The 67500-nt window shown below is 35.9% G+C and overlaps 2 protein-coding genes across 4 annotated transcripts; one reads left to right on the forward strand and one right to left on the reverse strand.

Annotated features, from left to right (window-relative positions):
• Positions 1-6089: 6089 nt before the first annotated feature.
• usp10 (ubiquitin specific peptidase 10) lies at positions 6090-48037 on the reverse strand. 3 transcript variants are annotated; one of them, XM_056462392.1, is made up of 15 exons: positions 47767-48037; positions 36152-36220; positions 33161-33206; positions 32741-32800; positions 30746-31933; positions 23841-23932; positions 23638-23747; positions 21451-21509; positions 21264-21367; positions 18466-18565; positions 18176-18350; positions 15424-15589; positions 14247-14391; positions 13639-13704; positions 6090-9190 (listed from the first exon to the last, which is right to left on the reverse strand). In XM_056462392.1, exons 1-15 carry the CDS (start codon positions 47785-47787, stop codon positions 9003-9005), a joined length of 2589 nt encoding a protein of 862 aa, XP_056318367.1. In that variant the 5' UTR covers positions 47788-48037; the 3' UTR covers positions 6090-9002. The 3 variants fall into 3 exon arrangements, with proteins under 3 accessions (XP_056318367.1, XP_056318366.1, XP_056318368.1); XM_056462391.1 differs by having other exon boundaries at positions 18176-18353; XM_056462393.1 differs by lacking the exon at positions 32741-32800 and having other exon boundaries at positions 18176-18353.
• Positions 48038-53124: 5087 nt separating this feature from the next.
• On the forward strand, positions 53125-61424 carry marveld3 (MARVEL domain containing 3). The gene is made up of 4 exons (XM_056462984.1): positions 53125-53212; positions 53539-53741; positions 57111-57214; positions 58912-61424. Exons 2-4 carry the CDS (start codon positions 53542-53544, stop codon positions 59517-59519), a joined length of 912 nt encoding a protein of 303 aa, XP_056318959.1. The 5' UTR covers positions 53125-53212; positions 53539-53541; the 3' UTR covers positions 59520-61424.
• Positions 61425-67500: the final 6076 nt, after the last annotated feature.

The following is a 67500-nucleotide window of genomic DNA, read 5'->3' on the forward strand; positions in this document are numbered from 1 at the left end:
ACTCAGACCATCTGAGTATATATATATATATATATGCACACATAGACAATACTGTGCAAAAGTCTGAGGCCACTAGTATTTTCACACACAAAAAAACAAAGTGCAGTCATACCAAATGTTGATTTGATGTAGTTATTATAAATTAATTCATAACTAAAATGTATTTCTGCATTGTTTTTGAAATCATACCTAAAGTGCCTTTAAACAGTAATGTAGCTTTGCACATAGGTTTTTTTAAGCATCTTAGAAATGTTGCCAAAGTTCTTCTGGATAATTACCATATTTTTTATACATACACTTTTAGAATCTGAATTATCCTACATGTGCACTTCTGTCCCACACATAGAGCATTTATTCCCCACGTAATTACTAGAGGGCACAAACCTTGATTTTTGAGCAGTTCATGACAGGACATGACTTGAAATTCCTCTTTGAATGTCCCATGTTGAATCAATTCAGGTCAATAGTCCTTAATCCGTACCTGCTCACAAATACTAAACAGACAGACTGCATTACACAAACATCCTCAGTCAGATGTGCTGCATTTCATCAAATAATATTGAGTGTTTCCGCCAGCACAGATCCCAGATGAGGCGTACTGACCTATACTGAGGAAAACCATCGGTCCAGATGTTAAACAGAGGTGTACATGGGTCAAACTCGCCTCATGATCAGCTGTTTATTATTTGAGAGATGCAGATCTTAGTGTTTATTTGCTTCCCTTATAATCTAGCAGGACTGCAAACAGAGCGACAGTGAGAAAATATCAGTGATGTGAGACTACATGAAAAGATTGATAGGAGGAATGGGAAGAACTGCTATATTATATTATAGATATTTATTGATGGCCGCCAGATTTCTTGGGGCACTAAGCATCTGCTTACCTTGCTTATTGGTTAAAACAACCAAGACTCATTCTGATTATGTACCCCATATACATTTCAGGAGAGAGCCAAATACGTCCCAGGAGCTAAGCTTTTAGTTTTCGCCACCGTGTACACTTTATCAGATCTCAAATTCCTCTTGCGAGTGCCATCCGCGCCTGCTGTTCCCACGTAAATCCACCAGGGACCACTAAGAGACCGATACCACCGCCCACCGCCTTCCCTAAACCCAACCGCTAGTATTTTAAAAAGCTATCGCCTGATTTTTACCACATTCTCACCCTGTTATTTACTTGTTTATTTAATTTTTTAGCTTTTGTTTTTTGTCGTACTCGCTTTCTGGAACCGTTCTTCATCAAACTCGAACCCTGTTGTCACGGTCAACTCCGCTCTGCGTCTTGAGTCCACCAATGTACAAGTCGAGCGACCGGACAAACTGGTAAAGCTATGGTCACACTTGACTTTTCTTCCTATAGACTTCCATTCATACGCACGCGAATGCGTTAGACCGGAAACGCAAGGTCATGCGTCAAGTTTCGCATGTAGCTGCGTTGCAAAGTTCAAGCTTGGTGAACTCTGACCTGCAAAATCGCATCACTTGACTGCGTGAGACCAATCGAGGATTAAAACATGACCTCTCTGGAAAGAAATTTAAAACATGGAGCAATAGCTCTCTTTTTTATTGTCTATTCAACTTGTTTAATCCCGCCCCTTTTCGCAGCGCCGTACGACAGAATTGCGCACACACAAAGCCCAGTGTGACTGTAGCTTAACAGCGGAAAAGCCGTCTATATGGAGGTAAGCGAGAAAACTGGAAAGCGAGAAAAGGAACGGCATTATTCCGCCCCGTACAATTCGTTTTAAAGACGAAATGCAACCATACGTACTTCTGGCTCCATAATTCGCGATCTCCAGACATGTATATAGGGCTACGTTTTCAGAATGAGCCTATGCTGGGTTAAATCCGCCCCTGGACAAGGTGCCACACCAGTGACAGGTATGTTACTTTTATTTCTGAGTGTGTTAGTTCATGGTTTGTTATTATTGTGAATTGTGACCCAAACAAAAGTGTTAACAATAAACCTTCATTTGAGGTTTGAACAAATGACTTTGGCTTGGAACAACTCGATCAGCTCGAGTAAATAACAAATATGTTTAGTTTTTTGCCAAATGATTCCTTTAAAAGCATGCCTAAGAATAAAAGAGGTAATCCTTGCTTTGGCATCAACTCAAAGCTCAGAAATACTTGACCATAAAGAAAGAAGACACCACTCATAATTCGGTGTTTCCAGTGAAACAGTACATTCAATACATAATGTTCACTTCAATCCTCACACCCGCTAGTGCATCACTCTTGCCAGGACCTCCACTGTAACATGGGCACTAGAAACAATTTGTCTGTTTAGAATGTGCCGTTCTCCTTGGGCCGAGGCACATGTTTAAGATTCCTGCGCACACCAGACTCTGTGCCTGCAGTTTGTTTGACTGAGCCGGATTCAGTGCCAACCCTGGACAGGGAAAAAGGGGAACTGCTCCATGTCAAAAGCTAATTACGGGATGGTCAGAAGCAGCAGGGCAATTTATTGTTGTAAGAACTGGTGGAAGATCTTTTCTTTTTCCTAAACAGAAGTTCGGTTCAGGCAGCCAACACAATCATGAAGTAATACAACATCATTAAAAGACAATCAGAGCCCAACGTTTAACTGGGTGTTCAAGTTACAAATCTGCAATGTTTTTAAAGACCCCGATGGTATCAGATTTAAGGGTTTTAGTTTCAGCTAATCTATATTCTTGATTAACCATCTATATCCATAGATGTGTTCCCAATTTAAGTTTGGGACTCTTGGCTTGAGGTGACACGGTGGCTTAGTGGTTAGCACTGTCACCTAACAGCAAGAAGCTTGCTGGTTCGAGTCCCAGCTGGGTCAGTTGGCATTTCTGTGTGGAGTCTGCATGTTCTCCTCGTGTTGTTGTGGGTTTCCATGTGCTCCAGTTTCCCCCACAGTCCAAACACATGCATTATAGGTGAATTGAATAAACTGGCCATAGTGTATGTGTGTGTATGAGTGTGTATAGGTGTTTCCCAGTACTGGGTTGCAGCTGGAAGAGCATCTGCTGCATAAAACATATGCTGAATAAGTTGGTGGTTCATTCCACTGTGGCGACCTCTGATGAAAAAGGGACTAAGCTGAACGAATGATTCTTGGCTCATTCAGTCCAATAGATTGCAATAAACATTTGAGGTTATCACTTACAAGAGTAGCTTCAACATAAATAAACTCTGCAATTCAATGTTAGCGGGGTTCATTTGAATATGCGTGAATGCTGATATCTAAACCTAAAAAGCAGGCCTTGAAAAGAAACACTGTGAACAATTTTGACAGTATTTAACTGTAATATGAACTGTATTTTACTGTAGGACTTAAGCGGTATGTTACTGTATTTTTAAAGTTGCATCGTGAAAATTACTGTTATTTTACAGTCAAGATATACATACAGTTCTGTATATGTATATACAGAAAGAAACACTGCTGTTTATAATGTATATACAGTATTTTTGCTGTAATTGATTTACAGTAAGTTACTATAGATGCTACAGGACGTTGTTAACAGTGTGCTGTTTTAAAAAAGAAAAACACCAAAAAAACAGACCAAAAAACAGCACCTTAAAATACTTGAGCATTCAGAATTCATGTGTTTTCTGTCTTGTGATGTCATACACCTATTAGTTAAATACAGGTCAGTTAATTTTTTACTATAAAAGGTAAAAATCAATATAGGGGTGAGCGGGGACGAAAGTAATATTCTTCATAAAAATCTTATTTTAAATGACAATGTTTTTAGCAGAAATATATTTTTTAGAAATATATTTACTCAAATAAAGCTGCAGTCACACTTGACTTTTCTTCCCATAGACTTCCATTCATACGCATGCAAATGCGTCAGACCGGAAACGCAGGGTCATGCGTTAAGTTTCGCAGCTTGCTGCAGTGCAAAGTTCAAGCTTGATGAACTCTGACCTGCGAAATCGCATCACTTGAATGCGTGAGACCAATTGAGGATTAAAACACGACCTCTCTGGACAGAAATTTTAAATATTGAGCAATCGTTGGCTTTTTTAAATGTCTAATTATATTGTTTAATCCCGCCCCTTTTCGCAGCGCCATACGACAGAATTTCGCAGACACAAAGCCGAGTGTGACTGTAGCTTAAAGCTGCGGTCACACTTGACTTTTCTTCCCATAGACTTCCATTCATACGCACGCGAATGTGTCAGACCGGAAACGCAAGGTCATGCGTCAAGTTTCGCATGTCGCTGCGGTGCAAAGTTCAAGCTTGATGAACTCTGACCTGTGAAATTGCATCACTTGACTGCATGAGACCAATCGAGGACCAAAACAGGACCTCTCTGGACAGAAATTTAAAACATGGAGCAATCGCTCGCTTATTTTAATGTCTAATCATCTTGTTTAATCCCACCCCTTTTCGCAGCACCGAACGACAGAATTTCGCACACACAAAGCCCGGTGTGACTAGCTTGAGACCCGACTAAAATTAAAATGAAACTCACCGGCAATTTTGTCATTAACAGTGAAAACGGTTTAATATAGACTTATCTAAGCTTCTTTTTTAGGCTCGAATTTATTTCAACAAACCAGTTTGTATTTTGGCACTAAAGCATATAGCGAACTGGTTTTGACTCCAAAGATTATTCGTTATTTCTTGTTTATCTAGTAGATATCAGACCAACTAAAAACTTAAATTAAGATACAACTTCTACCAAATGAAATTAGTTTCAAAAAGATATTTTTCCAAGAAAACTATACAAATTATATTTTTGTTTGTGCTCATCCAACACTATTCAGCTGTGCGAATGGATAATTTGTTAAATCATCATCTTAGAATGACATACATTATTGACTATAAAGGCTGCAGGGCCTAAAATAAATACTCACCGTATACAAGTAAAAATCAGTGCTGGAGAGCATAAAAAAAATAAAAATACACTCATCAAATGATTGTGCACATTTTTTAGGGATTTTACCTACAGTTGAAAACTTTATGGTAGAGCATGATAATCTTAAACTTCACTATAATAATAACAACATCTGTGAGAATGTTTTATAGCGCATTTAATAAACTAATTATTTTTTTAAAAACCCACATTTCTTCTCTCCTCACAGAACATTTCCTTAAGTCGCTGACTGTTGACGTGGCAAAATGCTAGTTTTAGGTCTTATGGTTAAAAAAAAATTAAAATAAACAGGACTAAATAACACTTTCATAAAAACAATAGGTTTCCTAGTGATAGGTTGTGGCTGGAAGGGAATCCGCAGCGTAAAAACGTGCTGGTTAAGTCGGCAGTTCATTCCGCTGTGGCGACCCCAGATTAACAAAGGGACTAAGCCGAAAAGAAAATGAATGAATAAAAAAAACAATAGGTTTTTAAACCGTAACACTTCATAATATTGCTGCTACTGTACATTTGATCATACAAGTACCGCCTCGACTATAGACGTTCATGTACTTCTGATTAATGTATAATAAACTAAATCTCTTATTAGCCACCTACAAAAGTCAATGGCACTTTGTTTGTAATACCAAATTGTGCAGGAATTCAATGTACAAATAATCTTGACCACCAATAAAAAAATAAAAAAAATCATCAATTATATTTATATATTATACAAATTATAAACCAAATGTCTAAATATGCTCATTGATTAACTTCCCAAATAATTATTGCGCCAAATTTTAAACTATTACGACATTTACAAAGATTACCCCAAATTTGATGGCACGTTTTAAATCAACAGCCAAACCAAAAAGGGGAACCTCTTCTGATAACTTTTACAAGACCAACAATAAAGCCACAAAACCCAGGATCTGCACACTGGATGTGCAGGCAGCCAAACGGAGCCACAAATGCATGCAGGACGGCCAGACTGAGTAACAGAGGAGCACAGATGGTTGAACGCCCCACACACACAAAAAAAAAGGGACCGCAAATTTGAAACTCAACCTACATGGGTTACTTACAATACATGCTAAAGAGGAATTGCAAGGATTGGTTTCTCTTTATTTGATGTTTGCTTGTGGTTCTGCGCTGCACATTCCTCAAGAGAGGGGGAGCGAAACATGCGGTGGAGGAGACTACATTGTTTGAACGGCCCCCTTATTGGAAAGGCTCTGGATGTATAGAAATAAAGCTCTGCCACAATTTATTTTTTATTTGAACAGTTGACAAAAAAAAAAAAAAGTAGAAGGCTGAAGGCCAAGGATGAGGACACAGCATATAGTTTGTATTTAGCTCAATTTTTCCCAACGCATCAAGATCTCAGCAGACACAAGGGGTTAGGAAGCACAAACTGAAAAGACAAACATCTTCTGAACTATACACCAGGACTTTTCCCCTGACCGACATTACTGAAGGAAGAGAAAGAAACCGTCTCAAGGGTTGAACTAATACATGGAAACCAGATCTCCCCCTTGAAACGCACAAGAGAAAACAAACAAGAGACGGCGTTTAAACCAACACTCAGAAACTGTTTTTTTCTTTCCAAAAAAAGCTCCTCCTCATGAGTCAGCATGTCAACCAAAATCAGGTCAAGTTCTAGAATGGCGCACATGAAGACATCAAAGTTTGGGAGTTGAGAGGGAGGAAGGAAAAAATACTTAATTCGTACATTTCATCTTCTAAGAGGCAGCAGTGTCTGTATATATAAGTTCTGTATCCTTTGGTTTTCACGACAGGGAAAGCGTTCCTTGTGTCCTTCTGTAAATCCAAACAAACCAAATTGAAATAGGAACATGACTTGGCAACTGTAAAAGAAAGCTGAAACTCGACCTCTTGCGAATCCAAGTCAATTCAATGACAAGATACAGCACGGATTTGAAGGAAGTTTCTGACTGGTGTGATAAAATAAGATTGTTCGGATGGATGTGAAATTCATGCTCTGCATTTCTGGAGTGGAAAGATGAGTTCACACACCAGCCTAACCTGTGGTTAGAGGCAGGACTGTGTGAAGAGCTCAAAGGATCGGTTCCTGGAAGCGACGCGTTCACTGCCAACTTCAAAAAGAAACAAGTCTGTGCATTTGTGATTGGCTGAAATGCACCTGATCGCTTGTGTAGCGAGTGGTAAGCCTGAAACATTCTCTGAAAGTTCATTAGCAGGTATATATATTCAGCAACATGCCCACAAGGAATGTGTGCAGATTTCAATCACTCAAAAACCAAACCACTTTTATTTAGCTCATGTGATGATTCGTTCATCTACCAACAACGCTTGAAGTACTCTAAACTTTATTTAACGTCACATTTTCCTCCAAGATCCTGCAAAACAAATTGCATATCTTGCCTGGGCCCCAAGCAAGCTCACTATACACAAATTTATTTCACTTTTCTTTTCTTAAAGGGGTAAGGGGACTGACTTTAAATGCAAAACAAAAAAATGAAATGAAAAATAAGGTCAAGCATAGTACTTACATACCTTTATTCACTGTTGTGCTTTAACCTTGGGTCGATTCTTCTCAAAAATATCAATTTAAATAGAACAGAAATTGAAAGCCAATAGGGAATGAAGTAAAAACAAATTAACTAAATACAATCAGGTATAATATTGATGATGCAAGGTCTCTGAAACAGACGCACCAAACATGATTTGTGCGCATGCGCGGTTGCAAATCAAAGCTGATCTCAGCCTGTGGCAACACAGCCAATCAACTGCAGAGAGACATTTCTTGCGCCCCATTCTGGGATATCATCCTCAGAGCTGCACAGGGAGCCTCAACAAGTACATGACAGGCTGACTGCTCGGAGCGGGCTAACGTACAGAATGAGATGCAGGCTGGATGTATCTCAAAACAGCTCCCTCTCGAAAAATTGGCAGGAGTGGCTCAGTTCTTGCTGCTCTACTGACATCGAGAGGAAGTCAGCGGACACAGCGCATACACTATTCATACAACATACAGAACAGAACTAATGAAGGATGGTGAGAGGGGACGAAAAAAACTGGTTCATGATGGGAGTCTTGGATATCGTTGGTATCCTGCCAGCATGAAAAATTACACAGAAAGCCTAAACAAATAATCGTAAGCCCTACCAGGGAGCTGATCAAGTGACCGCCGGTGATTCAGATTTTAATACTTTTAAAACTTAAATATCTGCAAGAAATGTGCAAACAATGCACACTCTCGCTTGTTTAGTTAGTTTTTTTTTGAATGACTTGTTTCATAGAGCGTGCACAAAGCTTTTGTAATCTTTTACATCCTAAAGCGCATTAAAATTGTAAGATAGCCTAATCCTACACCCAAAAATCACACTGAAGGTCTCAAACGAAGTCAATTTTTTTTTCGTTTTGCAATTCAGCACACTTGCAGCACTCGTTCCCCCCCCCCCCCTCCCGCTTTCATTTCCCATGACTCAAGCGTAAGGATTGAGAGAAATGGGGAAGAGATGTGTGGTGGTGGCGGAGTAGAGTGTCTTGCTTGTGGAGTTGACAAACTCCAAACATTGAGATCTACACAAATTATTTTGGTAGCTTGCTGGTGTTGGCCACTTTGATGCTTTAGTCAAGAATTGAACAGGCTCCACTTAACTGCTGCAAATTAGGCCGACAACTCCTCTTTGCTAAAAGGCAAAACACTTCATATTTTTTTTCCTATGCCATTTTAAAAAAGTAGATTAAACAAAAATCAAAAGAAAGAATGATTTTCTCCAGCAGTCCATCAGCCTCAACTGGTTTGAGTCCTTTCAGCAGGGATCCACACTCTGGCCAGTCAAACAAGGCTGTGGACATTTGCAGTGATTCAGGTCTGTCTCTCCAAACTGGAGCGTTCTGCAGTGCTAACGATTCTCCCCTCGACCGTGTGCAGAGGGGGAAAACACCATTACAGAAAAAGTCTTTAGATACGTCTGATGTCTCTTCCCAAAAAGAAAACAAAAATTGGAAAAGCTGGCTCTCTGGAATAGCAGGGTCAAGGGAAGAAGGGCAATTGTGAAGTCGGGCAGTGTTCCTGTCGAGACACGTGGTTGTGTGTGTGAGATTGTGTGCGTGTCTGCATGTAAACGTGTCAGTGTGAGTGTATGCGTGTTTGTGTTGTAGGAGTATGGTTTCTACATCAGGTCCACACGGCGGTAGTACAGCAGGTAGGCAGTGCGCTCTGCAGTCTGCTTCACCACCTGATGCTGATTGATGATCTTCACCGCCTGGTCATCAATGCGCAGCCAGCCGTTCAGACCGATGTGGAAGACATCTGTAGTGTAGTGGCCACCCGTGGCACTGTTCCCATGGTGATAGACGACTGCAGGAAAACACACCGGATTAAGTATGCAAATCAATTATGTTAAACAGATTTAGCTGTCATCTTACTTCTGAAAATATATTGCTGGAAATAGCCAAGCAGCTGAGACCTGTGTAGTATGATCTTTTACAGTAGCCAAGCAGTCACGAACTCCAGCATTACATAACTCGTGTGATCATGGGTGCCGATAAATCTATATTCTTTTGTCCAGATTGGATTAGTCGCATTTGGGACTAACTTTGATGCCAAACTTGTGTCTAAAACAACGCGAAACAGCTTCATGTTATGCAACACTTGCATTAGGAATCATCTGTTTTAAAACAAGGGGATCTCGAATAGGAAACTAAGCTGTATTATATTATATATTGTGAAAAACCATTAGACAGAATCAGCCTCTTCATAAAAATCACTGCATTGAAGATATTAGGCCCAGCACAAACAGAAACGGATTTACGTAAATTCTAATTAGTTTGAAATCGTTTCAGCCTTTCGCCCAAATGACACCAGAATTGTTGGTGTCCTGAAGACAACTTCAACAATGGAAAGGGATCATGTGTGAACAGGGTCTTTTTGAAAATACGGGTAAATTTGTTCCGGCAATTTTCCAGAAAGAGAAGTTGTAACATTACCGGTAATTTGCCAGAACACTGCTCTGTGTGAACGCAGAAGGAAAAAAATGCTGGAAAGAGCATGTACATGAGTAGAACGGGCTGACGTGAGGAAAGCTCCGCCCAGGCTGGTTGATTGGCACTCCTCATTTGTATTTGATTCATCATTTGCGATGTCAGTTTGAGCATTTGATTTATCAAATAATCATTACAGGTTTATACTGAGTTGATCATGAAAATTAAATATCAAATACATTTGAATTCTCATTTGAGAATGCACTTTGATTCATTATTTGATAGTTTGAGCATTTGATTTCTCATTTGCGTAGTTGTTTTGAGAGTTTGATGCATTACTTAATCGCTTTAGGTACTTAAATTCATTTAAATTTAGTTCGAAAAAAACTTCCATATAAACGTGCTTGCTTTGATATATATGTGCGTTTTCCATTATCACAATCATCTTGCGCAGGAGTCTCAAACTACCGGCCTGTAGGCCATTTACGGCCCGCCCTCTTCCCCCCTCTGGCCTGCAACTGACGTCAAAAATGTAACGAGATTCGGACCCCCCCAAAACACGTTTTTGAATCACTATCATTATTGTGCTGTCGCATTTAGCAACTTGTGGTTTTGACCCCCCACCTATTGGATGTTTAAAGTACTGCACTATTTTATACTGTATTTCAGTTTTACTTTCGGTTTCTCTCAGCGTGCGGTCGAGTGTAACGCACATGCAGGTTTTTGGGCCTGATTTAAACGTTAACGTATGTCCGTAAGTGCTCTATTTTTATTAAAGCTCTATTTTTGTAAATATTCAAGGGTCATTTGATTATTATCAGTTTTATACCATCTGTATTTTGTTGAACAAACACTTTTCATGGCGTACATGTTATGCTGGTGGTATACCAAATATAATAACTTTGCTAATATTCGATTCAAATGGTGCAATCAAATAGATTTTCCTCATATGCGTATTGAGATTTCTATGAAAACGATGTACATTTTACTGTTGGTTGAACTTAACATGTTAAAGTAAATGTGAATATATAATTACTTTCACCCTCTTTGTTGTAGTTTTACAAAAAAGAAAGACATTAAAAATTGCCAGTAAAGTCAGTAAAGCTACCCAATCTGCTTCTGCTGTTCTTGCGTTATCTGCTAATTTAGGTAAAGCAACAATTGGTTGGGACAGAATAATAATATTTATTATTATAATTTTTATGACTATTTAAATGTCAAAAAGCTACTTTAAAACAGCCACAGATATATTTCAGCAGTTGTGTGAAGCTGATTTGCTTCATCACTGGAGAAAGGTGATGCTTGAAATATAAGCATCAGGTCTGTTGTCCTAAGATGCATCAATTACGTCACTGTTTTCTTGTGCTTGAACTTTAAAATGGCCCTCCTATGAATTGTCGGTCACTGAAATGGCCCCCTGCCAATTTGAGTTTGAGATCCCTGATCTTGTGTTTGTTCTTGGCACACTGAAGAGTTCATGCAAATGCTCACTGAATTCTTTGTGTATCCTGTCTGTGTTTGTTAACAGCACCACATAGATAGACGCAAACCTTTAGCAAAAATAAACAAATAAATAAAAAAATTAAATAAAATAAAAAAGGCCTCTGTCATGTGGGCATAGCATTAATTAAAAGATTAATACCCCTGTAATTACACAGCAAAACTTTATTTTACAGCAGCATACTTACCTGCCAGTAAAATTTACTGAAGGGAAGGTGAAATATCTGGCATGCTCTATTAATTAAAGTTCAGAAACAATAATGTCTCTATTGTCCACCCATACCAGATGTTCAAACATAAGAAGAGAGACTTCTGGGAAATTTATTGGTATGGCGACAGTTGCTAGGGATTGCTGGACAGGCTACTTCTTGACAAGCAAAGAACCATTTTTTTTCTTAAGCGAAAATAAACACCCAAAAGCAAATCACTCCTGAAGATGAGGGGAGGGGGGTTGAATATCTCCCGTAAGGGAAGCCCATGTGTATTTAAACAGGTCAGGAATCATGCGCGTGGGCTGAGACAAGAAATACAAGATTTAACTTGTCAGAAATTGGAAGAAGCTGGAAAGATGGAGGTGCATGTCTTGACACAAGACACAAATAGCTCATATAAACCGGATTACAAAAACAAACTGAGTAAGGTCCAAATTAAAAAAGTACTAGCCAGGAAACGTTTTGCACTGCTATATAGTCAAGGCTGATTTATACTTCTGCGTCATGCGTCAACTAAAAAAAATAATAATCAACTATGTGATTGGTCGGCTTGGTAGCGCTGACGAGTGTGGGTGAGAGTGAGAGCCGCACGAGCCCGAAGGAGCGAGTGATTACAAGTGTCGAGTCCTGTGAAGAAGCCCTAGATCAGGGGTGTCGAACTTAGTTCCTGAAGGGCCGCAGCCCTACACAGTTTAGTTCAAACCCTGCTTCAACACACTTGCCTGTAGGTTTAAACAAGCCTGAAAGACTCAATTAGTAAGATCAGGTGTGTTAAGGTAGAGTTGGAAATAAACTGTGCAAAGCTGCAGCCATGCAGAAACTGAGTTTGACACCCCTGCCCTAGATGGAAACTTTTGTTTTGTGTTTACCTTATGATTAAGTTGCTGCACGTCTGCCGGTTCCCGCCTCAAAATGAGTGAGTTTTAGCCACTTTTACAATAAGGTAGCATTTACAAAACAAACAAAACACCAGCGAAGAAACTCGACAGAGGAACAAACACCTACTGCCAGCTAATGTTTCGGAAGTGTTATTGCAGAGCAGCAGAAGTGTAAATGCATGGCAACGCGCAATGCATGCACCATGGGTTACACCGATCACTCGACGCAGAAGTATAAACCAGGCTTTCAGGGCAATTCTTATGCATTAATCTATACAGCAACCTGCATTTGTCTTTCCAATAGTCCTTAAAGTTGCAGTATGTAATTTTGACAACCAGTTGATGAACTAGGTATTGCACAGCTGGTTCAAAACAAACGCATGCGCAGGTTGCCAGATTGACGAGACCAACAGCAGTGTGCCTGACTGTCGAGCCTAAAGGCTGATTTAAACTGTGTTCTAAATAAAAGCAACTTCACGTGATATAAGGAATATTTTTCATATTAAAAGGAGTTTTTATTCTAACCAACACCTGAAATTAGTATTTTAGAAACAGCTTCTGTTTCTTGCTGCTTAAAAACAGAAAACTGACAATGACCACCTCAGGTACACCTCATGTGCTTCATTCAGTGTTAAACGTTAATAATGCGAGTTTGAATGCCATTTTACATGACATTTATTGCCATACTACTGACACCAAAAAAACATTTGAAATTGAACTTAAGAACTGTGAAATAACGCAAATCAACACGTATCAATGATTCAGCATCTATATTTAATCATGTTAAAGAGGTTTAATGCGTATTAATTAATTATAAACCTTACCATATCGTAAGTGAGAGCACTGTTCTGTGCTTCTGAATGGCTGTATTTAAATTTCTGTCGTGTTTCATCTGATGCAAACAGCCAAATTGCGCATCACTGCAAATCTCATCACGTAGCGTGTTGTTAGGACACGGGTTACAATTTAACCTGCTTTAGCATTGTTTTTCAGATAGACATGCATGTTCACTTAGCATGTTTCTTAAATATACGGCACCTTTAAACTTCATTCCTGTGACACTTTCATACTACTTTCTCCCCCCACTAGATCTTTCAAAAATTATTACCAAAAAAAAAACATCCAGACGTGTACTAATGTGGCTAATAATGCCAGATGAGAATCCTTTTATGCATTTGTTAAAGAAATGAGGGAAAAAACAAGGATGCATACAAAAGAAAACAATATATACATACCTGCAAAGAGCCTGTAGGTTCTTTGGCCTTTCATAGTTTTGCCTCTCACGCCCGGTGACAAGAGATCTGAAAATCATGAATCGTTTTATTACTCTATTGCAATAGACTTGCTAGTTCTCAGAGCAAGCGCTGGAAAAATAAATATTCATTGCATGTAGAATACATGACAAAATTCCATCAATTGAATCCAGGGTTTCGTATCTCAACAGAAGCCAGAGGAACAAGGAGACTTGTATTTAGTGTTCGACATGCAGCCTACGTTTATCAGCATGAATCCTTTCACAATAGCGAAGGCATTATGCTGCTCCCTCAGAGCTTTGGTTTATTTTGGTCAGGTTCAATTGAATGGGGAAACCTGGTCTTTTTGCAGGGAGCAAAATTGAGAGCAGATGCATTACAAGTAATGACTTGCCTACTTTAACAATCCATTAGATTTAAGTTTCTAAAGTGATATTGAGTGAAAGCAGCCACACTGGCATGCAGAACATAGGACTATTTCCTCCTGGATGGTCTGTTCCTGTTCAATTAACTAGTTTGTAAAACCTGGTATCAGTTTCATGATATTAGCAGGGTAGCTTCAGTGGAGAACTAAAGAAACAAACAAGTACCTTTGCTGATCTCCAGATCAACAGGGTAATCAATGGTCTTGATCAGTTTCTGACATCCACCAGTCTTCTCAAAGACAAATCTCTTGAGGTGAAGAACCAGCACCGGAGGAAGCTCTTCAAGAGTCACTCTTCGGCTGATCTCAATCTAAAAAAGGTAGAAGAAAAAGAGGGATAGAAATACAAAGTTTTAAGTATCAGTTCTGAGACCTAGGACTTCACATCACAAGCAACAATTGACCCTTCGCAGGCAGTTTGATTGACAGGCAATCCAGCCAATCATAACGTTGATATCTGTGCCCCTGACGCTTTCCATCATGGTCGAGTTCCTTTGGTGATTAACATCAACAAAAAAAGTTACAACGAAGATGCTATGAGACTTGCAACACCGATAGCAGGTAACCAGAAAAGCTGGCCAATCTTTCCAAAAACCTACAGAATTAAAAGTGGTGGATACTATATATGCTTCTAAGGGGTCTGTTCTACAGGTCTGAGATGTGGGTCTGTAGCCTGAGGGTGGTCTGACCCTGGACTCATACATGACCCCACATTGACGTACTCATTTTGAATTATCTATCTTTGCTTTAACCAATCAGATCCTTTTACGCGAGTCGACACCATTTCTGGTTTTCTGTAAGATTATAATTGATGTATTGTTGTATTTTAAGGCAGAAGATCGGCCAGCGAGCAGCGAACCGGAGTTGGGCTGTTCTCTCTTACTTCACCTCATAGAAGACACCATTGACTTCTGCTGCAACATACCTGCGATTCTTGTTAGTCAGACTTGGACAATTACTATAATTCATGTAAGCTAAAGCCTTTGGAATCCAACTAAGTGAACTATAATTCCCATCAAACATCCAATTCACCATCCTGTGACCAACAACCTTTTTGAAATACGATAGTGTGGACGGATCACCATCAACTGCCAATCAATAGTGCTCTCATTAACTTTACTACTGTACAAATGACACAAAAAGCAAGACGTGAGAAGTGTCAAAACTACAAATGAACAACCTGAGGACTAGGAAGATGACAGGCCGCATAGCTTGGATCAACAATTACTTCATCTTTACGGTCTCTTATAAATTTAGATGCATTATAGCTTTGTCTTATTCGAGATTTTAATAATTGACAAGTACATGCCTGTGGGGATAATGTTTAGTGTTAATATTCCCACCTCTTGCTTGCTCTTAGTGGTGTAGCCCTGAACGGACTCCCGCGCCACCAGTACCTCCAGAGCCTCCTGGACCGTGCGGATCTTCTCTGACTGGATGTCTAGCTGCAGCGTGAAAAACGGCTGCAAGGTGGCTGACTCTTTTGAGCTCTGCTGGTACACCACAGATCTAAAATGTTTAAAAGTTTTAAAAGGGGAAAAAAAAAATGAGGTGACCAATCACCAGGGCCAGACACATCCTGCAGACATTTTTGGCCATTTCTGCACAGAATTGTAAAATAAATAAATAAATAAATAAAAATAGATTTATATGGAATAACTGAGTATAGAAACTAAAAACTTACCATAAAATAAAAAACATAACTGAGGTTTACAACAAAAATCCAATTAAAACCCCTTAATTGGTAAGCAAAGTCAATCTCTCAAATAATAGGTTCCCTTTAACATTAAATTACTTTAAAAACTATTTTCTATCTGAGGATATTTGTGAATTTTTGCAGGAACAGATTGCATGTGGAACCGCCAATCAGCTAATAAACGATTGACATATTCATTCAGTTACAAAAACAAAAAGGTACAACTTAATTTATGAACGTAATTATATTTAAAAGACCTGAACTAAGTATACAGGGCTTAGCTATGCAATTAAACTCAATCAGGCAACCAAAAAGTAGATAGCCAAACCATAGCCCCAAACACAGAGAAAAGACTTCACTTAAACCTTGACGCCCCACACATTCAGGCGTCAGTGCTTCTGCAACCACCTTTATTAACTGTGGTGATGGTGAGCCGCAGGGCTTATTATTCTACAGTGAGCTGTTTGTGATGGCTGTAGCCACACAGCTTGGAGGAGCTGAAGGCAGCAGCATGCTCAGCAGGTTCGTCATACCAGTGTGAGTGAAAGAAAATAGGCCAACTGACTCCTAGTGCCATGGCATTTCTTTTACAGAAGATCATTCTTTGCAAAAGTGCTGTCCCACCTTTACAATGACAAAGAGGTCAGGGGTTTTACTGCTACCATTTAAAAGTGGTGTATGTATGATTGACACCTTGTGGTTAAATTAGGTATTGCATTGCAAATTCTAAATGTTTTTTGGGGGGGGGTTAAAGGCTCCTCCTGCTTTAAATTTACGCACATGCAGGTTGCCAGATTGACAAAGTCCAAGTAGGTATCGCTGCAGCCCGGAGACCTCCAAATGGGAGGTATTACACTGCAAGTAGCCCAGGTGACCTCCTAGTGGGAGGGACATACGTCACAGGTGGGCTGGGTTTAGGCAAGGCAAGTTTATTTATATCTCACATTTCATACACAGTGGTAATTCAAAGTGCACAAGTATGAGAAAAATAAAAACAAATAATAAAAATGATTAAAAATACTGATTAAAAACATAAAATGTGGTAAAACAGGTTATAAAAGAATGAAAAAGAAGGGAAAAACAAGTGCCTATTATGTAATAGATCTGTTGAACGTAGCACAGTGCTCATTCTGTAAAGGCACAGCTAAACAGATGTGTTTTCAGTCTTGATTTGAATGTGCCTAATGTTGGAGCACATCTGATCATTTCTGGAAGCTGATTCCAGCAGCGAGGGGAGTAGTTGCTGAAAGCCGATTCACCCTGCTTTGACTGAACTCTTGGAATTTCTAGTTGATATGATCCTAAAGATCTGAGTGATCTGTTAGGTTTGTATTCAGTGAGCATATCTATAATGTATTGAGGTGCTAGGCCATTTAGTGATTTATAGACCAGTAATAATACTTTAAAATCTATTCTGAATGTAACTGGGACCCAGTGTAAAGACCTGAGGACAGGCGTGATGTGCTCTGATTTCCTAGTTCTTGTCAGAATGCTGGCCGCAGCGTTCTGGATGAGCTGCAACAGTCTGTTTTTTTGGGAAGGCCAGTGAGGAGGCCGTTACAGTAATCCACCCTGCTGCTGATAAAAGCATGAACAAGCTTCTCTAAGTCTTCACTGGAAACAAAGCATCTGATTTTTGCAATGTTTTTGAGATGATAGTATGCTGATTTACTGACTGCTTTGACATGACTACTGAAACTCAGATCTGACTCCAGAGTCACACCAAGATTCTTGACCTTATTTTTTGTTGTTTGACCTTTAGAGCCAAGGTACGCATTCACCTTGAGAACCTCATCTCTGTTTAGATAGTGTAGCATCAGGTTACTGAGTTTGGGTTTCTCGTTGGGGTAGGTGTAAATGTTAATAAAACACAACGGGTTTCTGTGAGGTTGGGGTAGGTGTAGACACTCAAAGCACAATATTGGACTCCATGGCATGTACAAAACATTAAATAAATAAAATTTCAAGTTTTGTACAGCCCACTTAGAGCTCAAGTCCCACTCACTTGGAGCTGGCTCCAACCTGTGTTTATACCCTTCTCAGCTGGTCACTTAATGACTTTTACATTTAGTCATTTAGCAGAAAAGACTTTTGATAATAGTTGTATTGTTTACTAATTAAATACCAACTTGTAAATTTTTATAAATCTGCATCTCTGCTTATTTCAGAGTCTGCAACAGTGCTCTTGAGGTTGCGGCCATTTGCACTGGCGGTGCCTTTAAGACAAAAATGGATTATCCTGTTTCCCACCAATGCAACCCAGGGTACCAAAATATAACTGTAAACTGGCAGTGGGCGCAGTTACACAGACCAAAACCTTACACATCAAGTGACTGGATTCTAAAAATTATTGCTGTACCTAAAAACGATTTTGAACATGTGCATTTATTACAGCCTACCTGATATGGCCACCAAATATGTCGGTGATGGGAGTGCGGATGAAATCTGCCTGCCGGGTGATAGAGGTTTTGTTTCTGGGTCCAACCTGTTCCCACTCATCATCACTACCTTCCTCCTTCTCAGCAGGGTCTTCCTCCACACCAGACTGAGACTCGGGCCCATTTGGTGTGGGGGCTTCTGGCCAGACACAAAGACAATTATTTTAAGAAATATGAAGCAGTAAAAAAAACCTAATAAATCCATAGTGGGCAGGATTCCAGTGAAAAGCCTAAAAACAGAAGGAACATACTTTCTTCCTGTGGAGAGATAAGCTTCTTCAGTGCCAGCATTTCCTCATGCAGTCCGTTTAAAATGAAACCAAGGTACTCCTCTGCATCTTCCTGGCGACCCTGAGAAAGACGAAGATCATTAAGAAATGTTAACAGTTCCAGACTGCTCATTCATCAAACTCCCATTATCCCAATATGAAATGAATAACCAGACAGACACTGACTACGTTTACATGGACATCAGTAACCGAATAATTTGCTTTAATCTAAGAGAATAAGACTAAGGTGTTTACATGAGCTGCTTTTTGAGTGTTACTTTCATGATCCTGTTTTACATGTTATAGCACATAATTCGATTAACGTCATCGCACTATCCGCATTTCCTCCGGAGTTTCATTTTATTTTGTGGACTTTAACTGCCATTTCACTTTCATTCACGAACATTTCCTGCACGCCCTCCGTGACAAACGAGATATTGGATGCAACTATGAACTGCTGAAAGTGTTGTTTTAATGAAAGTTCATACCGCATGCTGAATGGAAGAAAAAAAAAACCCTCTGCATTTCACAATGCAGGTGTCTGTGGTCTGCACTGACTCGGTAGGTGCAGAGTGTCAAACTGCATGCGCGCATGTGTGCACATGCATGCGGACTATCATGTTGCAAAAGGCAGCGAAAATTCCTACATGACGGTAATACTTCGATTAGGTTGTTTACATGTCTGTAATGCACTTCAATAATGCGACTAAAATCAGCATACTCCACGTCTTAATACAATTTCACTTTAGTTCGATTACGACCTTAATCTGATTCAATTAATATAAAAAAAATAATAATAATAATTATAGCCACTAATCCTACCTAATTATGCCCACTACTAAACCCACTATTAGCTAACTTATCCCACTGTGCAAATGAAATTCAAATCTGTTACTTCAGTAAAAATTCATGTGCACGTGGAAAAGTAAAGTTCTTTTAAGAACTGAAGGTTCATTGCAAAAGCCAACAATGCTTCTCTATACAAATGCAGCAAAACCTTTTGGGACCATCAGGAGTATCCCTTGAATGTCCCTTGTATATTCATCCAGCGTATTCTGTGTTCTGAGAGGACTGTTCGGACAGACTGTCCTCTTCCACATCTGAAAAACTAGGCTTACAGATTCAGCTCAATAACGGCTGAGGAATGCTGTAATTGCAATATCATTAAGCTTTGATGTGCTCATTAGAGGTGTCTGACTCAGGCTGGCGCTCATTCCTCCTTTCATATCTGTCTGCACCCTAACTAACAAAGTCTGAACAAGAAGATCTTGCCCTCAGCAGGCAAAGCACATGCATTCTGAGCTACTAGAATTTGTAGTGCCAATTATAACTAACCATTACAAAATCTAGATCAGAGATGCCCAAACTAGGGGAAAGTTGGCCCATGGTAACCTTTGATTTGGCCTGCCATCCCATCTGTGAAGAGAGGGAGAATGATGGGGATGGTTTAGCGATTGTCAAATTTAATGCAACCCTTTTATTTGTTGTTTTATTGTTAAAGGCCAACTAAAATGAAATGTTTCAATTAAATAGGGTAATCCGATTTTGTTTAAAAAGTACATACCGTCAACCAACAATGCAGCGTTCAGTGAGCAAATCAAGACAAAGGCAGATTCTGCTTGACTAATGTATACAGCATTGAACTCCACTGTTTTTACACTTATAGATTACATTTATTTTACCAAAATAAAATCTTGTTTTGATTTTTAAATATTTAGGACAGTATGGTCTGACTTTGCTTAGACAAATATCTTGTCACTTAACAGAAATAATATAGAGTATAGAATATAAAGTCATGGTGCAGTGGAAAAAAAATTAATATTGTGTATGACTCCCTTGAGCTTGGAGGACTGCATCCAGACATTTCTGCAATGACTCCAATAACTTATTAATAAAGTCATCTGGAATGGCATAGAAAGCGTTCTTGCAGATCTCTCGCAAACCCCCATTCTGAATGTGACGCAAAACAATGATTTTTCCTTCACCAAACTTGACTGATTTCTGTGACAATCTTGGCTCCATGTGGGTTGCAATAGGTCTTCTGCAGTATTTGTGATTATTGGTATGCAGTTCAACAGATTATTCCAAATGATCAACTTCAAGTCAAGTCAATATTTGTTGCTCTTACAACTGGGATGGACTTTAGTCAGGTAGTGTAGATTTTCTTCTTACTCCTCATATCAACCCTCCTGTAGACTTAGAACTCTATAATAGCTGTTCGTCCACTGGGTCAAAAATGACCCGCCTTCAGTAAACCTCTAAAAACAAAGCATCTACATTTTATTTCAATCCTTAATTCTATTTAGCATGGATGAAAAACTCAACTTCATCACAAACTCTGCGAACGTCTGAGTTTTCCTCATCAGTGTGGAGTATTTCAAAGTTTAATGAGTAGGCAACACTCATTTTTGACTCAAGTAAAAGGTGTATTTTCCAATGCTATAATGTTCCGGTTTAAGTGTAAAACATTAGCAAAACAGTATTTACAAAAGTTAAAGCAGTAGACATTGTTAGTGTGTGTTGTCAGTTCGAGTCTGTCAATATTTTGTGGTGTAAAAACGTATTTATAGATAGGATAAGCGTTGTACCATACATGTGTACAGCCTTTGTGAAAACAGAAAATGATTTCCTTATTTCTAACACTGGGGTCATTTTAGAAAACGGCACCAAATTTCAAAACATTGTTTAGGGTTTTTTTCCCCACTGTTAAAATGGTGCACTGCTGGGACCTTATCAAATAACAGGCTTTATTGAAAACGGTCCATCATTTGGCTGCTTACCTTCTCCGACAGGCTTGATTTGATGAGGGTGAGGAGTTTATAGACGTATGTGGGTTCAAAAGGAGCTCCCACTCGAAGGTCTTTCAAGATCTTCTCTCCAGCAGCTACAAGCAAAGCAAGTGATATAACATGTGAATTCAAGAAGGGGTTTGAGAAGACGCATTTTTCTTAACTCTAGACACATTACCTTGCTGTTTAGCCTTTGAAGGGACAGGCATGTTGCTGAACTCATTCACAAGCCGAATACTACAAGAGAAAAGCATACAGTCAAACAGCTACACAAAAATACTCACTGCATGTACTAAATGGTTTCACTCATCAAAAAGCAGGATCCTTTTAGCATCCAGGGCTGAACTCCAAATGTTTACAGCAATTTATTAATGTGGAAAATAGATAGCAAGATGAGACTTCATTTGCAGGTTCTTGCACAAGCTTTTGCAGTCAGACAGAATTGTTTAAGCTAGTCAGGTCAACAGATTTCAAATAAAAAGATAGTCCATCTGACTTGATTTATAGTTTTTTCCATCTCATTTTAAAACTTGGAAAGCAACCAAAAATAAAAGACCATTCATTTATTATGAACAAGTTTGGCATCCTTATACAAACAGATGCTCCCGATTATATAACACTTCAGTTAAAAACAAGATTCACTGCTTTATCTTTCAGGTTGGATGAGCCAAGTTTAAAACAGCTGTATGGAGCAGACTACAGTTTCAGTTTTTTCCCCTTCCAAGCACAGTGTGTGTGTGTATGTGTATGTGTATGTGTGTGTGTGTGTGTGTGTGTGTGTGTGTGTGTGTGTGTGTGTGTGTGTGTGTGTGTGTGTGTATGCATGCATGCATGCGTGTATGCATGCATGCATGCATGCATGCATGCATGCATATATATATATATGCATATATATATATATATATATATATATATGCATATATATATATATATATATATATATATATATATATATATATATATATATATATATATATATATATGCATATATATATGCATATATATATGCATATATATATATATATATATATATATATATATATATATATATATGCATATATATATATATATATATATATATATATGCATATATATATATATATATATATGCATATATATATATATATATATATATATATATATATATATATATATATATATATGCATATATATATATATATATATATATATATATATATATATATATATATATATATATGCATATATATATATATATATATATATATATATATATATATATATATATATATATATATATATATATATATATATATATATATATATATGCATATATATATATATGCATATATATATATATATATATATATATATATATATATATGCATATATATATATATATATATATATATATATATATATATATATATATATATATATATATATATATATATATATATATATATATATATATATATATATATATATATATATATATATATATATATAAAAAAGCCATAACACTCAGTACTGCATATTAACGTGCTATGAAAAAGTTTCAATAGATCCAGTACCCCTTCTTGCAGTTCTAGGCATTATTGATTGTTTTAGATAGCTAAAAACAGTACAGAACAAAATATAGTTCCACTTGTCAGTCTACTAGCAAGGTTAATATTATCAAACTGGAAACAGAAAGCTGCTCCTTCATATATACATCGAATGAGGAATGTCATGAAACATTTAGAACTGAAAAAAAATAATAATAATACACAGATTCTCCCTAAAAAAGAAAGACCAAAATCTGGCAACCTTACATAAATTACATTAAAAACAAATTCTAAAGGAAATATTTATATTGAAGAGGATTAGACCAGTTGTTAGAGATTATTGTTGATATGGGTGCTATTATACAGACATCAGCAGGTAAAAATATTACCTCAAGGACAATCTGTGGTCTCTATATTGAGTAGCTTTGGCTAAATGGATGATACTCTGGCACAAGACAACCTTGCATTATAGGTATAATTCTTAACACTTTACTATAAGGTTGCATTAGTTAATGTTATTTAATGCATTTACGAACATAAACAATACATTTACTACAGTATTTGTTTATGTTAGTAAATAAAAATACAGTTGTTCATTCATGTCAACTCACTCTGTATTAACTATAATAAACTATAATCAAAAGTTTGTTAATTGATGAACCTTATTGTAAAGTGTGACAGTAAAATTTAACTTTTATACATTAAGATTAATTAGTCTCTCTTTAACTTATATGAACCAACTTGGCACAATATCATGTTGTGACTTATTCCTCATCCTGTTCATATAAACATTGCATAATAGCAATATTAAGGGCAGAAAAAAAACACTTGAAACTTACAAGTTATCCATCATGGGTGTGGATGTGCAGGGTCTCTGAGTCTCGCTGAAAAGGGGGATGGACTTCATCAGATGATACATGGGGGGACATGCAATCAGAGCCTGTAGGGTCTAAAGCTCAGAGTCAAGGGAGGATAAACAAAAGGACGAGGCAGACTTGACCAATTCAGATTGGATTCAACTTGAGCGAAGACAAAAGGATACAGCATTGATATAGCACCAGTTTCCCTTGTTTATCAGTCCTCTTGGTTGCAAAGACACAGGTTTGTGTATCAACTTCACATTCTCAATTAACTCTGATAGATGGGTGGAAAGAAAAAATATATATATAATTTGTAAGATTAACAACTGCATGGAACGAGGCGCTCTGCAATTCATCAATAATCAATGGTCACATGATTCAAAGTTTTGCCTTTTAAGGGGCATTTATCACCAAAAAAATTTATCTAAAGACCAATATACACAAACTAGAAAGATGTGATGTTCATTAAGCCGACTTTGCATCCTGTGATTGATGCACATGAGGCTGGTTGTGGCGAAATGAGGATTCTGTACCACGCCTAGGAAGAGAGACTGAAATAATGGTACAGCTCTCATGGTAACGTGGAAATCTCGAATATATGAACGAGCAATGATGTTTTATATGTGATTCTTTTAACAAATGTACCCTGAATATGGAAATGTTTTCGTAGGAAATATTAAATAAATATTTAACGAGTGCAGATCAGGACCTTTTGAACATGGAAATCTATCATAAACAATAATAAATAGAATTAGTTACATGCATATAAGAAATGGAAAAGCCTCTTCCACTGGGCAGTAAAACATGCTAATGTTGGTTTGACAAGCTCAAAGAAACACCTTAACTATCTATCTATCTATCTATCTATCTATCTATCTATCTATCTATCTATCTATATATATATATAGCACTTTACACACTATGAAACATTTATTAAGCATTAGCAAATTCATTAATTCATTATCTGTTAAGCACTAACTCTGCTTACTAACATCTGGTAATGTAGTTTAAACTGCAGATACAAATGCTCTATTCTTGACTTACAAGCTCATATATAATGTGCTTAACGATTGCATTTTCATACTTTATTATTTTTCATTACTAAAGGTATTGAATGATTTACAAATCAGTTATTTGAGAGAAGTTTCTGGTTGTTAAAGATTATTCAGAATGCAAAAAGTGATTAATAAACTATTCAAATTAACATTTATTTATCTTATTATTCAGGCATATGTTAATAGTTAATTTGTACGTTAATAAATGCTTTATTAACTTAACTTCATCCATTTTTGTGACCTAACTTTGTGAGGACAATTTATGCTTTATAAATCCCTAATAAATGACAATTAAGGCTCAGTTACATTCTAAACAGGAAAAAAAAAAAACATTTTTATTTACTTCTATTCATTTGAAGATACACAAATAAAACAGCATCAAATAAAAATGAAATCTTTGCAATCTTAACTAAAATTAAAATTACTGTGCAATTTAAACACGGCTAAACAAAATACATTGTTAAATTATTATATTGTTGTTTTATGCAATTTTATGTTGTATTTTGGCACTCCTGTTATTCAGCAAGGTTTAAAATTTATAGTAATATTACTTTTTACATAAGATTTCAAAGATGTATTGTTCATACTGAGCCGTTAATTGCCATTTATAAGAGATTTATAAAGCATAAACAGTCCTTACTTTAGATTAGATCACAAAACTGGATGAAGTTGATAAAGCATACAAATTAACTATTAGTATATGCCTGAATAATATATAAATATATAAATGTTGATTTGAATAGTTCATTAATCATTTACTAACTCATTCTGAATTATCTTAAAAAACTCTTTAATACAATTTTTGTATAAAATGGGATTCTTAATTTAGAGATAAAAATTAATCAGTAACAAATTATGAAAATAAAATTAAGCACATTTTAAATTTAAATGTGCAGTTATAAACTGTTTACTAACGTCTATTAATGTAGAGTTAATGCTTAACAAATAATGAATTCACTATTTGGTAATGCTTAACAGATGATTCATAGTGTGTAGTTATTATGAAGTGTTACAGAGTTTCTTCTAATGAATACTAAAGATATTTAAGATAGCAGGTGGGAAACCTTTAACCATTGACTTTCATAGTAGGAAAAACAAACACTATGGATGTCAATGGTTTTCAGATTTCTTTAGGAATATATTGTGTTCAACAGAATAAAATTCAATGGTTTGGAATCACATTTTCATTTTTGGGTAAACGATTCTTTTAATGTGACAATCAGGAGTGAAAATATGGGGGAAAAAAAGGAATAAACTACCCAATTTGACTGAAAAAGTGTCAAATATTTAAATATAAATGAAGACTCATCTGGCTATTGTTTAACAATTGTACATAAGATCAGAAATGTGCCAAGTAAATAAAATCTAATTTAATGTTGACTAAAGTACCTCAATGGGAAAAGACAAACATAGTCATGTAAATCTAAGTGACGTGTCTTTAATTTAAGCTTTTAGTCTAACGTGTCGGTGGCTAGATTGATTTAAAACAGGCCACATCACATTCATTCCTAACACAAAACAGCAGCTACAGCAGAAATCCAATCTGAGAGGCCACTAAAATGCATAATGGCACAGTAGATTTACTCTGAAAACTAAAACTAACGCATGAGGGCAGCCAGTGGTCAGGAAGAGAGCTGCGATTCATCTCCACTTAAAGCCTGTCCAAGAGGCTTACATCAGGACAGATTAGCGAGTGACAAAAGGAATGCTGATGGAAAGACACTTGTTTCACAATCACCACATTTAACAATTACATATGTATGATAAAAAACAGATTTGCACGATTATAAATCATATCATTTGCAGCTTTGAAAAACATCAAAGGCAATCAATCAAGTTGAAAATCTTCATGTAATGCAACAGAACATGCAAGCACCCAGGATAAACAAACAAATAAACAAAAAATCTAGAACGTTTGAGTGCCACATGAGCCAATCCTGGGACCAATAAACATCTAAATCATAATATGACATGTCTACACATTAGACCAGGCAGCCGTTTTGAGTAATTGAAAGATATGGAACTAACAAACACTCATTTTTTCCTTACACATTGCACAACATTTCACATATTTGAATAACAGTAGGAGGAAACCCTAAATGATTTACTGTGTTGGAGAGTCCTAGTGAATGGTTTCAAGATCAGGTTATTATACACTACACTACACATCATATATACAACATTATATGATTAGTTCCCATTGTACTGTGATTGTGAAACTTATGTTCTTTAGCTTGAACTGGGATTTTTCAGAATTTCTCAATCTGACCACTAAATGTAAACCATTAAATACAACACCTGGGTGGGCCTTTCATCAAACTGGGATGATTACTTTGGATACAACCATAAAAAAGGGGGATGAGATAGATAGATGAAAGAATGGATGGACAAATAGATGAACAAATAGACATAGATGGACAGAAAGATACACTGATAGATGGATGGACAGATGGATAATATATGAACAGATAGATAAATATGGACAGACAGACAGATTTAATTTACAACACCACACCATGAGATAGATAGAGATAGATAGATAGATAGATAGATAGATAGATAGATAGATAGATAGATAGATAGATAGATAGATAGATAGATAGATAGATTAAAACAGTTTGAAAAAGGATAGACAGACAGACAGACAGACAGATAGATAGATATAGAGATAGATAGATTAAAACAGTTTGAAAAAGGATAGATAGATAGATAGATAGATAGATAGATAGATAGATAGATAGATAGATAGATAGATAGATAGATAGATAGATAGATTAAAACAGTTTGAAAAAGGACAGACAGACAGACAGACAGACAGACAGATTAAAACAGTTTGAAAAAGGATGGATGGATGGATGGATGGATGGATGAAAACAGTTTGAAAAAGGATGGATGGATGGATGGATGGATGGATGGATGAAAACAGTTTGAAAAAGGATAGATAGATAGATAGATAGATAGATAGATAGATAGATAGACAGATAGATAGATAGATAGATAGATAGATAGATAGATAGATAGATAGATAGATAGATAGATAGATAGATAGATAGATAGATAGATAGACAGATAGACAGATAGATAGACAGATAGATTAAAACAGTTTGAAAAAGGATGGATGGATGGATGGATGGATGAAAACAGTTTGAAAAAGGATAGATAGATAGATAGATAGATAGATAGATAGATAGATAGATAGATAGATAGATAGATAGATAGATAGATAGATAGATAGATAGATAGATAGATAGATAGACAGATAGACAGATAGATAGACAGATAGATTAAAACAGTTTGAAAAAGGATGGATGGATGGATGGATGGATGAAAACAGTTTGAAAAAGGATAGATAGATAGATAGATAGATAGATAGATAGATAGATAGATAGATAGATAGATAGATAGATAGATAGATAGATAGATAGATAGATAGATAGATAGATAGATAGATAGATAGATAGATAGATAGATAGATAAAAACAGTTTGAAAAAGGATGGATAGATAGACAGACAGACAGAGACAGATAGATAGATAGATGGACAGACAGATAGACATATCAATGGACAGATAGCTAGATGTCTAGACACAGACAGACAGACATCTTTAAGGAGCAGAAATGTTCTTAAAAACTCTGTGCTGTTTTTTTTTTGGTTTGGTTTTTTTAGGACAGAGAACTTATTGGTGTCTCCAATAAAACAAGCTGCTGTTGCCATCTTGTGGACAGAAACATAACCCACATCAAAAGAAATTGTGCCCATAAATCAGAACCGACATTTACTTATGTTATTACAAAGCTACATGCTGTCGCTTTCTTCTGTAAAAACTCAAATGAAAATCTGAAGAATATGCACAAAACAATCCATTAAAAAAAAAAAACAACAATAATAATAATAATAATAATTTAAAAGCAACAGCAGATAACAAAACTTCATCATACAACGCTATCATTAAACAGAATATAGCAACATATTAATATCACGTTCATGGTGGCTTTCGTAGCTTGACTATCACAATTTACAGTCACTGCAGAGAAAAACAGCTGCAAGGAAATGACCAATATAAACACTCAAGGTAAAAAAATTAAATAAAAAGATTTTCTATTGAGATATTTGTTTAAAAGGAGACCATTTTAGCTTATCAATACTGCAAATACAAAGTAAATATGTAAATTTAATTATTTAATTAAAAGTTAATTATTAGTATTATTATTATTATTAATTATTAGGTATCTTTTTAGGCAACTAAAGACATTTCTACCCAAACCAATATATGTAATATGAATACAGGCTAAGGAGTCTGAGCACATAAATCACAAAACATACAAGTAAAATAGTTAGACCAAAAAAAAAAATAAAAAAAACATTCTGAAATTGCATTTAGACTACATATTATGAGCCCAATTTGATGGCCCATATTGTGTGATGGTGATGGTCAACGTTTTATCTCTTAGTGTGGCAAAGTGAATGAACACCAATGCCATTTCTGGGACCCTTCTCGACATCCCAAAAAAAGAGAAATATATTCCAGCCCTCCACAACATCACATATATGAGACATTCGACAACTGAATAACAGAAGATTTTTCATACACTGAAACAAAGCTAAATAAATTATTGTTACTAATAAAACTAGTATTGGTGCTACTTGGTAAAATTATGCAATAAAAGAAAGCCTTGTGGAGCAATGGCAACAACATTTCTGCCTAAATGATACCTCAATTGATGTTGTATACATTAATTTCCACAAGTCAGTTGCTTGCTTAGCCTTCTTTAACTGCATGCATTTGTTATTGAGATGTAAAACAATGAAGCAATATTTAATCTGACATAATTGTGCAACATGATACAATAACTTTAGAGTAAAAAGGTACAAATTATTGCAAACGGTTAAATATGGTGTCGGCTGAATTTGGGTTTTATCTTTATTTTATTTTTTTAATGAAATGAGAGATTGTGGTTTCTCCGTTCAAAATTGACAATTCCAAAAGGCAGCGCTCCATATGAATAAAGCTGTTTGACCCAAGTCTTCCGAAGAGTTCTGAATCATATCACATGAACAAAATGGTCTTAAAACCTAAAAATTGCATGGATTTTTAAATGGGTGGACAGAAAAAAAAACCCAATTGCATCAAGTATTACTCACTGCAGAGCCACAAGGGCAGAGCTGAGCTCCAGCATGGCTGAGCTTGAGCTCCAGCTCCTCCTTGCTGCACTTCTACAAGTGATGCCACTGGGGGTAGGTGTACGCATTAAAACAGCTTATAGGAGGAGGAGCTGGAGCTCAAGCTCCCTCTCTATGGAGGTAAGCTCCACTCAAGAGGCTCTGCAGCGAGCACCCTCTCAAATTCCATAAAAAACTGAATGAAAGATTTATGGAATATTGAGGTAACTGACCATTTTCATTTTGGGTGAATTTAACATTTAGTAAAGGATGCACTAAGCAATATTTGAATATTTGAAAAACACTTGACCAGTTTCGGACCGACTCCCAAAATACATTTGCAGCCTATAATATATATATATATATATATATATATATATATATATATATATATATATATATATATATATATATATATATATATATATATATATATATATATATATATATATATATATATATATATATATATATATATATATATATATATATATATATATAGAAATAAAATAGGTGTGAGGCTTTGTTTGGTTACAAGTGCGATTGTTTTTGGGCAGGGGTCACCAATCCTGTTCCTGGAGAGCTACCTTCCTGCAGATTTCAGTTGCAACCTTGACCATTCACACCTCTAATGTAATTATCAAGTGCTGCTTTAGGTCTTATTAATTGATTCAGGTGTGTTTGATCAGGGTTGGAGGGGTAAAATCTGCAGGAAGTTAGCTCTCCAGGAACAAGGTTGGCGACCCCGTTTTGGAGAATTCAAATATCGCCAAAGTTTGCATAGTGCACCTTTCAGCAAGCAAACAACTACATTTTGTGCAATACAGCATTCTTTGCAGTTTGGACTCAACCATTAAATGTTGTATTTTTACCTGCCAATTTTGGGGCCATAGGGTCTTCAGACACAGGGACAGGGCCTTCACGCACCTCACTGACCTTTTCAGGCAACTCAGAGGCAGTCGGTGTGAATGTGACAACAGCAGGCACACTCTTCACCTCAACATATGCCTGAGGACCTCCAGGTAGAGGCTTGGAGTTGTGGAAGAGGCTGGCCCAGGATTTCGGGGGGGTGACCGCAGGTGCTGCAGGGACAACAGGCGAGACTACCGGCTGAACTTCAGAGTCTAATAAGAGAGGGGTTAGAGAGGAAGCAGACTGCACCTCACTCGTTTCAGAGGAGTCCTGGAGTCCATCCACAGCTCCAGGAGTCGAGGGAGTCTCTGGAAGTCCGTTAGCCTCCCCCAAGCCCTCGGCCTCCCTCTCATCAGTAGTAGCAGGAATTGTGGTTGTAGGGGTGGCCAGAGCAGCACAGGGAAGAGGGGAAGGTGGAGAAGAGCTGTGCCTTCCGTTATCCAGCAGTACTGGGCTCTCTAAAGCAGGGGGTTCTGCATGTTGCTCTGCAGTCCTGGCACTCTGTGCTACCCCGCTGCTCTGAGAGGATGAAGATGAAGTAGACAAAGAAGCTGCACCATTTCTGTCTAACAAAGAGGCAGCTCCACTCGTCAAGTCCAATGAATTGTCAGGGCTTTCACAAGTCCTCTGATTGGAAAGTGGGGTGGTTTGGGGTGCAGATGTTATAGAATTTGGGGGGATAAGCTCTTCCCCAGGTAGAACGTCCCCAACAAAGTCCTCTGAACCCAGCAGGGGAGCATTTGGTGAATGTCCGTTGACCAGGCTTGAGGGCCCCACTCCATCTGTGGTCACACCAGTGCTGTTTGAACCCTCCAGGTAGTTGTAGTATCCCGGCGGTCGTTTTTTCTTTTTCTTCCGTTGTCCCAAGCCACCCGCAACCCCATCCATGTCCAAGCAGGCTTGATGGCTGCCCATGTCTGAGGTCTCGGAGTTGCTGCAGCATAGGGAGTTGAACTCGGCACCATCCGGGATATCAGCAACAGGGGAGGCTGTGGCAAGGGCCTTCTGAGATGGCTGACAGCCCAAGATGAACTCAGGGGCCTGAGGATTAAGAGTGCTAGAGACTTTGTACAGCGAGTCTTTCACTGCAACAGGCTCTGCATTCATTACCTCATCCACACCAAACTCAATATGCTGGTAGTCCTCTCCTGCAGATCGAAACATCAGTTAAACTCACGTCTCATCGAAACAATTGTAATGATTTTTCAACTGTTACAAATCTTAACTTGAACTCTTTTCTCTTTTTAAATCATTAAACAATCTTAGTAAGAAAGATACTGGAGGTACCATGTTATTTATTTACAAAGAATCTGGATTGAAAAGTGTATATAGTACTGAACTGTGCAGACTAAGCAGTGAAGGATAGATTAAAGTGAATGAAAACAGTGTTAGTGAATGCAAGTCACAATTACTCTACGACTTTGAGTCTCAGAAGTAGCCAGAAGTCAGCAAACGTAAAGCAACCTTAAGTCACAATGGGAACACAAGTTCCCATGCAATGGATAAAGGAATAGGTAAGACCACATCCTTGGTTAGTATTCATTTTAGATGTTTTATTTTAGGCAGAAATGGATGGCAACTCGTTAGCAACTTGTGGACTGTCAACACTGTCACGTTTTCAGGTGGTGTTCTGTTAAGAGGTCCTGAAAGATGGTTCATGAAGTCATATTCTTAGATGTGATGTGTTTTGGGAGAGAATTTCCAGAAAAGTAATAACAAAAAAAGCCTCCCATCAACTCCAAACACTGCAAGTAGATGCGTATGCGCCAGAGAGATGCCTGGCACCTAGGCATGCAAAGCTCCAAAGATTAAATGGACAGGCAAGAATAAGAAGTAGGGGTTTAAGGTTTGGTAAAGGGGAAGGTTTAGAAAGCTGTCAGTGTTTAAGACCTGAGTGTTGAGTTCTGCAACAAAAACAGAAGATTAAGGCGGTGTGTAGTGGACCGAAAACTCACCGCAAACCTGCCGTCTCAATGATTCCGTTATGTAAGGCACAGCAGGAGTGCAGTAACCTCCTAAATAATTGATACAGATGAGGGTGAAGGTCACAACTACCTGAGAGGGCAATATGATACTGTCTCGGGAAAGATTATTAAGACTACAGAGATGGGAACGTAGCCCAAGGAGCTTTATATACAACTGATGAATGAGGACCATTCTACAATTTAAGGATTAGGATGCGAATAGGACAGATGAATATAATGAATTCTGTATCCCATGCGTGACGATGCAAGCTATGGTCAAAGCATAATACATGACAGACAACCATTGTGTTTGCTTATGTGGGAGTAATTACGAATCTTGCAATCTATAACTCATATCTTTATTTCTGTATCAGTATTTGTAGTGATATTCAGATGAAGCTTTGATCTTACCTGAGGAATGGCTGACGCAGGTGACTTTATCATTGAACGGGGGAAGCTGATAAGAAATTTGGATGAGATCACTCAATCACATGAAGTCAATAGAAGTACATGCACATAAACAAACCTTTATTCCTTAACCCTATAAATGTAAGTGCATGTTATCTAAACTAAATACAGGTTAAAAAAATTATAACATGTACTTTGGAATGGAAGGCCAGAGTTGAATGTGCAAGCAAAATGGACAGCAAAAGGATGTGTAAAAACAAAACAATGACTTGTCATTTTTTGTATTAGAGTAAAAAAAAGGTGGATGAAGAGAATGTTGGCATGACATTGTCAATACATTATGCCAGGAAGTTTTCTGTATTGTAAGTAACACTTATACCAATAACAATTGGGAGCAAAATGAAAATAAAGTAAGATTACAAGATTACTATTTTGTGCACTTTTAAGAAACTTTAAAGAAAACCGTAAAGAATCATTAAAGGCCCATTTCCACTGACTGGTATGGTTCGCTTTTATGCCTGATTCCACTGTCAAAAGGTACCAAAAAGATAACCTACTATACCACTTTTTGGGTACATTTCTTCCATGGCGGGGCGCCACGCCAAGATTCATCCTGCCACGGCTACATTACAGCTTCTCATTCAAAACATTGTTTTTTTAATAGCGGGTGATAATCGCACCAAAACGTATTAAAAGGTAAGTGAATTATAACAGAGCTAACTTTTCTGTAACCATAGTAGTGCTGTGCGTCATTTGTTTAATCCTTTAAGGTTACGTGCTGACTGTCTGGCTGACTGTGACAGGTGCATGATGCGTGAGGCCAGCAAACACGACGTATAGCCGTTTTACTTGATTTCAGGACGCATTAATACCGGAGGCATTCATAAATATTCCTAGCAAATCTAATAAGTGCTGGAGACATACTCGGTACATAAACGAACTAAATCGCACCTGAGCAGCGTTTATTTGAGGGTGCACAAAAAGATCTGCGCGCTCTTAAAGTGGCTTATATTTAAGGCGTGCAAGAAGTTGTGCACGAGCAGAAAAAAAACAGCGCGCAAGCAAAGAGATCCGCATGCTCGTAGGCTATTACATAAATGCGATCTCGACTTCTAATACTGCGCTCACGACATTTGTCATTGAAATAACACCACAGGTAGTTAGTAGATCTGTGTAATAAAGGCCTGCCGCCACAGCTGGAAAAAAATCCTAGAGGAAACACTGCAATATATACATATAATAAAGAGCCATGGTCGACCAGAGCTCAAAAAAACCTTGTTATCTGCTTGATGAACAGCCACAAAGTCAAAAAGAAGAGCAGAATCTGCGTATGTCCTGGTGTTGTTTACGAGGCCGTCTAAAAGCACGAGTGGTTTTACTTTCTCCAGAGAGCTCGCAATCGGTCACCACGCATCTATATTTGAAATAAACTTCTTGAACCGATGATAACGCGTGCAATGCTCCACATGATTTTTGAAGTGCTTCTGATATCCGATCCTATTAGAAAGGGACAAAATGCAAGAGTGAAGCGCGAAAAAGCAAAGGAAAAGGCCAAAAAAAAACAATGATTCTTTCAGCAACCTAAAACATGAACAAACTGCCATGTTTAATTATCATCATCACTTTTTGGACTATTATGAATTTGGAATGATGGAATTACTTTAACAAGATGTTAACGTTACATGTGCTGGTGAAGAATAAAGAGGAAAGATTTGTACTAACAGTACATATTTCGTATCATTTACGAACCCAAATATGGGGAAATGCATGTTTTGGGCATTTTTATTTGTAATTGGTAACATTTCAGAGACTGTAAGTCTCATTAAGTGTTCATAAATGTTTTATTTATTTAAGATTAAAAACAATAAATTATTTATTTATTTTTTAACTGCAGACGTTACAGTAGGCTATTTAGCATCATCATTGATCTGCATCTAAAATCATTTCCTGTTCAGGTTAGTAATTATAACTTATTTCTACAAGTATTTATGTATGTAAAGCATTTTAGTAAGAAGTGTTTCTCATACGATGTGAACAAAGCGAGAATGAAGTCGACTGCAACTTTGTCGAACCATTGGTACCCTTTGGCAGTGGAGACATAAGCCTGACAAAGGTGACCCGTACCAAAGCGTACCACTCAGTAGAAACGAGGCATAACTGAAACATTATTAGCAAGGCATTTCAAATAATATGACATGTACATTTGCATTTAGAAATTACATAGTTTAATGTGTACATACTGAACATACTGAAATAAAGGTAGAAAATGCTAAATGGACACCTTGTACTCCAACAGTGCATGGCAAAAGAAAACCAAAATGTACATGTATACATGACATGGTGTAAACAAGCTCTTCCTCACCACAGTACACGTGTAGTAATATGGAACAAACAATCTTACTGAAAGTACTGAGTATATAAAATTTTTTTTTTTAAAAAGATTTATTGAATAAATGGTTAAATCTATAGAACCAATGTACTTATGATGCCTTATTTTAAATGTATTACTTTCTCTTCTATATGGACCTGTTTGAAATTTAACCAATCCGCTTGTTAAGTGTGACGTCACGCAAAGCAGCTTCCGGGTCCAATCGCTCTATCAAACTGTATGGGGAGACTCATGAAATGGTAATAATAAACGTTTACTAAGCGCTGTAATACTTTCAAAAATTACGATCGCAATATGCATGTCCATGCCTAATGTCCGATGGCCAGAAAGTGATTCATTTTTTTATAAATTGTTAAAATTCTGGTATTTATGATGCAGCAAGCCCAGAGATTGTTGTGTACACTATGACTTTATATAAAATTCACTTTAATAAACAAATATTTTCTCAATTCAAATGAGTGGTGGCTTGGACCTGGAAACAGTATTACGTACGTCACCACTTAACAAGCAGATAACTGGTGAAAATATGGTAATAACAGTTTTTTTCCCCCTTTGAAAGCATTACGTTTATGTGTGTTTTGGAATCATGTGTGTAATTATTTTACCTCAACATAACATCGGGGAGTCACAAAGAACTGATTGAACTCGTCTGGGCTGAACTCCCCAAAGATGTACTGTGAAAATAAAATAAAAGAGAAGTACAAAACATGAGGTAACATTTCACAATTGACAGGCACTTAATCCACTTTTAACTAAATCTTTTACTGGCATTATGGCTAACATTGTGGAAGCAGCACCATGCTAAATTTGTTAAGTTCTGCCTTCTTATTTATTAAAACACAATTAAAGTATTATGTACGAGGGTAAACGAGGACGTGGCAGCCATCGTTACAGCATGATTGCAACATCAGGTTGGGTGAAAGTAAAGAGCAAGTTGGAAACTGATGAGTCATGCAGCATGGTAATATGGCTCCCTCATGTCCCACTACAGAGAGTAACACAAGGGCAGAGAGAGACCCTTCAAACCGTCGCTTTGGCCAATGAGTAACACTGTTTGACCGTTGATGATTAAACAGTGAATATATTCTGAAGGTTTTTGCATTAAGATAATGTGGTGTTATCTTTGTTCCTTGAACTCAAACACTTCAAACAAACTTTTACAACAGAATAGGTCTGGTGTTTACTCTACAAATGCTTCAAATGGGCACTTATTGACCAATTGCGCTTTATGTAAAATTGCAAAAAACAAAGCATATCCATGTATTTTCCCATAGCCCACGGGTAGGAAGATGCCATCTAAAGACAGCATGAAGAACTGCAGAGTACCAGATCTCTCTGCCAGCCTTCTGACCTCCTAATTCCACAGCTTCAATTGTACATTAGTCATGCTAGCTTTCTGCAACAGCAAGCCCACTCTCCTGATGTGTGATACTGGTCAGATGAGAAGACACATGACATTATATCTTGTCAGTGATTTTAAGGCTCTGAGCCAACAAACGTCGCTATTGTTGAATAACCTTTTATCTCATAGGACATCCCATCATTTTAACTAAAATGACGCATGACATATTTGAGGGAGAAGAGCGTAGTTTAATGCAGCTGGACAGAAACACTATGAATGCGCAAAAACATACTGACTACGAAGCTACAATTGAGCGTGTAAATTGTGTAAATTAAGGGTTTCTTTTTATATAGAAATTGACTATCTCTAATGGTATTGTTAGAACAAATCAAAAATGACAAAAGCAAATACTATCCATTTTTGATTAATATCTGGTTGTTGCAAAAATAGCCTAAATCACAGGTGTCAAATCCAGTTCCTGGAGGGCCGCAGCTCTGCAGTTTAGCTTTTTTTTTTTCTTTTCTTTCTTTCTTCTGGGTTTTCACCTTTAATGTATAGGACAGTGGAGATTATTGACAGGAAAGCAGGGGGAGTAGAGAGAGGGGAAGGATCGGCATAGGACCGCGAAGCGGGATTCGAACTTGGGTCACCGTGAGCACCGGAGTGCATGTGTCGACGCACTAACCACTACACCACTGGCGCCGACGCACAGTTTAGTTTTAACCCTAATTAAACACACCGGATCAAACTAATTGGAGTCTTGGTAGGGCTGGGCTGATAAACAATATCGAATCGTGATAAAATTTACGTCAACAGTGATAAGCGCTGGACTTTTTCTACTCTTTATTCATTGAGCCAATCACACAGCAGAAATGTGCATCAATGGGAATCTAAGAGTGTGTTTATATTAGAGATGTACCGAATTTTTGGCCACCGAAAAAACGTTATGCCACTTAATGGACTTTATAATGAACATATATTGTTATTCAATATGGAAAATATTTATTGAGATCGCATTATTGCCCAGCCCTACAGTCAGGCTTGTTTGAAACCTACAGGTAAGTGTGTTGAAGCAGGGTTGGAACTAAACTGTGCAGAACTGTGGCCCTCCAGGTACTGGATTTGACACCTGTGGTCTAAATAGCTGTTTTACCCTAAAAATTTAAGACAGAATGCCAAAATATAACATTTCACAATAAATGCTACAGGATTTTTTTGCCAAGCAGTCATACCATAACAACACCGTTTGACGCTCAATTTTTGAATATTAGCACAGTAAAATGTTTAGGTAACAATTAAAATATTCGTTTATTCGTTCATTATGCGGGATAAGAGCAGCGGTGACGATAGAATTGTGTGTGGAAAGACTAAATTCATTGATAATAAAATGAATATTCCCAGCTTTGTTTTTTTTCTCTCAGAAACAACCGTGTAGGTGTGATGAGTTGAGAAAAATATAAGTGGTGACAAATGTTTGTTTTTTTTTCCAGCCACATATTTCCACTAGCAGGTAACACCTTGTTTGTGACCAGTGTCTCCACTATATTTTCTTGCATCTTCACAACAAATATCTTCCATGTATGAAGTGTACCAATACATGTGGGAGAAATCAAAAGCTTCACCCACAGCAGTAACTACACACTTACTTTAAAAAGACTGCTCCATTCATTAGGTTATAGATGCACTTGACCACTTGTGTCTACCGGATCTCCTGTATTTGGCACATTTGGGTGTGAAGTATATGTAGAACATTCATTGTGCTTTGGGACACACTTCTAAATGTAATAAAATGTGAGTTCATTTTTAAATTCTATGAACCAAAAAAGTACTTCTAAATATCTTTTCAGTTGTACCTGTGACGCGACAGTCATTTTTCTACAACACTAATTCTAAATATTCAACCGGACCAACAAGCTCCAAAGTGTGGAACACACCAAACTAACTAGCCTTACCGACGAAGCCCAAAGGCCAACAGTCAGCCCTCTGTGTTTCGGCCATCAGAGGTAGCTTCTAATCAAATAAAAAACACTTGGCCCCAATTGATAGATCATTTTTCTTCAATTTATTAGTGTAACAGCAAGCAGCTCCTAAATGTATAAAGTGAGGCATCTCTGCTATTTAAGTTTACTTTCCAGTTGAGATTGGAGGGTCACCAGTCAGGCTGATCATGCGGAAAAAAAACTGGCCAATTATATTCCTTTCCTTTTATATTCCAATTATATTGTTTTCCCTGTGCCATTTGGGGAAAACAAAATAAACAATTAATAAAAAAAAAAAAAGATGAGTATTGTGATTCGATTTACGATTTAATCCAATACACGGCTCAATATTCTCAATAGTGCGCAGCAACGATTTTAAAAGGAGCACAACATGCTTTATCTGTGTGTGTGTTCTATCCATATAAATTAAACCCTATGTATATGTTCACTTCACAAAAAGGCTGTGGATGGTAAAACATGAGAACTGGCCTTAGATTTGCTACTATTCATGACAAATACAAAATAAACCAACAACAAAAATATGATCTGCTACGATTTGGTTTTAAGCCTGATTTATATGCCGTGTCCACACGAGCATCCTCCTCGTAAAGGTTATTAACAGGTTTTCAGGGCATCAGATCCACTGCGCTTCCACTGATATGAACAGAAACACAAAAAATACAGATAAAATATATCACATTTAAAATATCTGTCCTAAACTTACTATAAACTACAGTTTAAGTGCTTTCCCTGACTCGGACACCATCACATTTTCCTCAGTTTTTTTTTTTTTTATAGTAGGCGTTACACACAATATTTGGCAAAGCTGATTGGAGACAACGAATGTGTGCTCATTGAAATAACTAGTGAGCCTGTCACACGAAGAGGACAACCAGGCACTTGTTCTCGAATACATGCGTTTTATTTATTTGGGTAATTTAAAAATATGAAGTAAAAAAAATTGTGTAATGCAGACTATGCAAATGAAGAGCAACATTCGTGAGCGACAGCCAATGAGAGCATCAGTAAAGTTCACGTGGACCTCCCTCATCAGCCGGTTGTGTGCTCCATGCTGTAGAACTACATCCAGACAAACAGCCGCAATGACAAGCTATTATGCACTGATTCCAGTTTTATTTTGGGTTTTCTCTGAACAATGTTTATTTTCACTGGCACGTAAACTCATTCACTCTCAGTGAACATCATAAACATTACCCAACCAATCTCAAGGTAGGAACGCCCACTAGTAGCTTCAATCTCCACACACAGCGAAAGGAAGCTACACAAAGTTGCTGGTGGCGTGAATGAGGCATAAGGAACTTTAAACTGAGGCTCCGTTTACAATAATCTCTTTCAGTTTTAAAATGGCGTTTTAGAATGAAACCGATGTCCACACTGGTGTTTCAGAACAGCTCTCCGTCCACAATACACCGATGAAAATGCACATCATATGACCACACACACTCTGTGTGTGCATACGCGCATGTCTGAGCTCCAGGCAGTCAGCTAATGCTTTGAGCACACCTCCCAGGGTGGGAGCAGCGCAGGTTAGACAGTTCATTAACGATCTTCCGCTGCATTTCATCTCACTATAGTTGTTAAAAGTATTAATTAATTCATCTTTGCCTCTATATAATGGTCTTTTGAATCTATTACTTGTTTTCAGTTAACCCGTTTTGTCTGAGCGCAAAGTTATTATATTAATGCAACCACGTACACCCATTCTGCACATTTGACTTATTGCTTGCCTTTATTTTCTATATTGTATAAACTTATTGTAAGTTATACTTTTATAATGGCCATTATTGATTTTTAAAACTGATATTCAGCAAAAGAGACAGCGTATGTTTCGTATTTTCAATGAAAATGAGAGGCAGTTTTGTTATAGGCTCCGTTTTGTTATAAATATGCATACAGTGAAAATGACGGTCAATATAAATAATGTCGTAAATAAACGACATCAACATTTTTAGTGTCTGTTAAGTTAAATATCAAAATGAAAATAGGCAGTTCCTTATATCAGGTTTTCATTTTATTGCTAAGACAGTGAAAACGCAGACAGGGTGATGCGAATGACGTTATAAAGCACGCTGTTTTTATACAACGTGTCCTCTGGAGTTTGATTTCCGTATCAAACTTGCGAAGTCTGAACTAACACGGAATCAAGACTGAACTTAATATTGAGGAAAAAGCCCCAATCAGACGGGCGAATGTCTGCAGCCTTCGTTTTCAGATGTCTCCGTTTTCCCCCATCCACACTGACACGAAGCAACAGTGATTTCAAACGAAAGCGGACTCTTCAGCATTTTGAAAAAGCTGTTTTCGGGGCTCGAAATCTCTGGGGTAGTGTGGACGGAAGGCATAATCATAGCAAAACGTATTAGTGTAAACGGGGCCTAAAATCTGCACCAATTTGGCAATGTTTACATCTATTGTTTGGATTTTCCTCAGAGATTTAGTTGTAATCGTTAATCAAATGTGAAAAAATGGCGTTTTTTTTGCATCCCAGATTGCCCAGCCCTAGTTACAGGCCTACTACAACCACCAGCAGTCTCGAGTTCACTTGTTGTCTAGTCCTATAATGGTCAGACCATCCTTTAGATAACCTGCTTCCTCTTCGAAGGCTATAATTATCTTAATCCTACAAGCACTAGCAGTAACAAAGACTCTCGCACCAAGTTGAGACTAAACCTCTACGCTGTCTATTAACAAACCAATATCAAAACATTCAACAAACTTAATGTCACATCTCATTGGTAATATTCACACAGGTCTGAAAGTGTCACAGATGAAAAAGTGAACATTAACAAGACTGTGTAAACGTGCACATAATACCCCTTTACATTCACAACTCGCTGCATGAAAAGGGAGAGCAAGAAAGAAAGTGCAGTTCAAGCACATGTAACTGTTTGCAAATCACCGACCTACATTGCTGAAATGGCACCACAAGGGACAAACAGCAAGCAGTAATCCAATGGCCTCTGGATGGTGAGCACAATCACAACAGAAAGAATGTCTCTTTGCCCGTTTTCCACAGGCATGCCACACGTACCACACTAAGCTCCCCATCGCTGTTCATTTGGACAGGGGATTACTACAAATTAGCCATCTGCATTATTTCATCATGCTCTGGTGAGAAAACTCACACACACACACACACTTGTGAATGAGTGACGCTCACGCAACAAATTGAGGAACTGCTAAAATCACCAAATCAAAATTGACAATTCTTATTTGATCATGAAATGCTGTAGTGCAGTGGTTTTCAACTCCATTCCTGAAGACCAAATGCTCTGCAGATGTTGCATGTCTTCCTTACACACCTGATTCATATCATCAGCAGAAACCTCTTTGAGCTGAAATGTGTGTCAGATAATAGAAACATAATTGTGCAGCGGTCCACAGGACTACAGTTGAAACCACTGTTAAAGTGGTTATAAATGACTTATGAACACATGATTAAAATAAGTACTAAATTTCATAGCCTCGATATCTCTGTGCCTACTGAAGTTTGGCCAGAGGAGAAATGGTCGCGCCCAACTGACCCTGGTTTCTCTTAAGGTTTTTTTTCCTTCACTTTCGCCAATTGGTGAAGTTTTGTTCCTCACCACTGGCTTGCTTGGTTTGAGACTTGTGGAGCTGCACAACGATGGACTTGCTCTGCAGTGTTTGGACTTTCAGCAGTGATATTTAAACCACACTGAACTGAACTAAACTGAACTTCAACTCTGAAAACTGGACTGACAGTTTCAATTTACTAGAACTTCCATGTTAAACTGCTCTGAAACAATCTACATAGTAAAAGTGCTATAGAAATAAATATGAATTGAATTGTTGTAACAACAGGACAACAATCAGCAGTCTGGCACAAGAGATGACAGCAATTAGAAATGACAACAAATTAATTAACATCTGATGAGCAAATTTAAGTCTCACCCAACATTTGTTGATTATTTGAGAAACAATAATCAAGGGCCTTATGATTTACAAAGTGCTGAAAATGCAGAATCCAGTCATAAAAACGTATTACTGGTGTAACAGAATCTGGCAAATTCTGGATTCTCAAAATACAGTACTCTGGAAAAGAACTACTATAACCTAACTAAGCATAAGAAAAATATCACAGTTTCATGGTATCACAGTATTGCATCCTCTACTTCCACATGGGGATACTCATCTCGAAGCCTCTAGAGATTGTGCAGCACCATTGATATGATCCAAGTACTGTGAAGAGATGATCCCCAATGTACCCAAAATTCTGGACCAGGCCATATCCTGAGCAGATGCTGTGGCGGTCAAGACCCCAATGACAGACGAGTCTTCGCATTGATCCCATGGTCCAGCCTGAACACTCGCCAGTGACCTGCTTGCACCTGTAGCTTCACCACGATGCACATCCAGTGTTCTTCATCCTCCTGCGACTAGACTGCAGCTCTACACAAGTTTATTTTTCTAATATTAGCTGAATCGTGAGCTGACTAGTAGTGGTAGATGTGGATGGTCCTTTGCTGCTAGAGATACTATTTAAAATAAATGAGTAAAATAGTCTGACCACACACACACACACACACACACACAAACAAAAACTACATTTTAATTACAAGAACAGAGTTACTTTTCCAATCAGTTACTTTTAAAACAGCTACTTTTCCGATCTGCGGTAAACCTTGAAACAGCTTATTCCATGGCTAACAAAGTTTTTCAGAATCGGCCGTCTCATCACAGTATGAAGATATATATATACATATCATGTGTACACAAACTCTCAGCCTCTTTACAACAAGCTGCCAAAACCAAAACTGTACCAAACAGAACACTTTTGTATAGCAGAATGTACTTTAACAAAATACTAATTTGTCATGTTGTGTTTGTAAAATTTGTAAACCAAATTAAGAAAACTGCTTAAAAGGGATTTAAAAAATATATATATATATATATATATTTTTTTACATTTTTACAAAGTAGAAAAAACAAAAAACAGAAGAAGAAAAAAAAATATGGACGCATGGTTACAGGTTTACAGCATTCTTTAATATTCAAAAAAGAAAATAAAAAAAACAACTGGTTTGGAATGAATCAAGGGCGAGTAAATGGTGACAACTAACCCTTTAAGCTTACTTAATAGGGTCCCTAAAAAAAGTTTTTAAACTGGTTGAATTCTTAGCTACATTTTGTGAGTGTCATTATTTCAATTAATTGGGTTTGCCTTTGGACCATTTAAATGTATTTTATAAATGAAAAAGGAATCCAGAAAAATAATAAATAGAAAAAAAAAAAGTCGGACTAAGACAAAACAACTTTCATTAGGCTCTACAGATGTGTCACAATAGGGAAGAAAAGACCATCACAAGCTTTTGATTCTGACTTTCTCATAACATGACGCATTGCTTAACTCAAGTTTTAAAATCTGTCCTTATTTTCCAGTACATTAAAGCAACAAAACCACTTTTATGAAGACAAAGCAGTAGCTGCTCAATGTGCGCTGAGGTTATGTAAAATATGTCAAACAAACCCCCACAGATAAGGACAAACCAGACGAGTCACTTGATTTTCTGGTTTTTAGATCTGCCTTAGAAGTGCTTAACATGTTCTCACACAACCCTAAACGACCATTGCCATTCAAATGCATTGATATGGCCTCTTTGCATGCCATGGTGAGACTTTTATTCTGCTCAGATCAGCAATGAAAATGCCAAGTCAAGCGACACACAAATTAAATCAGCCAATACATCCAATTACAGATTCACTATACATGCATTTCCCAATGTAAAAACAAAAATCCAAATTTTACTTTGTCCCACCATGCCATTTGAGTTGAGATGGCATCATCCCAGATGCCAGCTCACTGAGCTTCTAAAGCAGATGTCCTCATAGTTGGAGTGTGCCCATCAGCTGCCTGTGTTTTTTTATTTATCTATAACTGAGGGATCTCCTCTACACTTGACACATCAGAAACCGCCCCAACCAGAGCTGCAATACGTCCAATTTCCATTTTCAGGCATTTCTTTCATTCCAAGAGCTGTCTTCATCGAATTCAATTCACATATTCAATCCAACAATGCCCAATCCTTGTTGACATTGTATTGCAAAGTCTGACACACGGCATTCATTAATAGACGCATCGGCTCACCGGGTTTTGTAACGGCTGACCAATGCCAAGGGAATCTGAGGGTACGGAGCAGCACGCATGTCAAGCATGCACTTGAGTAAGTCGGAAACTATTGTTTACGTGATGTGGGATTCCAACAAGGCTGTGAATTTATTCTAAATTACAGTTAGCTCAACTTCTGCTTGACACTTGTGTACACAGTCTCAGCAGTTACAGTTGGGCAACATAAACCAGAAAGATTAAAAATAATGCAGTAGTCAACCAACGTGGGTTCTTTCTTCATTGGCTGATGCCATTATCTAAGAAGCATGGTGGCCAACTTTATAGAAAATATTAAAAAGTTGTATATATATATATATATATATATATATATATATATATATATATATATATATATATATATATATATATATATATATATATATATATATATATATAAACATTGCGCTATACACAGAGGTTTCATTAATGCTAATGTGCTTACTAACATTAAGAAAAAACAATACCTGTAAAGCATTTTGTATCATAGTTAAGCATCATTAAAATCTAAATTTGTGCTTGTTAAGTAAGGTATAAAGTACATCCAGAAGGTTATCTTCACAGAATAAAGCTTGACATGAAGCAGAGCACTGTTGTTTAAGACCGAAAGGGTTTATTCTGAGAAAACGATCATCCTGGATGTACTTCATCCCTCTTATTACATGGCTAGTTGGTGCAAAAACAAAAATGAAACAAAACATTTTTCTGAGCTGTAATAGTTTATTAACTGTTAAATTAATTAAAATGATGCATGCCAGAGAACATTAATGTACTGCGAGTCAACAAGAATAACAATCCATGTAATTTTATTAACTAATGTTAACAAATAGGAATAAATACTGTAAGAAATGTATTGTTCATCATCTATTCATGTTAGTAAATACAATAACACCTAACTAACGGAACCTTTTTGTAAAGCGTGCCCATTTAACTCAATGACGGTACATTAAAAACTGCTGAAGCGAAGCTTATCCTATACATTTATTTTACATGCTGAATAAATAGGAATTGGAATTACAAACATATGAGAGCAGAAATAAAGAAATGCATTAGCATTTAAACAATTTTATGCTTCAATATGCTTTATATTTGAGCAAACTGGAAATCACTCTTAAATAAAGATAGGGTCGTTCTAATTTTATATACATTAAACTTTACATTACATGACGTTTAAGTTATAACCAAGACGACCACATCTGTTCCAATCCAAAGCGTTTATGCAGGAAAGAAATGCATTAACGTAACTAAACATCTAACAGTTGCATTCAAAAAGAGGTTGCGGAATAGTTTAATAGGTATTAAGAGACTCAAAAGAGACAAATGTGTATTTGCTACATATGAGAAAATGTTGAAGTGTTTCCCCTTTCTTATCATGTTTACATCTTTAACAGTTCTGTCTAATCAAAATTTAATGAGTTAAGAAATTAATAAAGCTTTGAGGCTTCAGGTGCTGTCAAAAACGCTGTCAAAAATAATCACTTTCCATGAGGTGTTGTTCCATGTCAATCAGCATTGTCCGTATAATTACTTATGACAAAGCTAACAGCACTGTAATAACAATAATAATAATAATAATAATAATAATAATAAATAGCTATTATTAAAATTACACAAGATGACAAAAGCAGGTCACACAAGTCAAAATTTCCACGCATAAATGAAATTTGCAACTTTGACAGGATCTCATGCTTTATGCATCTAAACTGCCTCCAACACTTAACAGCAGTCAGAGACCTTTTATTACCCAGAATGACCCATAACTTTACACATTTAAAACACTTGACTATATTTCAGCCACATGGCACCCAATGCAACAGTGCTAAAAGCCGTCCAACTTTATGAAAGTAACACACTTGAAGATCACACGTCATTAAATACAAACTCCAGCCCCATTCTGCACATCTAACACGATTGGGATGCATTTGATTATTCAGGACTCTGCGTTTACTGACAGCACAGTGGGGACGTTCCCGTTCAGCATGTGGCTAGCAGTCAGAGCTACAATGATGTAGCATGTAACGTACACGGAGCCTCGTTTAAAGTTAGCAGACTTCAAAACCAGTCTGAAGCCAATGAAAACACAGCCTGGTGGTGACGAACTGTCACTGGAAATATAATGGATGCGATGTGTTCAAGAAACAAACGTAAAACTCAAACGTAAGAGTTTGAATGGGATTTAAGACAGGAAGCGATACCGCCCCCAATCAACAGGCCTATTTCACTACATTAGCCGCACGACACGACTCTATTTCAACTTGCTTGAACTGAGGACACTCCGCGTAAACACTTCACACTTTCTTACTGTATTCGGTGGAGTGCCAGGCGTTCGGTATCCGACAGAAATGTCGCCGAAACGCGGAGTGTTCAGAGCGGGATCGCGTCCGCCTGCTAATGACCGTTATTAACCGAGCACGCGCGCGTGGCCAGGCCGCTGCAGCAGCGTGAGCGGGAGGGCCAAACACAAACGCATGGCCGAAAAACACACACTCAGCGCTATGCCACACACACAGCCTAATGACAGCTGAAAATCACCCGTAAACCTTTATATAAAGGCCGCCTGAATGTGAGCTAGCAGACGGAATGCTAAGCTAGTGGTTTTGAATAAGCGCGTGAAGGCTGTGGGCCTGCAACCATGCTGCCGATTCAATGAGTTCGCACGCACACAGTCCCACAGAAAGTACAGCACTGGGCAAAACAAACATACTCTACGATGTTAAACTGTAAATTATAGCTTTAAAACGATCTCCGTACCTGGTTACTTTGCGAAGCCATGCTCCCGGTGAGATTTCTCCACAATCACAAAATGAATGTTCTCTCGGGGGGTAGAGGGGGTAAGGTGAGTTTGTAGTACTTGGTATTACCAGTAAACACCTACTGTGACATGGCCTCCATTTTGCTATGGTTTGTCATACAGTGGTTTTACTCAGGTTCAGTGCCACTACTCCAGCATATCACGCCGTTTCCCCCACCGTCGCCGCCATCTTTATCTCGCGCCTGTGTGCTGCCAGTGGCGCTCACGCGCGCTCCCTTCTCAACGGGCTCGTGTGCGTGCGTTGACGTCCTGCCGGGAGGGAGGGCGCGCCAAAATGACGTGCAAATTCAAACTTGCACTACGATGCTGAACACTTTTTTATTAAATATTGCTTAATGATTTCACTCACAATAAAATTGTAGATATTGCAGCAATAAAATAATACAGGAAACAGTAGATAAACAAGTACCATTAAAGGGACCAGTTCACCCAAAACAGGATATTCTGCCATCCTTTACTCACCCTTCACTTGTTCCAAACCTGTTTGACTTTCTTCTGTTGAACACAAAAGATATTCAAAATCAACTCTGTGAGCTTGTACCCATTGACTCCCATAGTATTTTAGAATAGTCTTTTTGTATTTCTCCTACTATGGAAGTTGACCGGTACAAGCTACCAGGATTTTTACATATACAGTGATTAGCATATATAAGTACACCCCTCACAAATCTCTTTTACATTCATATATTTTAATAGGAAGCTATGCGATATTATATATGTGCATATACATAAGGTTAGTCAGTACTGAAGCCAAATCTGGAGCTTAACTAACAAAATGACTTACAATAACGGTCCAAAAACTAGTACACCCAAATTTATATTTCATAGAAAAATAATAAATACAATTTTAAAAAGAGGAAAAATCAAGAGAAGCAAAAAAAAATGTAAAAAATTTAGTTGAAGGTTGTAAATTGTTTTTTTGTTGTTGTTGTTGTTGTTGTTTTGCAATATTTTGCTTGAATTTAATTGTATTATCTTTCAATTTCTAAATATGTTTGGTGACTTAAATAATATTTTAATAAATATATCTGTTTAATAAATCTGCTTGGTTTAAACGCACCACAATACATTGCCTATATTCACAGAGAACTGGATAAAAATATTCATTTTCAAAATGGGGTGTTCTCAATAATGCTGAGCACAGTAGTAGAAAAATATACTATGGAAGTCGATGGGGGCCAGCAACAGGCGTTCTTTAACCCTTATGTGCTGTTGGGGATGTTTTCATCCACTCTGGGGTGATTTTGTGTCTTAATTTGGCCATGACTTTTTCTGTTTCATTTAGCAGAATGTATTTTGGTGACAAATCGTATTTTGACACATATTTTGAGAAAATGCTTTGAATAAAAAAATAAAATAAAATAAAAAAAACGCAATACACTCTGGGCAAATTTACGACCCTTTTGTGATGTTTGGGATGAAAACATCTACTAAATAAAACTGCGGTAAAAATGCATCAGATAAATATTTTTTTCAACATTTTTGGGATAAATCTGTTAATCAGCCTCAGTCCTCATCAAAACTACTAAATTGCTATGAAAATTACAAGATTCTAACTCTTTAATTGCCAAATTCATAAATGGTGTCACTGATTTGGTGAAAAAACACAGAAAATTACGTATATTCAATATAAAAAGTAATTGTGGACTGGATTTTTTTTAAACCTTTTATCACAGTCTTGGACATGTGAAGCAATGAGATTTTAGATTAATTTTCATTTTTTCTCTCTAATTTACTGTTGGTGCCTGTTTTTGCCCCATTGACTTCTGTTTTAACCACATTTTTTTATTACAAAACCATGACACCATATAACCATGCATTTCTGATTGTTGGTGGTTTGAAGAGGTAAAATTTTCAATTTTTACTGTTGATCATCAGTTGGCATCAGTAACCCTTTAGATAGACCTGTTATATAGAGTAACAGCAAATTAAAGTGTGTGAGTGTGAAAGTGACCTTTACACACTTACCTTGATGTGTCTGAGAAAATCAAAATATACATCTCAGCTCTCAGAGCTACATGGAGTAAATAAAAACAAGGACTGTGTATGCACCATCAAATGTGGTTATAATGAAAGTCAATGGAGCAAAAACAGTCACCAACAGGAAAAAAAAAAAGGGGGGGGGGGATGAAACTTTAACAATGCATCAAAGCCAATGTTGTTACTAACCATTGAAATGTTTAAGACTGTGATAAAAGGTTAAAAAGATCCAGTCTACAATACTTTTTATATTAAAAATACATCTTTTTTTTTTTAACCAAATCTGTGACATCATTTATGAATTTGGCAATTAAAGAATTAAAATCCTGTATTTTTTAAAAGATTTAGTAGTTTTGATTAGGACTGAGGTAGACTAACATATTTTTGGAAAAAAAATAAGATAAAAAATAACAACACAAATTTATGTAACACATTTTTACAGCAGCTTGATTCAGTGAATTCAGTTTAATTCAGCTTCATCCATATAGAGATCAGTTAAATCCAATGTTACATAAAATAAAAACATCCAACAGGACTATGCACTGTAAAGTACAAGAAACAGTAAAGCATACCAGATTGTAAAGAGTATGAGGAGAATAGGGCAGAGATAAAATGATGAACAAAATATTACACTTGAACATGTTTTAGGGAAAACATCTGGGAGAATACACAATGCATCAATGAATTATATATATAAAAAAAAACTTTGGGTTGAGTGAAAGAATTTAGCATGAATATATATAGTCAAATTTTTCCCACTTTTCCCTTGATATGTCATCCTAATGGCCATACTCCAGTTTAGGTGGCGGTAATGCACCTTCCAAGCTGAGTTGCCATAAAATCTGAACGAAATATATATAAAAATATTCAGTAAACAAAATTTAATTACTAGCGCTAAAACGATGTGTAAATTAAAACTTACATTGTGAACATAATTTTTTAAATGGACATTTTTTTCAAGAAACAAAATTAGTTACAGGAGTCTAAGTAACAATAAAAAAGCATCAATTACAGTGTAAATGACTTCCAGTGTATTTAGTAAGACCATGAAATAAAGTTTTGTTTGTAGACTTGCAAGATAATTGCCATTTTAAGTAATTTCCTTTACTGTTTATTTTATTATTAATATGACAAGACCTTAGCCAACCTATTGGACGGTGTGGTTCTTTTTTCTTAAAAAGTGGAGCTTTTTGCAGTTATTCTCCTCAATTTCTATTAAATTGAGGTTCAAATACTGCATTTTAGTGACATTTTAAGAATTAATCCTTTTTGCATTAGCTTGTCGCATGGTGATCATAACCGCACTTTTTGATGCAACAAAAACACTTCCTACAATTTTGTCAAAGTGCTTACCATACTGTTTTACCACAAAGAGTTTATTTAGAAATGTACAATTAAACAGTTTTATTGAGCATTTAAAAGTTAATACAGTTTTATAAATAAAATAAAATAAAATAAAAAAAGAGTTTTGGATAGTTTTACAAATAGGAAAAAATACTTATTTTATTATACAAATTTATTATCATGCATCATAAAATAATTCATTAGGAATCTGTTAACACTTTAAAAAAACCAACTAAAAACATATTAAAAACTGTAACTTGTAGGTAAATAACAAACTAGCCAGCTCATTTTTTTCTGTCAGAATTTGTAAATTTGAATAATTAAAAAATGTATTTGTCTTAAAGCCTTCTTCTATCGGTTATTTTCACAATTTATAATGGCATACTGTCAAAAATGGGACAAATGAGCTCATATAGGGGCCAAATTCTGGACTTTGTCAGTTGCTTTCGTACCACCCGAACCCCCTACAGGCCTGTATGAAGAGGCAGGGGTGGATTTAGCCAATAAGCGAGGTAAAGTGTTTGCTTGGGGCCCCAGGAAATCTCAGGGGCCCCAAATAAATGTTGAGAAGTATAAATGAGAACTGAATTAAATATAACATCGTTTTCCATCATATTTTGTCCGGTGAGGGTCTAAAATTTTAAGTTTTAACGTAATTGTCACATTTGCTCAAATGTGTCCCCTATCCTCAATCATGAACCAATTCAGCAGTCAAATCAGTCAAGATTTGGTTGTAAAAACTAAATAGTTAATTTATTATTTTTTATTTATGAACTCATTTTAAGAAAATAAATCATTTCAAAAGTTTTACTAGATGCTTTACATGCTATTATTATTTTGCATTATGATAAAATGTAGAAAAGGAGGCTAAAATAAGAAAAAAACAACAAAAAAATAAAAAAATTATAATTATTTAAAGTACAAAAGGTGCATTTTAGAAACTTTGGGCCTCATGGCTGGAATTGCTTAGGGTCCCAAAATCCCAAAATCCGCCCCTGTGAATAGGTTAACCTGAAGAGAACATATTAATTAGGTTAACATGTTGCTAGCATTATAATTCTACTATGCAAGAACTACAACTCCCACAAACATGTCTGTTTGTGTGCATAAGGCAGTGTTTCCCAACCCTGTTCCTGAAGGCACACCAACAGTCCACATTTTCAACCTCTCCCTAATCAAACACACCTGAATCAACTTATCATAACATCAGAAGAGACTTCAACACCTGAAGTTAGTGGGTCAGAAAAGGGAGACATCCAAAATATGTACTGTTGGTGTGCCTCCAGGAACAGGGTTGGGAAACACTGGCATAAGGAACCACATACCACATTCCTATGGATCTTGGATAGCAAATAAACATTTCAAAGTCACTGTAAGTGTCTAGTAGTAATTTATCCACTTGAATGTATTTACAAATCTTTTCCAATAGTATCTGGATGCAGCCATGATGATGCAAGCTGAGATTGCATATCTCAGTGATGCAATGTCAGACACAATGTACTCAATGGAGATAGTGATGTCACTGCGAGGGGTAGGGTTATGGGTGGGGTTAGGTTAGCACATTAAAAAGCATTGGATGCAGCTCAGATTGCACTGCATCCAGGCCCCTCTCATCTTTTTGAGCATTTATTATTATTTTTGGTTGTTTATTTGTTTTATTGTCCGTGAGATTATAATCAGTAACATGAACTTTCATGTTAAAATTCTTTTTTTAACCTGTTCATTTAAACTATTGATTTTACTCGTTGAAATTAACTTAACTTATTTTACTTAACTTAAAGAAACTGATTAGAATTTATTATATTATATTATATTATATTATATTATATTATATTATATTATATTATATTATATTATATTATATTATATTATATTATATTATATAATATTTAAAAAAAAAACTTTTGTTTTAGATCGCATATGTAATGGCGTAGCGCGATGACGTAAAAAGTGAGGCGGAGTCAGTCAGACAGGTTTCACAGGTGTGTCTCTCCGCAAAACACCAGAAAGCAGAACGAAACTTAGACAAATCCCTGCTCATTTCGGTCTTTTTGATCAAAGGTAGGCTTAAAGTTAACAATCTGGTTTAATACCGAGTTGCTTGTAATATCTTCGCCACCTAAAGTAGTTTATTTGATTGAGGAATGTGCAAATACGGAGCGACTAACTGATAAAACGTTTACTTAAACACCGTCACACTATTTAAGCAATATGATTAACAGTCTTTCTTAATAACATGCATAACTAATAAATACACCGCCTACAAGCAACTCAATCGCAACAGTTTATTGATAAAGAAACGCCATGCCGCAATGGTTTCGGGAACTTTGTATGTATTCACGTGAACGTGCATATGTGAGGTAAATACGCATTTCCTCGTTTTTTAGGCGATGGCAGGTTCAAACAGACATCATCACACAAGGGACAGAGACAAAAGAGATGATCACAGACAGGACAGGAGATACAGAGAGGACAGGGGGACGCCAGACGGAGAAGACAGATCACGAAACCCCCGAGATAAACAGAGATACACTGACCCCCAGAGGGACCCCCGGGTGTATGAGGACACCCGACACCACAGTCAGGCCGCGTAAGCAGTGGTTGGAGATTTATTTTTTAATGTTTATGAACCCACATGAATCAGAATTCAAGCTTTTCTCTGCCCTGATAGTATTGAGGTAAAAATTGGTTTTATATTCACACATTCGACATTCATCTAAAACGCTTAACGTACCCTAAAACATACCTGTCAACATTGGGATGTGAAAATAAGGGATATGTCCACCATAATAAGGGATTCCACCACCCCCCCCCCCCCCCCCCTTTAAAAAATCCCCTAAGTACTAAACATGTTAACTTGGAGCTGTTTCATTGTAAATAGACTTATTACTGAGTTAAATAGTCAATAATATGTTTTATAATTAATATTTACAAAAGAAAAAAAATAGTATGCATTAGCAGCAAATACATTAGCAAACAGTTCAGCTTATTAAAATTAATATGCTATTATAATGAAATAGATTCAGGCTATCAAATATCATTAGCCATTTCTTTACTGTATAACTTACACATTCTGATTAAAGAGCAACAAAAGAATCTCTTATTTATTTAGATTTTTTCGCTTGATTACATTAAATAACATGTGTCACTTTAAAAATGTACACATTTAATGTTATAATGAAAGCATTCGATTGCTTTAATGACGTTTTATGCTCATTCAGGACGAAATTAGTTGTGTTTGGAAAATAACCCCACCAAGATCGACATCTTTAGATATTATTACTATTAATTATGTGTATATGTCTGTTCAAACACGCACCCAAAACCCAAACTTTCGCTCCGATTCAAATCGCGTGTACAGAATCCGTTTGGGAAACAGCGTCTGTTTATCACTATGCACCGCTATATGATTGTTTTGAGGATTGCATATGAAGGGGAGACGGCACCTGTAATGAAAATGAAAGGGAATCCCGCGGTTTTTATATTTATTTCAATGTGTTTCCATGCTTGAACAAAGCGAAAGCACAGAACAGACTCACATTTAAGAGCAAGGGGCGGCCCCTGGTGGTTCGGCGGTATGGGTTGCGTATAGCTCGGCTCTACTATAATGTCTATTTGCCACTCCTCAGAGAAATACGAGAAAATACTTTTACGTGATGATAGATGGATAGAACTGTAAAATACGGGAGAATCCCGGGAAAAACGGGAGGGTTGACAGGTATGACCTAAAATTTAACCAGAGAAACCTTTCACCTGAATAATATAATTTTACTAAAATATTCCTTGCAAATTCTAGATAGTGAAATCATATTAGCAGCAAATGACTATCAAACATTGTTCACAGTCAATTAAATTGTGCTAATGGTGTTTTCAAGTCATGCCTACATGTGATTTCCGACCGAAAAGCCAAAGTACCATAGTGAACAATATAGGTAGCATGTCACAATAGTCACTGAATGGGGACATTCCTAAACAATTAACGTGAAAAGAGCTTAACGTGGTGCAGTGGATAGCACAATCACCTCAGAGCAAGAAGGGCGCTGGTTCGAGCCTCGACTGGGCCAGTTGGCATTTCTGTGTGGAGTTTGCATGTTCTCCCTGTGTTCATGTGGAAGTTTGCCTCCGGTTTCCCCCACAGTCCAAAGACATGCGCTATAGGTGAATTGGGTAAGGTGTAGTGTATATCTGTGCATGGATGTTTCCCAGTAATGGGTTGCAGCTGGAACCCCAGATTAATAAAGGGACTAAGAAAAGAAAATTAATGAATGAACCCCAACTTTTATAAAAATAAGAGTCCCAATTGCATAGATAAAGTGAAAAACATCACTTTAAGCTTTTTCTCCCCATTGAAGTCCATTATAAGGAAAAAGCTTAAAGTGACTGAATGTAAGTTACCTTAACAACAAGCGGGGAAAATCAAATTTTACTCATGACAAACATTTTCTGTCAAAAGCATGAGCTGTAATTTTAGCGAGTGAAAATTTTCACGTTATGTGTTTTAAGGCCATTATAAAAAGAAAAAGCTTAACGTACCTCAACAAGTGGGGTACACAAAAGCATTAATTACATTTACTTGTAATTAAAAATAACTACTAGCAAAAGATCAAGCTCTGATTCTATGGATGAAGTGAACAATGTCACGTTAAGCGTTTTATCCCCATTGAAGTGCATTAGAAGAGCTTAATGTGGTTTAACTTAACATGTAAAGCAGGGGTTACCAATCTCGGTCCTGGAGGGCCGGTGTCCCTGCAGGATTTAGCTCCAACTTGCCTCAACACACCTGCCTGGATGTTTCAAGTATAACTAGTAAGACCTTGATTAGCTTGTTCAGGTGTGTTTGATAAGGGTTGGAGCTAAAATCTGCAGGACACCGTCCCTCCAGGAACAAGTTTGGTGACCCCTGATCTAAAGACTCATAAGGATATACTCATAAACACTTTCTGCAAAAAAAAAAACAAGCTTTTATTTTAGCACATCAAGTGAACAATATCACTTTAAGCATTCTCACTATAGAAGTCCATTATAAGGTAACAATTTAACGTGGCTTAACTAAACTGTTAAAATGACTATAAGTTAAATATTCTTAAGAATAAAATATGATGTGTTCTTTGAAAGAGTGTACTTGCATTATGATGATACTATATTGTCATTCTGGCATTATATAATGAGTGGAATAAAATGGTCCTAGAACAGGGATGGGCAAACTCGATCCTGGAGGGCCGGTGTCCCTGCATAGTTTTGCACCAACCCTAATCAAACACACCTGCTTGTAGCTTTCTAGTGATCTTGAAGACACTAATTAGGGTGTTCAGGTGTGTTTGATTAGTGTTGGAGCAAAACTCTGCAGGGACACCGGCCCTCGAGGATCGAGTTTGCCCATGCCTGTCCTAGAATGACAATAATATCGTTTATCGCAATATATTTTGGTGCAATGTATCGTACAACAAAAATAGATACTGTGACTGGCCTAGGCTTAACGTACCTTAATACTGACCAAGGACCCCAAGTGTGATGTGTGATGTGATGTTTTTCACTTTATCTTTGGAATTGGGACTCGTTCTTTTTATAGAAGTTAGGCTTATTACAAGAAAAGTTTGACAGAAATTTGGATTTCTCTGGTTGATGTTTAAGAACTTTAAGACACGTTAAGCTCTTTTCACGTTAATTGTTTAGGAATGTGCCCATTCAGTGACTATTGTGACATGCTACCTATAATGTTTACTATGGTACTTTGGCTTTTCGGTCTGAAATCACATGTAGGCATGACTTGAAAACATCATTAGCACAATTTATTTGACTGTGAACAATGTTTGATAGTCATTTGCTGCTAATATGATTTCACCATCTAGAATTTGCAAAGAATATTTTTTGTAAACTTATATTATTCAGGAGAAAGTCCATATGTGTGAATCTAAAACCAGCTTTACCTCAATCCTGATTGTGCGACTGTTTTCTACAGGCCCAGCAGTTACACAGAAAATTCATCTTCGTACTATGATGACAGTCAAACATATCATCGTGAAGAGGCACTTTATAACCTCAGATACTTGACAACAAGCAGAGGTAAAGGCAGTAAAAATGTTTTATTTTGTAAAACCATTTTTGAAGAACGAAAAACATTATTAATATATATAATAGGTGGGCATAGATACATTTTTTTAAATCTAGATTATTCTCACTATAATCTTGGAATTAATCTAGATTAAAATGGCTCATTTGAATTCTGCCAAAGCATTCAGAATATGTGTGCTACCGAAATAATGACTAAAAGTAAGTCTTTGAGAACGGGCCTCTCAAGCCAGGTAGCGCATTAGACCAGGGACTCATCTCCTGTTTCCAAAATGCATCACAAACTGCTTGAGAAACTGTTCTACTATGATAACTGGTGAACATAAATTGTTCAATAAGATGTACTTGTGTTTACTGACTGTTTATTCAGTTAAACATGAATGTTGAACTGTAGGCCTACATAAGCTCCAAACAGCGATTTTTGATGACCTTAATCAGACTAAAGTCATAACTGAACTAAACAGAAAAGGAATTAAGATGTCGATTATACATATATTAGTGGCATTATTGAAGTAAACACCGCGATCAAACTATTACTGTCATGTAGGACTTTTCACCATATTTTCTGACAAGATCCACACACGCGGCTGACAGTAAAGGACCACACACACACACACACATCACGAAATCTGGAAGTTTTTTCTTTCCATTTGGTGTGTGTTATTAAATTCCATGACACACGCCAAATGGAAAGAAAAAAATTCCACATGTCGTGATGTGTGCATGTGTGTGTGTGTGTGTGTGTGTTGGATAAAAATATCACGGTTTCTGAGTAAAAAAACAACAACTTTTTCCCCCTTTGAAAACAATATATTGAAATTTTTGAAAGATTTATAATATTTTGGAGCAGTAAACATGTCAGGCTAAACAATTCAAATGAATCACTGACTTCTGCCGTCTTCATTAGTTTCAAAAACACAGATTTCTTTACAATTTAAGATGGCATGTTTGGATATTTTTTCTGCTGATGATACTGTTGTCCTAAAAAAAAAAAAAAAAAGTAAATAAAGAAAATCTTAGTCATACCTTAGGAACAGTATTGCAGAAAATTTGGGCGCTTTTAAAACCTTGACTATTCCAAACCGTAGTATATCGTTGTTATCATCCCATCCCTAGTCTCCGTATGCACAGACAGAGGGACAGCGAACCGTCTGCTTGAAAACAGTGGTCGGTGCATGGTTAACGCGAACTTCACGCTTCACTTAAAACGTGATCTTATTCCCACCAAGTCACGAAAATACAGCACGTATGAGTTGGTCAAGCACTGTATGTATGCATTAATTCACTGACACACATAGGCCTGCTGTTAGTGACGAGCAGTAAGCAGATCTAATTTCTAAATTAAATATGTAATTCCAACTCATATTAAAATACAAGTTAATGTTTAAACTATTTATAATGCTGACAATAATACATAATCTTAATAATAGGAATTAATCTGCCTCGATTTTGAACTGTGCAGTGCTGTAGCTGCTTAATTATGCCTACTACGCTACTGTATTTCAATACTGCTCATTATGGTGGTACTTGGAGAGACAGTTTTTTTCTGAGGTGGTACTTGGTGAAAAGTTTGAGAACCACTGGCCTAGATTATGGTGTTGTTTGTTATGGTGTGACAAAATCGAAGGGTCACTATTAATAGTTAGTAAATTTCCATTCATGTGTGATTTATCCCTTTTAATGTGTTTCAGGCATCTCTCAGGGCTTAGAATTCACCTTAAGCCTATTAATCATCATCTGTGCTGGAGTAAACTACAATAACACGGGTCGCTATCGGGACATCGCCAGCCTAGGCGGTTTATACCAATACTATTACGGCGGAGCCAACGCTTTCACAGGAGCAGAGGCGCAGAAGGTCCAACAACTAGATGACCAGTTCTACCAGCTCAAACTGCCTCCGTACATCTTCAGCATGGCCTGCGGAGGCGCACTGATGTTTTACGCCGGTGTCCTGCTGGCTCTGGGAGTTTTCCGGATGCCATACCGATTCCCTCCACTCCTCCTGGGCGAAGCTCTGCTGGATGTGCTCATAGGCTTTGGGTTTATTCCCGCCGTTGCTTTCTACTTCATCAAGCTGCAGGAGATCTACAACAACTCCATCTGCAAGGAGAGGGAAGCCATGTACAGCGGCAAAGGGCTCAGAGGGTTCGAGTGCAATTTCAACGGCGCAGACGTCGCCGGTGGGCTGTTTGGTGTTTTGGGGGTCATTATTTTCCCTGTTAGCGCAGTGTTTGCTATTAGGGCCTTCAGAAGAGTGAGGAAGATGAAGCAGAGCCCGGCAGAAGACAACAATCTGTGAGGGTTTAAGCATTTCAGATGGAAATACACATGCGAAGAAGCTCAGGAGCTCTTTGGTTAGTATTTTAGAATAGCAGAAGGATATTTTTTCTTTTTTACTATTATGTTTTTGGTATGTTTATGTTGCTTCTGTGAGTTTATTTTATTATAAATGACTTATTCGTACTTTTATATATGTGCTTTTATATGATCTTCATAAATTTCTATAAGGTTAATGTATTTACTAACGTGAACATTTTCTTATTCATTATTAAAATCCAAATTGTTAGCATTAGTTAATTCCCCATGAGTTAACATGAACTAACAATGAACAGCTTTATTGACATTAACATCAAGAAAGATGAAGAAATATCGTTATAAATATGTTGTTCATTGTTTAGTTGTTACATACATTAACTCATTGTAGTGTTACCAGGATTTGATTAACAAGGAACACTATATATTAATAAAATTTAGGTGTACAATTACACAAAATATCTGTATTTAGAGATCTGTATTTAATATAGAGATTTCAGTTTGGAGTTTAGTATTTGTGCAGCGTCTACGTATTTTTCCTTTTTTATTGTTGTCGAGAATTTATTCTAAAGGACTTTTTGGTTGTATTTTTATAAAAGTACTTTTATTTTACTAATTTGATTAAAAGGAATACACAATGTACTGAACATCAAGCTGCACAAAATGAACGTCTTAATATACTAAATAATTCCTGAAGATATTCAAAATTATGTATTTGTCCTATTTTATGCTTTGATTTTTATATTAAAGTTTTAACGTCACATAATCTTTACCATCAAATGAATATTTAAGTCTTCAAAGTGTAAACTTACACAAACTGTTATATATTACACAGTCATAGGTTAATTATTATTTTAAAGAGATTCCAGTTTGGATTGGAGTATTTTTACAGCGTCAAATAAAGAGATTGCAATCAAATAAAGAGTTATAATTAATTATGCAAACTAAATTATTTCTGTAGATTTTCATCAGATAATAAATCTTTTGATAGGACGCTTTTTGATAGGACGCGAACCCATAAATACAAGACTTTTTCTGAAAGAGCGTATGGGGCACTTAAAAAAAAAAGAGTGTTATAGTTAATTATGCAAACTAAATTACTATTCCATATTTTCAGCAGTTAATAAATAAAACATTTTATAGGACACAAAGCCATAATACATTTCATACATTTAAAAAGCATATGGGGCATCTAGAGTTATAATTAATTATGCAAATTAAATGATTTCTGTACATTTTCATTCAATTTTGAAAGGATGTAAACCCATAATACAAGACTTTTCATACAATCAAATAAGCAGATGTTGTCGGAGCGGTAGCCTAGTGGTTAGCGCGCTGACATGTGGTGCAGTAGCACTTCAGGGCATCCCGAGTTTGAATCCCGGCTCAAGGACATTTCTTCCTGTCAGAAATACTGTCCTATCCACTTAATAAAGGCAGAAAGACCAAAAATAAATAAAAAAAAAAAGCAAATGTTGCAATTAAACAAAAAGTTATAATTAATTATGCAAACTAAATGATTTCTGTAGATTTTCATCAGTTAATAAATACATTTTTGTTTGGTGTAAACTTATAACACAAGACTTTCCATAGATTTAAAAAAGCATAATTTATTATCATTATGTTTACTTTCCTTTAGAGGATATGTTTGTTTATAATTCATAAATTAAATTTATTTTATTTTGAGGGGATAGTGGGGAAAATAAGAAAAATAAGACAAACTGTAATTTTTCCTATGTTGCATTGTATACAGTGATGTATTGTCTTGTGAAACACCAATAAAAAAAAAAAAAATAGCATATGGGGCACTTAAAGTGAGTTATAATTATGCAAACTATATTTCTGTAGATTATAACCATAATACAAGGCATTCATGCATTTGAAAAGCATATGGGGCACTTAAAAATACATTATAATTAATTATGCAAATTAAATGATTTCTGTAGATTTTTATCAGTAAATAAATACAATTTTGAAGGACGCAAACCCATAAATACAAGACTTTTTATACATTTAAAAAGCAAATGGGGCACTTAAAAAAGTTATAGTTAATTACGCAAACTAAATGATTTCTATAGATTTTCATCAGTAAATAAATACAATTTTTGATAGGACACAAACCCATAATACAAGACATTTTATTTTAAAAAGCACTTAAAGTGTTATAATTTTGCAAACTAAATGATTTCTGTAGATTATAACCATAATAAAAGGCATTCATGCATTTGAAAAGCATATGGGGCACTTAAAAATACATTATAATTAATTATGCAAATTAAATTATTTCTGTAGATTTTCATCAAATTTTAAATGGATGCAAAGCCATAATACAAGACATTTTATTTTAAAAAGCACTTAAAGTGTTATAATTTTGCAAACTAAATGATTTCTGTAGATTAAAGCCATAATACAAGGCATTCATGCATTTGAAAAGCATATGGGGCACTTAAAAAATACATTAGAATTAATTATGCAAATTAAATGATTTCTGTAGATTTTCATCAGTTAATAAATACAATTTTGAAGGATGCAAACCCATAATACAAGACTTTTCACAGATTAAAAAATGTGTTCTAATTAATTTTGCAAACTAAATGATTTCTGTAGATTTTCATCAGTAAATAAATACAATTTTGAAGGACGCAAACCTATAATACAAGACTTTTTATACATTTAAAAAGCATATGGGGCACTTAAAAAAAAGAGTTATAGTTAATTGTGCAAACTAAATGATTTCTATAGATTTTCATCAGTAAATAAATACAATTTTGATGCAAACCTATAATACAAGACTTTTTATACATTTAAAAAGCATATGGGGCACTTAAAAAAAGAGTTATAGTTAATTATGCAAACTAAATTATCTCTGTAGATTTTCATCAGTTAATAAATACAATTTTGAAGGACGCAAACCTATAATACAAGACTTTTTATACATTTAAAAAGCATATGGGGCACTTAAAAAAAGAGTTATAGTTAATTATGCAAACTAAATGATTTCTATAGATTTTCATCAGTAAATAAATACAATTTTGATGCAAACCTATAATACAAGACTTTTTATACATTTAAAAAGCATATGGGGCACTTAAAAAAAAAGAGTTATAGTTAATTATGCAAACTAAATGATTTCTATAGATTTTCATCAGTTAATAAATACAATTTTTGATAGGACGCAAACCCATAAATACAAGGCATTTTATTTTAAAAAGCACTTAAAGTGTTATAATTTTGCAAACTAAATTATTTCTGTAGAATAAACCCATAATACAAGACTTTTCATAGATTGAAAAACTTATGGGGCACTTAAAAAAACGTGTTCTAATGAATTATGCAAACTAAATGATTTCTGTAGATTTTCATCAAATTTTAAATGGATGCAAAGCCATAATACAAGACATTTTATTTTAAAAAGCACTTAAAGTGTTATTATTATTATTTTATTATATTATTTCTGTAGATTATAGCCATAATACAAGGTATTCATGCATATAAAAAGCATATGGGGCACTTAAAAAATACATTAGAAATAATTATGCAAATTAAATGATTTCTGTAGATTTTCATCAGTAAATAAATACAATTTTGAAAGTATGCAAACCCATAATAAAAGACTTTTCACAGATTAAAAAATGTGTTCCAATTAATTTTGCAAACTAAATGATTTCTGTAGATTGTCATCAGTTAATAATCACATTTTTAATTGGACGCAAACCAATAAATACAAGACATTTCGCACATTTAAAAAAGCATATGGGACACAATTATGCAAACTAAATGATTTCTGTAGATTTTCATCAAATTTTAAATGGATGCAAAGCCATAATACAAGACATTTTATTTTAAAAAGCACTTAAAGTGTTATAATTTTGCAAACTAAATGATTTCTGTAGATTAAAGCCATAATACAAGGCATTCATGCATTTGAAAAGCATATGGGGCACTTAAAAAATACATTATATTTAATTATGCAAATTAAATGATTTCTGTAGATTTTCATCAGTTAATAAATACAATTTTGAAGGACGCAAACCCATAAATACAAGACTTTTCACAGATTAAAAAATGTGTTCTAATTAATTTTGCAAACTAAATGATTTCTGTAGATTTTCATCAGTAAATAAATACAATTTTGAAGGACGCAAACCTATAATACAAGACTTTTATACATTTAAAAAGCATATGGGGCACTTAAAAAAAAGAGTTATAGTTAATTGTGCAAACTAAATGATTTCTATAGATTTTCATCAGTAAATAAATACAATTTTGATGCAAACCTATAATACAAGACTTTTTATACATTTAAAAAGCATATGGGGCACTTAAAAAAAGAGTTATAGTTAATTATGCAAACTAAATTATCTCTGTAGATTTTCATCAGTTAATAAATACAATTTTTGATAGGACGCAAACCCATAAATACAAGACATTTTATTTTAAAAAGCACTTAAAGTGTTATAATTTTGCAAACTAAATTATTTCTGTAGAATAAACCCATAATACAAGACTTTTCATAGATTGAAAAACTTATGGGGCACTTAAGAAAACGTGTTCTAATGAATTATGCAAACTAAATGATTTCTGTAGATTTTCATCAAATTTTAAATGGATGCAAAGCCATAATACAAGACATTTTATTTTAAAAAGCACTTAAAGTGTTATTATTATTATTTTATTATATTATTTCTGTAGATTATAGCCATAATACAAGGCATTCATGCATTTGAAAAGCATATGGGGCACTTAAAAAAATACATTATATTTAATTATGCAAATTAAATGATTTCTGTAGATTGTCATCAGTTAATAATCACATTTTTAATTGGACGCAAACCAATAAACACAAGACATTTCGCACATTTAAAAAAGCATAGGGCACACAATTCTGCAAACTAAATTATTCCTGTATATTTTCATCAAATTTTAAATGGATGCAAAGCCATAATACAAGACATTTTATTTTAAAAAGCACTTAAAGTGTTATAATTTTGCAAACTAAATGATTTCTGTAGATTAAAGCCATAATACAAGGCATTCATGCATTTGAAAAGCATATGGGGCACTTAAAAAATACATTATATTTAATTATGCAAATTAAATGATTTCTGTAGATTTTCATCAGTTTTTAAATACAATTTTGAAGGATGCAAACCCATAAATACAAGACTTTTTATACATTTAAAAAGCAAATGGGGCACTTTAAAAAAAGAGTTATAGTTAATTATGCAAACTAAATGATTTCTGTAGATTTTCATCAGTAAATAAATACAATTTTTGATAGGACGCAAACCCATAATACAAGGCATTTTATTTTAAAAAGCACTTAAAGTGTTATAATTTTGCAAACTAAATTATTTCTGTAGATTAAACCCATAATACAAGACAATGAATTATGCAAACTAAATCATTTCTGTAGATTTTCGTCAAATTTTAAATGGATGCAAAGTCATAATACAAGACATTTTATTTTAAAAAGCACTTAAAGTGTTATTATTATTATTTTATTATATTATTTCTGTAGATTAAAGCCATAATACAAGGCATTCATGCATTTGAAAAGCATATGGGGCACTTAAAAAATACATTATATTTAATTATGCAAATTAAATGATTTCTGTAGATTTTCATCAGTTTTTAAATACAATTTTGAAGGATGCAAACCCATAAATACAAGACTTTTTATACATTTAAAAAGCAAATGGGGCACTTTAAAAAAAGAGTTATAGTTAATTATGCAAACTAAATGATTTCTGTAGATTTTCATCAGTAAATAAATACAATTTTTGATAGGACGCAAACCCATAATACAAGGCATTTTATTTTAAAAAGCACTTAAAGTGTTATAATTTTGCAAACTAAATTATTTCTGTAGATTAAACCCATAATACAAGACAATGAATTATGCAAACTAAATCATTTCTGTAGATTTTCGTCAAATTTTAAATGGATGCAAAGTCATAATACAAGACATTTTATTTTAAAAAGCACTTAAAGTGTTATTATTATTATTTTATTATATTATTTCTGTAGATTAAAGCCATAATACAAGGCATTCATGCATTTGAAAAGCATATGGGGCACTTAAAAAATACATTATATTTAATTATGCAACCTAAATGATTTCTGTAGATTTTCATCAGTTAATAAATACAATTTTGAAAGGATGCAAACCCATAATAAAAGACTTTTCACAGATTAAAAAATGCGTTCTAGCTAATTTTGCTAACTAAATTATTTCTGTAGATTGTCATCAGTTATTAATCACATTTTTAATTGGACGCAAACCAATAAACACAAGACATTTCGCACATTTAAAAAAGCATATGGGACACAATTCTGCAAACTAAACTATTTCAGTATATTATCATCCATTAATTTTGTTTGCTGCCAACGAACGGCTCAAATATCAAGCACAATCTTTTGTCTTCCCTCTCTTTATATTATACTAACTACAAGTATTTCAAGACATGCATGAAAAACAACGCTGAGAGATCCAAGAGCCGTGTTTCACAGTAAAAATCTTTATTGCTACTTGGCTGAAAAGTGAATTAAAAATACAGCTTTCTGCTCAAAACTAAGCATAGCAGCATCTGAAATGAAACGATGAGCCAGCACCCACTCGAAAAAACAAAAGTACAGTCCTATAGCTGACACACAGCAAAAGTGCTCGCATTCGTCCGTTTACTAAATCAGTAAAACAACTCCTAAACTGAAAATACAATTCAATAATTTAACACAATGAAAATATCCAGCAGTTTACTGCATGCTAAAATAGAAACTTAAAAATATACATTATGCTCCGGATATTAAAACAATTTCTTATAAACAGAAGAGTTTATATTTTATACAAATAATCACATTATAATATAGTCTTTATATATATTTATATATTTATATAGGGCATGCTTTCTCACATTAAATACATGAATAATTAGTACCGTAGTGGGCGACAGTTTACCAATCTGCATGAAAATGATGAAGTACAAAAATAAACCTCAGCTCCTTGGCATTGAGAGGAAATATAAAGCATCTCTTAACGTACATAAACCATGACGAGGTCCAGCTTTGGTCACGTCAAACAACAGGAGCATCGTCTTAATCCACGACGTCTCTCCGGGACCAACCGTGAATATGTGCAAATACGTCAATGAGTACGGCAGATCAAGATGCGTCTATCGCATTCGAAAGCAAATGTTTAGCTCCGTTAGTGTAAAACCACAATCACGCTTCATGCACCGACGGCAACTCTCACACAAATGTACCAACAGGCTTAAATGCTTTAATTGTTTTCAGAGAAAATGTTAATTAAAGTGTGCGCTAGTTTCTAAACACTCCCTTCATCTGTGATTGGTCAGACTAATATGTAGCCCCACCCCCTAAAGCTCAGCAGTTTGAAATGCTCCATTTTATCCATAGAGAACTAAAGTGAACAATTACTGACTGATTCTGTACAGAAATTCCACCAATCAGAGAGTCGCAGCGAGCAAATCGAATCAAAATAGAATTTTAGCTCCGCCCAATAATCAAATAAAATATTAAAAATACTGCAAACTTAATAAAAAAAAATGGTTGGGAAAAATTTTGGGGAACATTTTATTATTAAAGTGTACACTAGTTTTTAAACACTCCCCTCATCTATGATTGGTCGGACAGATAGATAGCCCCACCCCCTAAAGCTCAGCGGTTTAAAATGCTCCATAAAGAAGTACAACAAACAATAACTGATTGATTCTGTACAGAAATTCCACCAATCAGAGTCGCAGCGAGCAAATCGAATCAAAATAGATTTTTAGCTCCGCCCACTAATCAAATAAAATATTAAAAATACTGCTAACTTAATTTAAAAAAAAATGGTTGGGAAAAATTTTTGGGAACATTTTATTATTAAAGTGTAGACTAGTTTTTAAACACTCCCCTCATCTATGATTGGTCGGACTGATAGATAGCCCCACCCCCTAAAGCTCAGC

This window comes from Danio aesculapii, chromosome 7, assembly GCF_903798145.1.
Source record: "Danio aesculapii chromosome 7, fDanAes4.1, whole genome shotgun sequence".
In the NCBI taxonomy this organism is placed as follows: domain Eukaryota; kingdom Metazoa; phylum Chordata; class Actinopteri; order Cypriniformes; family Danionidae; genus Danio; species Danio aesculapii.

Coding starts and splice junctions, on each gene's coding strand:
- usp10 (XM_056462391.1), bottom strand. CDS start 47,787: ATGGCTTCGCAAAGTAACCAG. Junction 31,934..32,740: donor ATTGAGACGGCAGGTTTGCG/GTGAGTTTTCGG, acceptor TTCGATCTGCAG/GAGAGGACTACCAGCATATT. Junction 13,705..14,246: donor TGATCTGGAGATCAGCAAAG/GTACTTGTTTGT, acceptor CATGATTTTCAG/ATCTCTTGTCACCGGGCGTG.
- marveld3 (XM_056462984.1), top strand. CDS start 53,542: ATGGCAGGTTCAAACAGACATCATCACACAAGGGACAGAGACAAAAGA. Junction 53,742..57,110: donor CGACACCACAGTCAGGCCGC/GTAAGCAGTGGT, acceptor TGTTTTCTACAG/GCCCAGCAGTTACACAGAAA. Junction 57,215..58,911: donor ATACTTGACAACAAGCAGAG/GTAAAGGCAGTA, acceptor AATGTGTTTCAG/GCATCTCTCAGGGCTTAGAA.